We start from the raw sequence: 72,089 nt of genomic DNA, 5'->3' as shown, positions 1-72,089 counted from the left end.
GCCACAAGCTGGGATCGAGCCCGGCTCCTCTTGCTGCGAGGTGAAAGTGCTAACCACTCCGCCACCCCAGCCATTAATTGTTCCGATGAAGTCCGAAAAAAGGTTACGCATCAACTTTATCATATGGCATACATCCATAATAAGATAAATTACATCATCTGGATCTGTTGGATTTCCAGGATTCGGGAAACTTGGATCAAGGACCTCTGTGTTAAGTTCTTTAAATTAACCTTTTGACGTTGAGGAGAAATTTCCATTCAAAAGTACAAGATGCTCTTTCAATAGTAAGTTTGATCTTCCAACTCTTTAAATATGTCTTGTATAAAACTTGATATTTTCTAGAGAGCTTCTCTGAGGCACTCTTCAGTCTTTTGGCCAGACTGTGGCTCTTTTCTTCTATATATTGGTTCTTTCTATCTTTGCAATGATAATTGTGATCCAACTATGTATGTTTTAAAACTTGTCAGATTTGTTGAAAGTTCAAAATTGTAAAAGCAAAAGAAACTTAAAAGGGATGTCATTTAATACTAGTCTAAATTTACAGTGGCAAGATCTTACCAAAACATTGTCTTCTTCTGGGTTAGATTGAAATGTTGAGTCCTTCGGAATCCAGAAAATATCGTCATTTTGAACAGTAACCCAACAGAAGTTAACCGGTATTGCATTCTTTTCAACAAACGAGTCAAAATCTAAAGTTTCCTCAACTGATTGGTTGCTCAAACTAAAACCTGCTGCTTCACGTTCATCAGGAGACTAGACCGGTCGCTTCTGAAGCCGACTCGTCTCTCTTTACAACATTACCACTTCTACCGTAACGTTTCTGCAACAGCTTATGTTTTAACTATAGGATAAGTGAAAAACAATGTTATTCTTATTGCTTAAACCATGGAGCGGAATATCTTTATTTCCTTAGTATAATAATAGTAAATATCCTTAAAACAGAGGGCTTTCTGCTCCATAGTAAAATGTTTTCATGCTTAAACCTAGGAGCAACAAACACAAGGAGAACGCAGCTAGCTTTTAAACACGCTAACGAAGGGTTGTGTATGAATTTCATTGGACGAGCGTCACGAGCCTTTACGATGAATGTTTTACAGGCGGGGGGGAGACAATTTCCGAATTTTCCCCTTCCGACGGCAGCAGGCGCTAAAGCGTCTAGCCAATGAAAAACGTACACGACTTTTGACTGGTTGCGTTCTCCTTGTGTGGGGTGTTGTGTTTATTGCTCCTAGCTTAAACGCCTAGGATTCCTTCTGCCAGTTCCCCTTGAATTTTTCTTACCGATGATGCTCCCCTTGCATTTACGCTTTCCTTAAAACAGGTATTTGGAGAAGGTCCGTGGCGAAATCTTCGTTCCCATCCGCCAATTTTTTGCCAGCCAGGCGACACCCCGCTGGCTTTTGACAGCGACTGCTCGCTCTCCCTTTCTTTAGAATTTCCTCGCCCAGCCGGACAATAGCATTGAATTCTCTTATCCCTCTCGCGTTAGTGTCAAGTGAAAATAGACCGAGTATGGAAATTAAGTTGAATAGCGCGTGAAACTGGTCACTAGGAACTAAATTCTTTGAAGCCTTTCCTTTCGCAACGAGGTAACGTGATAGCGGAAATCGTTCTGCCACGATTTCAGCCGTTTACTACTCGAACCATGAATTTTTTCGTATATATATAAATAAATACATTCTTCATATAATCAAAATTATAAATTATATTCTCGAAGTATTCCAATTAGCTTAGTTCTTTGCGAGACGGTATTTATTTATTTATTTAGATATACTTTTATTATACGGCATGATAACAGATCAATAATTATCGCAAATCATATTTTATTTGGAACACATGAGCAGGTAAAAAACATCAAACTTATTGATATATTAGGATATAAACTTCTAACTTATTGCGTAACACAAAGGTTTTGAAAACAATGCACACACGCTATAGTAAAATGTTTTATTAGTGAGCTAAACTGCGTAAATATTAAAAAAGTAAAACGTATTAATTTATTTCTTACCGACAGCAGTTTCTGTCATGATTATTATGTAACTTTATGAAATGATTCTGGGATTTCGGTCTGATTCTGAATAAAACCGCTATCTATAGCACGTTCATATACGTTTGTTTACCGTATCCGCTGGGTACCAACAACGAAGTAGTCCGTTTTGAAACGACAAGGTTTTCCCCGGGGCAAAAGGGTAAACCAGCATAATGAGAAGTGTAGCGAAAATTCTAAGAAAAAGAAAGCCCTTCTACCCGTGAAATCGGTGAGTTCCAAACAAAATTGATTTTATTCGGTTTCAAATAGATCTTTTAAACAAGCATAAAAATGTTATCGAATGCATGTATTTAGCTATTGTTAAAAACCTTAAAAAAATTAACGAATTATTATATGGTAAACCTTTCGACGGTTTATTTTTTACCCCGATCAATTTAACTCGTACCATAAAGTAAAATCTTATTTTGGCTGTTTTAAATCACCCTCGGAAGTACTACATGATTTTACTAATTTACTGGTAGATAATCAATTAACCTGTAAACATTATTCGGTTTCAAATAGATCTTTTAAACAAGCATAAAAATGTTATCGAATGCATGTATTTAGCTATTGTTAAAAACCTTAAAAAAATTAACGAATTATTATATGGTAAACCTTTCGACGGTTTATTTTTTACCCCGATCAATTTAACTCGTACCATAAAGTAAAATCTTATTTTGGCTGTTTTAAATCACCCTCGGAAGTACTACATGATTTTACTAATTTACTGGTAGATAATCAATTAACCTGTAAACATTATTCGGTTTCAAATAGATCTTTTAAACAAGCATAAAAATGTTATCGAATGCATGTATTTAGCTATTGTTAAAAACCTTAAAAAAATTAACGAATTATTATATGGTAAACCTTTCGACGGTTTATTTTTTACCCCGATCAATTTAACTCGTACCATAAAGTAAAATCTTATTTTGGCTGTTTTAAATCACCCTCGGAAGTACTACATGATTTTACTAATTTACTGGTAGATAATCAATTAACCTGTAAACATTATTCGGTTTCAAATAGATCTTTTAAACAAGCATAAAAATGTTATCGAATGCATGTATTTAGCTATTGTTAAAAACCTTAAAAAAATTAACGAATTATTATATGGTAAACCTTTCGACGGTTTATTTTTTACCCCGATCAATTTAACTCGTACCATAAAGTAAAATCTTATTTTGGCTGTTTTAAATCACCCTCGGAAGTACTACATGATTTTACTAATTTACTGGTAGATAATCAATTAACCTGTAAACATTATTCGGTTTCAAATAGATCTTTTAAACAAGCATAAAAATGTTATCGAATGCATGTATTTAGCTATTGTTAAAAACCTTAAAAAAATTAACGAATTATTATATGGTAAACCTTTCGACGGTTTATTTTTTACCCCGATCAATTTAACTCGTACCATAAAGTAAAATCTTATTTTGGCTGTTTTAAATCACCCTCGGAAGTACTACATGATTTTACTAATTTACTGGTAGATAATCAATTAACCTGTAAACATTATTCGGTTTCAAATAGATCTTTTAAACAAGCATAAAAATGTTATCGAATGCATGTATTTAGCTATTGTTAAAAACCTTAAAAAAATTAACGAATTATTATATGGTAAACCTTTCGACGGTTTATTTTTTACCCCGATCAATTTAACTCGTACCATAAAGTAAAATCTTATTTTGGCTGTTTTAAATCACCCTCGGAAGTACTACATGATTTTACTAATTTACTGGTAGATAATCAATTAACCTGTAAACATTATTCGGTTTCAAATAGATCTTTTAAACAAGCATAAAAATGTTATCGAATGCATGTATTTAGCTATTGTTAAAAACCTTAAAAAAATTAACGAATTATTATATGGTAAACCTTTCGACGGTTTATTTTTTACCCCGATCAATTTAACTCGTACCATAAAGTAAAATCTTATTTTGGCTGTTTTAAATCACCCTCGGAAGTACTACATGATTTTACTAATTTACTCGTAGATAATCAATTAACCTGTAAACATTATTCGGTTTCAAATAGATCTTTTAAACAAGCATAAAAATGTTATCGAATGCATGTATTTAGCTATTGTTAAAAACCTTAAAAAAATTAACGAATTATTATATGGTAAACCTTTCGACGGTTTATTTTTTACCCCGATCAATTTAACTCGTACCATAAAGTAAAATCTTATTTTGGCTGTTTTAAATCACCCTCGGAAGTACTACATGATTTTACTAATTTACTCGTAGATAATCAATTAACCTGTAAACATTATTCGGTTTCAAATAGATCTTTTAAACAAGCATAAAAATGTTATCGAATGCATGTATTTAGCTATTGTTAAAAACCTTAAAAAAATTAACGAATTATTATATGGTAAACCTTTCGACGGTTTATTTTTTACCCCGATCAATTTAACTCGTACCATAAAGTAAAATCTTATTTTGGCTGTTTTAAATCACCCTCGGAAGTACTACATGATTTTACTAATTTACTCGTAGATAATCAATTAACCTGTAAACATTATTCGGTTTCAAATAGATCTTTTAAACAAGCATAAAAATGTTATCGAATGCATGTATTTAGCTATTGTTAAAAACCTTAAAAAAATTAACGAATTATTATATGGTAAACCTTTCGACGGTTTATTTTTTACCCCGATCAATTTAACTCGTACCATAAAGTAAAATCTTATTTTGGCTGTTTTAAATCACCCTCGGAAGTACTACATGATTTTACTAATTTACTCGTAGATAATCAATTAACCTGTAAACATTATTCGGTTTCAAATAGATCTTTTAAACAAGCATAAAAATGTTATCGAATGCATGTATTTAGCTATTGTTAAAAACCTTAAAAAAATTAACGAATTATTATATGGTAAACCTTTCGACGGTTTATTTTTTACCCCGATCAATTTAACTCGTACCATAAAGTAAAATCTTATTTTGGCTGTTTTAAATCACCCTCGGAAGTACTACATGATTTTACTAATTTACTCGTAGATAATCAATTAACCTGTAAACTTAGCTACTTTAATTTGTTTTCATTGTGTAATGTACAAGATAACCATCTAATCTGATAGTACCTACTAACATGTAAACAAAGTTCTAAAATAAAATATTAAATGTAAATAACTTGTTATTATTGATCATATTCTTCAAATTATAAATTATGGTTAACTGGGTAAACAAAGAGAGGGCTGATAGAGATATAGCGATAAATTATATTGAAAATCTTGGCGATTATATTCCAGCGATTGGGGAGGGGGAAAAGGGGGGTAGGAAGCAGAGAGACAATCTTGGCGATTATATTCCGGCGATTGGGGAGTGGGGGAAAAGCAGAAAAATCTTTGCGATTATATTCCAGCGATTGGGGAGGGGGAAAAGGGGGGTAGGAAGCAGAGAGACAATCTTGGCGATTATATTCCGGCGATTGGGGAGTGGGGGAAAAGCAGAAAAATCTTGGCGATTATATTCCAGCGATTGGGGAGGGGGAAGGATGCAGAGAGAAAATCTTGGCTGTTACCGTTCAGCGATTGTGATAAGATATCAGACTGATTATCTCAACCGCGGAACGGTTTACCTTTCTCTGTCTTGTGTACCAATTTTTGAAGATGTCCACAGAACTTAAAGTTGGGTATGGGTAGAAATTAGTCTTTTTTTAATTCGAATTCATCTTTGAACGAAAAATTTGACATGCTCAACGCTAACAATTCCAATTTTTGATCTTTAAGTACAACTGGAAAATTGAGAATTATTACTACAAGCGATTTGAAAAGATCATGTTAAAATTTTGAAATGGCGCTAAGAGAATCGGATAACAGAAACTTCGACATTTTTGGAGATGAGTTATATTACGCAATGAACTCGGTATTGAGTATGGAAGAGGAAAAGTATATGATATTACTGCATTGGAAGCATTGAAATATATAATTTCAAATTGTTGAAATTTTTCCGAACCTGGTAATTTTCCTTCGAATAATGCTTACATTGCGCATATACGTGGTAAGTGCGGAACGTTCCTTTTCCAAATTAAAACTCATTAAAACATACTCGCGGTCTACAATAAATCAAGAACGATTATCGGGTTTGGATATGATTTCTATCGAACACAAGTCGTTCATTAAATTTTTATTCTTAAAAAGCTAGAAAAGTAAATATATAAACATAGATCATCTAATTCGTCGTGAATCAATATATTTGTGATATTAAATTATTAAATCAAGTCATCAATATCTTTCAGTATTAAGAACAGTATACTTTGTACTGTTTATTTTTAATTTTACGGAAAACAATTCAGCATAACAAAAATAAAGTATCCTGACACTTTTGACGTAATGTAAATCTAGCAGATTACTGGTAGTGACATATAGAAATATCTCGTGATAAATACTTAGAAAAAAATTAATTATTGCAGAAATAATGGAGTTTTTTCACTTAAAACGCAAAAATTATTACAAAGTTGTAGGAGTAGTTTTGGTTCGTATAAATATGCCGTGCTCGCTTGGATTTTAACACTGATTTTGCACAGAGCGTCGCACACACTAAAACCGCCACTGAAAACTGGCGATTATGTATAAGAGTTGTGTTCCTGGAGGGACTTATTTTCAAATTGGCAATTTAGACGCGTTTTAAGTGGAATTTTTCAACCCGAGCATGGCTGCTCTACCAAGTAAGATAATATTTTAGATGTAGACCTTTTGAAAAAGAAGATGTAGCTACTGCCCTATCGTCGTACGTTCATTTTCTTATCTCCAGGACAAGACCGTTACCATGGGCTCCTATGGCAAACCTTTATTTATGGGGGCCTAAGGTGGTGCCTTGGGTATAAGCCTAGCTGATTATATATGATTATATATATACCTAATGATAGGCATATTATAATTATAAGCATTAGTAAGACACCACAATAGGCCTAATTCATGTAGCGGCGTTCAAGAGACGCGTGAAGCCTTCTAAAACAAAAGATGTTGCTAGAAAGTCAGAAATTATCTGGTTTTTGGCAATGAAATTAAGAAATGAATATTTAATCCTAAGAGCATTTCTCGGGATAATCAACTATGAAGCTTGGTTTCCACCAGCGCGCGTTAAAAAGCGTCACTCAGCTTTGAAACGTGCAAATGTTCTTACGCGCGACAAAAAATTAACATTATGACGCGCTCTTACGCGCGTTGGTGAAAACCAAGCTTAACGCAAAACTAATGCCTACTAACTCAACGCGTGTAGCGCCTCTTTTCAATTTGCTCACAAAAAACCTCTTAAATATGTAGCGAGACGGAACGCTGCAAAAGAGGTAATAACGTCTGCAATTTTCACGTTTGAAACGTTATGGCTTCGTGGATATGTCATTTTACTTTTTGAAATTTTATGGCATTTTCGCTATTTCACGTTTTGAAATTTAATGGCTCTTTGGGTATTTCACGTTTTGAAGTATTATGGCTCCGTGGATATGTAACGTTTTGAAACGTTATGGCTTAGTGTTTATTTCACCTTTTGAAATGTTATGGCTTTTCGGGTGTTTCCAATGAGGTAGAATAAATAGAGATCCAAACAAATCTGGGATTCGCGGGACACGTTTTATTTGAGTAGGAGAATTAGGCTTAAGATTCATCTTTGTCCAATCGTGTTGCCGCCATCTGTTTCTAAAAGCAGACACTTTTGCAAAATATGTTAAAGTTAAGTGTTCCAATAACACTATCGATGGCACCAACACGATTTGATTAAGTTCATTTCGTCTAACTCTCCAACTCAGCAAATACTGTCCCGCGAAACGGTAGGTTCTGGAAGGCGGATTTGGATCTCTATTTATTCTACCTCATTGGGTGTTTCACGTTTTGAAATTTTATGGCTTCGTGGATATGTCACGTTGTGAAACGTTACGGCTTCGTGTGAATGTAACATCATAAAACTTTTTGGCTTCATGTGAATGTCACGTTTGGAAATGTTGTGGCTTCATGTGAATGTCACGTTTGGAAATGTTATGGCTTCATGGTTTTTTCACGTTCTGAAATGTAAGGTTTCATGGTTATTTAACGTTTTGAAATATTATGGCTTTGTGTGTATTGAACGTTTTTAAATGTTATGATTTCGTGGTTATGTCTAATTTCGAAATATTATGGATTCATGGTTATTTGACGATAAAATTGCCATCTTCGCTTGCAAGATGTACCTTAACAGGTACGTTTTTAATACGAATGCAGGGATACAATTCCTAGTCCAGTGCTTTTACTATTACATCGGCGAAAATAGCTCGTTAGGCGGTGTTACAGACGTGTTAAATATTAAAACGTCTCGTTTTGTATACTACGTATGTATTGAGATCATTTAACGTACAGCCCAAAAAGAATTATTTATATTAGATTTCTTTGAAAGATTTATTATAAATTCACAATTTATGTCCTTCAAACAAAGCCGTGAATTGCCATGGAAAAATGGAGCGTTATTAAATATGAAATTTGTATTATTGACAATTGTTGAATTACTTCAGAAATCCATCGGTTTAAAAGCCTAAGGATCTCTTAACTGCGCTTTCATCAAAATCACTCTGTGCAGCCGAGATAATAGTCACCACACCAATTGATCCGAGGTAAGGATATTTCCGTTTTAATTTTATTTCTTATATAAACTCGCTGGTTATATTAAGGTTTAATTACAGTTGACTGATCTAGCAAACATTGGAACACAATGGGGATTTCAGCGAAGCCGTTTTTATTCCTGGCGATGTTTTTGGTCGTTTTCCAGATTAGTTAACAGTTTGATGGTAAAGCTTTTTTGAAAACCTTTTTTTAAATTCGATTGAACGTGTGGGACATCATTTAGTTCGCTCGTCCATCTGATTAATCAGGGCGAGATATGTGTAACGGCCGCACCAACGGTGGGATACGTGGGGACACCCGTGGCGGAAGTATTCCGACCCCCCCCCCCTTTTGGGGATCGGTGTTCGTCCTCAAACGCCTATCCACATACTCTTCCTCCCAGACGCTTGGGATTACATGAGTACGCGACTACTCCCGGCTTTTTGAAAACTTTCGCTTAGTTATGAAAACTTGTTGATAATAGCGATATTACGCGAATCCGTAAAAAGGTACAGAGAACGCTAGAAATAGGCAAATTTCAGAGAACTCTGACTATTTTAGCATCATCCAATTAACGCCTTCAAAGAAATTTCCATTAATAACCTCTACGCGTTATCAATACGCGTTTCATCCAACTCACTTAATATCTGTCTCACTTTGTCAAATTAACCGTGTTCTTCATCCTAATTTCCGAGTAAAAAGATCGCCACATTGATGGTCGATGATGATAATTTGTAGGTCAAATTCAGTCATTTACTAAAGATCGTACCTTAGAAACCTCTGCACGAAACTTATATTGGCTATTGTTCTTCCCAGTGTTGACTCGAATGCTTGATTTCAGGTGACTTTGATATTGACATTGACACTTCGGACGACTTAGCCTGCAAACCGTGTTACAAGAGGAACTGCCGTTGCCAAAGGACCTACTATAGCCACAATGGAAGAATCACTAAGCCTATAACTTCCAACATATTATGTGCGTTTTATTAATAACGCTTAAGAGCTTCTTGTATGATATAAAAAATAAAATTTGTTCAAACGAACCACCAATTGGTTTTCAGAGGTAAACGGTCCTTACAAATAATCGAAAAAAACTTTGATTCGGGTCGGCGGCAGCGTTTCGCGAAAATCACCTGGCGGCGGCGCGATGGGCGAAAAGTTTATCCCCCGATTTAAAAAACATATTGAAGGAAAAAATAAAGTTAGACAATTTCAAAAACCATTTGGTGGCGGGAAAAAAATGTATCAGCGGCGGCGCCAGTTTAACTATCGGCGTAGGAAAATTATCTTAGAAAATGAAAAATAATCAGAAACAAATCCACAAAAATCGAAAAACCATTAACGCGTTTCTTAAAAAGAAAATATAATTTAAGAAATCATTAAATCATAGATAAAGAATTCTTACAGAATTTACCAATAGATCTATACATCAAATTTAGGTTTTTTCCGAGTTAATGTTTTCCTATATCACTTGTTGAAGTAATTTTAAACATAAAAACTGAAGGATTTTGAAGCCCACGGGAAAACGGTGTTTATTCTTTTGAATATTACTACTTTCAAGAGACACAAATTAAAATTATTACGCGTTACGTACTTTACAAAACAACTATCTCAATTAAATATTATGATTTTTTGATGTGGCATTTTGATTTTTAATAAATAAAAATTCCGGAGAAATACTCACATCAAGTATTTAATTGAGATTGTTGCTTTCTAAAGCAAGTCTCGCATAATAATGTTAATATCTGTCCCTTGATAGCAACACTATTTAAAGGAATAAACATCGTTTTTTCAGTGCAATGAACTGTTTTTACCTCTCCGAGGGGACTTTGTACCCTAGGAGGGGTTATACAACCACCGTGTCAGTCTGTCTGTGGGTCTGTTGGTCTGTCTGTCAGGCCTGCGAACGTGTTCGCATTTTCGGGGCAAAGGGTTATCATTGCGTACGCAGTTTCTTGGATCACTGTGTACGCAGTCGAATAACCGTTTTAGCAGTTTAGAGGTTGGCAAAACCACCGTGTGACGGTAAGCGTTAACGGCTAAATTTGCGATTACGTTGCGTTTGGTTGCATTTGTTTTTCGTTAACGCTCACCGTCGCGCCAGTTGTTATGGGTGCGTTCTCTCCAACTCCTTCTTATTGACTTTGGGACGGACAGAGTGCTGAGTGTTATGGCAACCTCTCAACGTCCAATGGCAGGGTTTCCACCAATTGTTCACGGTATACGTCTTAGTATCAATTGGCGATTGAAAAGTAGACCTTCAACTTTATCGGAAGCGTATTTAATAGAGTATGAAGTTTTGGTTAAATTGAAATAGAGCAAGATTTCGTGTAAGATTTAAATTATTGCATCGAAGAAATTCTAATTTAGCGTATTCTCTATTGATTAAAAACAAATGCGCCACCCAGGTTTCGAACCCAGGCCGTTCGGCTTGGCAGTCGAGCGCTCTACCACAGAACCACCGACGCTTATTACGCTTCATTGAAAATTAGACCTTCAGCTTTATCGGAAGCGTATTTAATAGAGTATGAAATTTTGGTTTAATTGAAATAGAACAAGATTTCGTGTAAGATTTAAATTATTACATCGAAGAAATTCTAATTTAGCGATTTCTCTTTTGATTTAACACAAATGCGTCACCCAGGTTTTGAACCTGGGCCGTTTAGTCAGGCATTCGAGCGCTCTACCACAGAACCAACGATAACTCCATAGTTATACTGCAAATAAGACACTTATCGTAAGCATAATAGTTAATAAAATCTTGAATTTTTTTACGAATGAAATTTTGAAGGCCTAATCTTTTTTTTTAAAGATTTTTTCTTCTATTATTTGACGTTTTATTTTTGCTGTTGTATCTTTTATTCTTTTAAAATTATTTACTTTTTCCGCGAAATGGTTCATTTTTTTGGAGGAACCTTTTTGTCACTTATTTTTTGTCTATTAATGTTTTGAGAACATTTACGTTATCGAAAAAAATCATTTTTGATGGAACCTTCAAAGTGTATACGTCGTATTTTCAAACTCCGCGGTTTGATTATAACTGGGTCGAAAGTTCGTAATTTATTAATGCGTATTCTTATCGACTTAAAATTTGTGATACTGTTGTATTATTGTGGTGGTGTTGGTTTGGCGTTTAATATTTAAAATTAAGTTAAGTGCCTTTTCTGTGCTTTGTCAAAGGTAAGGTGTGTTTAGTTTTTGCTATTAATTTTTTTATTGATGTTGGTGTTTGGATTGATTCTCTGAAGCCCGATCTATTGGGTTGTTATTATTAATTTTTCTATTTGTTATTCTGGCTCTGAAGCCTTATTGATTGGGTTGTTATTATATATTTTTCTATTTATTATTTTTGATCTGCTCTGGTTTGATTGATTGGGTTATTATTATATATTTTTCTATTGGCCGTTTTGGCTCCAAAGTCTGGTTGATTGGGTTTTTGTATTTTAATTTTTTGATTGTCTTGAGCTTTTGGGCGGTATTGTTAGCTTTAATTATAATTTTTTCGTGTGAAGTGGTTTAAAGAAGGTTCTTTGTGTTGTTATTTTGTAAGCGAGAAAAATACAAATACCCTCTGTAGATATTTCTTTCATTAAAATTTGCTTCGTATTACATTTAACTGAAAAACTTGTTCTGTAAATAGGGTTAAATTCAATTGTGCGTTGTTCTAGTTCGTCTAACTCACTGTTGTAACTACTTAATTTATAGTTCTGAATAAACTAAACTCGGTTATTTCGTCTCAATTATTTTAATTATAATTAAATTATATACCGTGCGGGATCGAACCGGGATCACGTTTTTAGTAAATAACTAGAGAGATAAATTCCACTAGAGACAATTCTTCCGAGGAGAGATAAATTTTGGCTTGCCAACTTGTTTTCTATAATAAGTAATATTGTTAAAATCTGTGTATATAATGCTAACGTTTTTACTACTTTATTGTAACTATACGAAGTGATTTTAGTTATTGTAGAGTAAATGCTCGTTTTTAATTATAAAATATGTGGCTTAATTATTGGCTGATAATATTGAAGTTATTAGTGAAGCGCAGCTCATTAAGGGACCTAGAAGCAAACATAGTCAAATAATAATATTAATAATACGGCATCTCAATATCCATAACAATCAACCTTTTATCTCTAGACCTATTGTAAAACTTTAAATTTTAGTGATTAAATTAAACAACCGAAAGAAACTACAAAAAACTCAAAAGCATATTCTACAATCTACATTACCCTTTTGTCAATTACAAATAGCAGAATTTTCTTTACACTGTGCATTTATACTTAAAATGCAGAATTTTCTTTACACTGTGCATTTATACTTACAAATGCGGAATTTTCTTTACACTGTGCATTTATATTTTATACACGTTTCACGTGTAATTTCCATGGCATAATACGTGTAGCAACCAATTTTAGGAAATTTCTTAAATATCATTTTGTTTTGTAGTTCCCCGGAAATTTTTAATATCATTTAAAAGATTTCCAAATTTCACTTTCCCACGTCGCGTCGTTTAGAATTCAACCCTGGATTCTTATTATTGTTAGGATGGGGTTTTTAAGGGGGGGGGCGAGTTCGTGAGAAGCACGTTCTGCATTCTTCAAAGTGGACTGCTCTTGCCTGTCAAAGGTTACGGGTGGGTCTTGGGATAGTCCTGAGGTATCCTTAGTTCCCCCAAGGATCCTATATGGTAAGAAGGATAAGAGTCGGCACATGGAGTCTGTATTATAACCGTTGCGGTTTAACGTAAATCACAAAACGTGCCTAACTGGTTTTGAATTCTTCAAGGACTAATTCATTTTTCTTAAACGGTGCTCCACTCACGAGGAGACTACCCGGGGTGATTATCACTGATTTTGTTGAAACTAGGTGGGTATGTTGGCCTTATGGTATCATGAAATTTCACCAAGGAAAAAGTTGCAATGGGCATTAGTTTTGCCCTGGCAACCGAAAACGTTTTTGACTACACAGTATGTATATTTTCCCATTGAAAATAACATGGTAAACCGTGCAGTTCTTAGAAAAATTAGATCAAAATTGACAAATGAAATAAATTTTATGATATTTTGATGAATTTTGGTCAATTTGATCAAAATTGATCAGGATCGGTAAAAATAGAGCAAAGCGAAATATAAAGATAAAAACGTTGTATTTGCCTACTAATCGCCAAATCGACGATAGCAAATGAATTTGATTAAAATCATAAAATTGAATTTAGTTTTTTTGAATTTGATAAAAATTAATAATTTTAATTAAAAATGATCAAAATTGGTAAAATTTTATTAAACTTAATAAATTGCCCAAAATCGGGTATAACTTGATAAAACCGATGAATTGGGTGATAAAAGGGTCAATATCGCATTAGTTTAAACGTTATCTTTCGCTTTTCTCCATTTTATCCATTAACTCTATTTGAATTTTGATACATATTTTGATCGAATTGACCAAATTTTATTTAATACTTGTTATATTATATCAGTTTTATCAATTTATGCCTTATTCTTGGCCATTAATCAATTTCAATAAATTTTGTCAGTTTTGATCAAATTATTACCATATTATCAATTTTGATATAACTAATTTATTAAAACCAATTTGGTGAAAAAATGGTCAATATTACATTTTTTAAACGTTATCTTTCGCCTTTCTCCATTTTTTTATTCTGATTCATTTTTAATCAAATTTATCGGTTTTATCAAGTTATACCCGATTTTCGGCAGTTAATCAAGTTTAATCAAGGTTTAAGGGGTTTTCCCCCGAGGTCTTCGGTTTCCCCTTCCGTAAAAACTTGTTGAGGTTAACGGTAATAGTAAGTGTAGGGAGCTGTTGGCTCGCGTGGCATGCAGGGCTTGCCACCACTCTCCTACGCATTGTAACCCTGCCACCTGAATTATTGGCTTGGGTATTAGCCTAGCTGATTATTATAATTTTTCATCAATTTCGATCAATTTTAATTAAAATTATTATTTTGATCAAATTCAAATAACTTAATTCCATTTTATTAATTTTGATCAAATTCAAACAACTAAATTTCCTTTTATTAATTTTGATAAAATTCATTTATAAAACGTCGATTTGGCAAATACAACTTTATTCATCTTTATATTTCGCTTTTCTCCATTTTTACCGCAGATGTATATAAATGTACTACTTAGCTTTATTTTTAGGCTTCCCCGTCCATTCCATGAAATTTTTGAAGCAGACGTTAGGCAGACGACGGTAAAAATAGAGATTACCAATGAGAATATAGGTTAGAACTAGGAGCAACAAACACAAGGAGAACGCAGCTAGCCTTTAAACACGCTAATGAAGGGTTGTGTACGAATTTCATTGGACGAGCGTCACGAGCCTTTACGCTGAACGTTTTACGGGCGGGGGCGGGGGCGGGGAAGACAATTTCCGAATTTTCCCCTTCCGACGGCAGCAGGCGCTAAAGCGTCTAGCCAATGAAAAACGTACACAAGAAAATCCACGACTTTTGACGGGTTGCGTTCTCCTTGTGTGGGGTGTTGTGTTTGTTGCTCCTAGGTTAGAAAAACTAGTCTTCGAGGTCACGAATTACGTGTAATGGCGTCATCCGACGCGAGTTTTCACGCTTTCCGGGCTTTATACATTTTGTATTATTTTTAAGGGTCATGTTACTTAATTTTATTCCACATTAATATTTTAAAGGTTTATATTGTCATGTCGTTTTATTTTGAATTTAATTTAACCCGGCATTTAGTGTTATTTCGAAGTAATCTCTTTCTCGAGGTCTAAGCCTTGGTGGTACCGTGGTAGTTTATATCCTTCTCAGCCTAGCAGATTGATTAAGTCTTCTAACTTATTTTCAGCCTTAAACTTTTATTGAACCACGACGAAGACCATCGACATCAGTTTATAAAAGCAATTACATAATAATTGACAAAGTCTACAGAATCAACCATATTTCCCTAGTAATATACATAAAAAAATAACTATTTATTTAATATCTTGACAAAATAACTTTAAATAAGAAAACATAACCTCTTCATACCTTTTTCCAAGTTCTAAAATACCTCGGAGGCCTGCTACGACTTTTCTAAATTCCGGGGAGTCCAATCGCCTTTCCTCAGAGGAATTTCTTTTTGGCTCATCGCCACTACTTTTCTTATGAAAGTCACGTGATCGTTGTAGCCGCGTTAGCGAACTATTTCCATCCGCGCGAGAGGGGGAAGGCAAACGAAATTACATGGCGCTCGAAAATTCTAAGTAATAAACTTCTTGTTTCATTTATATACTTCTGGTAATAGGTTTAAAAAGCACGATTTCAACCTCTAAGTACGACTCTTAAACGATTATTTGGCAACTCGTAAAATATAGTTAACTGACCTTCAAAAACAAATTTCGATTGCGCAATTTCAATTCTTTTTATTTTGCCCACCTGCTCACATCCCAAACCTTCTCATCCTTCTTGATGAGCTCCTTTTAAACGGCCACGACCAGACGATCGTGAAACAACATTCTTTAAAAATTCCACGGCTATATCCAATATATGACATTTAGACAAAATTATTTCACTGTCGAAACACTATTTGTTTTTGTATATCGTGTCTAACGGAATGGTATCTCCTTGTATATTCTCTTTCTCAAGAAAAGCTTATTTAATGACGACTCTTATGGAGCTTTGAATGAGACACAGTTTCTCCGTTACTTCTGGGTCGACTTTTGATTTAAAGATACAAGTCCTGAAAAAGCCCGATTTTTTCATTTCGATTCGCAATTCGAATTAAGGTTATAAAATAATATTAAAACGATGATATAAAAGCTTTAGCTAATTTCAACAATATCCGTTTCGATTACCATTTAACTATCTCGTGTCCCCCAAAGAGAATTTAGAATTTAACAATCGATGTCTTTTATTTTTAATCTCACATGTATATAACTTTCAATGAAAATAATAGCAATTGAATAATACAAACAAATTACGAAATATTACTTTTAAATGATCAAATGATAACGATAAGTGTTTAATTTGTTACAATAAGTTTAATATCCTTTTGTGAAAATCTGTTCTTTGTCTGTGGCAGAACAAACAGCTGCCGAATCAGAACAAAGCTGGATAGAAAATCTCTTTCAACGTTAATCGTGAGAATTTTCATAATTTAAGTTCCTGTTTACAACTTATTTACTTTTTCCTGGCCCCCGATACTCAATGTTCATTGCGCATATGTTGTTTATTGTAAAAATTCCACTTAGGTTATTACCAAGTTAGCGTACAAGGTATGAACAAGGTAAATGATTGAAACAATATTTTCTAGGTGGTTAAATTACTCTTTGGCTTAGTTCCCCAATGAAAAATGTGTTGTAGGGCACGGTGATTGAGTAATTGTACAAGGAGGTTGAGAGGGCGCTCAATTTGACGAATTTAACACTTAGGTTCGTAAAATGCGCTTATGAATTTAATGTACAGGGTGATTTAAATGTTATTGATAATTAATGGACAGAGTAATCATTAAGCGTAGTCATGGATTGTTCTTTCAGGTTGTTAATTTTTAAACTGACAAGGTTAGTAAGATTGAGAAAAAGCTCATTTTCGAAAAAATATTCGAAGGTCATTTAGGTGCTCATATTTTGTTAATGTAAATGGTGATTGAAAATTTAATAAAATTGAAATAGAATATGCAAAATATGCGTCTTGGTTTCAAAGTGCTTCTTATCTAGTATGGGTTAGAATAGGTAATGGCTAAGTAATAATGAGAGTAAAGGTGAATACTCTATACCGTTTCGTAGACTTCACCTTTGCTCAAGCAATTCAGAATTTGAATATAAAGGTTTAATAAAGTTTATAAAAGTTTGAGGTAATAGAAGCAGATTTAAAAATATATACAAAAAAAAAGGAAATTAATTTGGTTTATCGAAGTTGTTTAGAGAAACTAGACAATTAACCTTTCAAACCTATTATGATCTGCTCAATTGCCGATATGTTTTAATAAATATCTGATCCATATTTGTTTCTGATTTTTATAAGTTCATTGTTTATGGTATTTTATTGACCACGCAAAGTAAGGCTAATCATTTTTTTAAATGGCATACACATTGATTGTTTTAATGAAATACAATCTGAACAGAATTAACAAATACTACATAAATAGCTCAGCATAATTTTCAAGCAGATATGTGTTCTTCTAGTCGGATTTATTAATAAAATGCATAAAATATTTGATTTTAGTTTAACCACATAAAAAGCGTCATTTTTTTTAAAGTAACAATGAGATCGTAAAATTAATTCCAAGCGAAAAGAATACCGTATTGTGAACTTGAAGACATTTCTGTAGGTAAATTAGCAACCTGAAAATATTTCTAGAGTGAATTTGTGTAAATGGCGCTCACTCACAGTCCTACATTCAATTCAATACGTGTTAATTTTATTTTAAAGAATTCAAAAACATATTATTATTATTGTTTACTAAGTTTACCGACAACTAAAAAGAGCAAACGGTGATCTTTGTATTTATTTTTTTGGTTAAACCAGTGATATGAAAACACTCGTATTAACTTTAACACGAATGTAGTACATGGTGTCTGAATTTTCTCGATGAGGTTTTTTATCTCAAAAAGTGTTTTTCCTAATCTTATGATATTTTAAGGGTTTATTTGTTAGGTATGGGAGGCTTTGGTTTCTAAATTTCAGAAAAATCAAACGATTTTCGTGGTTTTGGAATTTATTTTTTAACGGTAGCTATCACACGAAAATTTAGAAATAAATCTTGTTTGGTCGAGAAAGACCTATTTTTCCCCGAGTTTGGTATTTTTAAAGAAAATGAAACGTCCAACAACTTCTGAGACCAAGTAGACAAAGACCGGGTCTTCCATTTCAACGTGGTCACGAGTAAGACCTCAAAACGAAGATCTGTAGACCAAAAATTACGCTTCAAACTTTAATTTTTTAAGCCAATGTTTTGGTTTTCTATTAACGTAAATTGACAATTTTCCGTTAAGTATTTAAAGCGTTCACATTTTCAAATTAAATCATTATTTCAGCTTTTACGATTGTATGACTATTAACATTCGAGATCAGGGTTCTCATACGTAAGAGTTGTTTTACGAAGAAGGTTGTCGCAATGCTACGCTAGTAAGTCGGTTCCTTAGACGACGATTTCCCAATTGCAGACCAAGTCATACAACGGATCTTAGAATGGTCCGCGACTTCTACAACTAGGGTTATATCAATCCGAGGTTTCCTGCTTTTGGTCTTCAGGACATCGACATGGAAAACACTATCCCTGTCTACTTATTCGCCTATCCTCGAGCGAGCGTCAGGACTGCCAGCTACGACTTGGGTTTGGATCGAAACTACATTTGGAGAACACCGTTTTCGTCCATTCCGAGCGACATTCCACCAAGCACTGCGTGACGGTGGCAGACAGCGCCGACTAGACTTCTGCAATTGTTTTTGCCTCATGGCTGATGAACACCAAGATATTCAAGCTTAACTAGTGATGTCCGACGAGTGTTTGTTCGGAAGAGATGAGCCATCCAACCGTTAGAACAAACACATGTGAGATAACGAAAATTGACACTGGGGATTCCCTCACCACCCCCAAGTGCAGTTTTGATTTGATGTGTAAGCTGGTATCTTAGGTAAAAGACTTAGTGGCCCGTTCTTCCTGCCAAATAGTCTGAACGGAAAAAAGTACTTGGAAGTTTCTTCATAGCGAAATATCCAAGGAGTTGGACGACATTTCTCTGGCCGAGTACAGACTAATCTGGTTCCAACAAGATGGGGCGCCAGCTCACCAACATCGTGCTGTGATTGCGTATCTAAACGACGAGTTTCCTGGAAGACGGATCTAAAGAATCGGTTCTGTTTGCTGGCCTGCAAGGTCAACGGATCTAACACTACTCGGCTTTTTCCTTTTGGGTTCCATAAAGGAATACGTTTACCAAACACCCGTGAATAGCGTTGAAGACTTAAGACCAAGTATCATCGAATCATATCGTCGCTTCACCCCAGAAATGGTTCGCGGTGCATTTCAAAATATGCAACACCGTGCATATTTGTACATTGCGTCAGAAAGCGGAATTTTTGAAAACATTATGTAGAAGTCATTAATAAACATTGGTCACTTTGGCTAATTATTTATTTTTCTAAAATGTATAACTGAAAAGCATACGTTTGTCATCTAGTACAACCTTTTTTCCACGACCTCCAAACTCAGTGAAAATAGGTCATTTTCCACTGAATCAGATTTATTTTTAAATTTTTGACTATGCTCTACATTTTTTTAATTTTTTTTACACCTACCAGTGAATAAATGAAATTTTCAAAACCACGAAAAAACGTTCGATTCTTCTGAAGTTCAGAAACCAAAGCTTCCACATCTAGCAAATATACCCTGAAAATTTCCTAACACTAGGCTAAACACGTTTAGAGAAAAAATCCCTAATCGAGCAAATTGAGACACCCTGTATAATATAAACGTATTATCTCAAATCGCACACTGATTTAAAATTAAAAATGAACAGGTAAATTTATTTAACTCTACATTAGTCGTAAAGGTATTTTACAATTTTGGTTGGCACACAATGTCTAAACACACCACGATTTATTTTAGTTCTCTTTTTTTATGCATTCTTAAGGAACGAGAAAGCCTCCGGGCGGACTCATTCCCTTTCTCTTTCCACGTACATAATCCCTCTAGAATTCTGTGAAATATCCAAATACCAGTGACACCAGTGTTCAGCGATTTGGTATCTAGGTAAAAGATAACAGAAACTTGGTAAAAGATATTTGTACCTAAGGTTAAAGTATCTAGCGTATCTGTTGATTGTTACTGGAAAGATACTTTTATCTAGTTCAGCTATAATTATCTAAACGTGCTATACTGTTTATCTTCTCATACGAATTCGAGAGTTATATTATATTTCCTCGAACACCTATTAACTTAAAATATAGTAACCAGTAAAAAGTTATTTTATCTAAAGGTAAAATATCTGTATCTAGATAATAGGTGCAGTTTAGATACACAAAACGATTCCTATGTACTGTGAGTAGCGACACGAAATTTAACAGATCATTTCAAAGAAGAGCCGGCATAGACGGAATATCAACAAAGCTAACTCAAGACGTTAAATCGACCGAAAGGTAGGTTCAGAAAGCCAGTGGGTGAGACTTTGCGTGAAGAGAAGTCCAACTTCCCCCCTCAGGCCCGGAATTAGAGAGTGCGGGGCCCTAAGTAGTGAGAAGGGGCCCCTTATCTCAACGCAATTGAAGGAAAAAAGAGGGGGCGCAGCAAGAAGTGCCGCTAAGAGCGGGGGCCCCAATAAGTGCCGCTAAGTACGGGGGGAACTTAAAACCCCCGCTAAGTGCGGGATACCAATAAGTGTCGCTAACTGCGGGATCCCAAAACATGTCGCTAAGTGCGTAGACCAGGGGGGTTCCGGGTCCAGACTTTGGCCACCCCCTTTGACGGATTTATGCTGGCCCCCAATAAGTGCCGCTGAGTGCGGCGCTCTAAGCGGTCGCCTTTGTCACCATGCCCTAGGGCCGACCTTACTTCCAATAAGTCATATCATCGACTGCTTCTACCTTTATGATAGGATAGTAGTGGTAAGATGGAGAAACACTGAACTCAGCGGTAGTCACCATACTTTCCGTATTAATAGTACCGACACATTTATGCGAAATACTAATTAAATTACATTCGTCACGGCAAACGCCGATGTCCGTCATGTTAAGAGTAGTGTTTCTTTTAATGTCTGACCAGGGGTGGATTGGGCTAGTGGGCTGGTGAGCGTTATCTCACGGGGCCTTGACCAAATTACCCTTTATTTCGACTGGGGACCACTTGAAAAGTGATTTTTTGGGGGCGGCAAGCCTACAGTAACTACTTCACGAAAAACGTGCCTATCCGCCCCTGGGTGACTCTTGCGCTACAAACGTTAATAATGCTCAGTATTTCTCTCAGAAACGTTTCCTCGGGGGATGGAACCTAGGCTCAGGGTGGTTTTTACCAGACAAACGTGTGTGTGATGTCCATTGGGCAGCTCTTAACGCCCGGGAGGTAGACATTCCCCCCGAAGAGATGCCTGAATGAAACCCAGATAATGCTTATTCAAACTAAAAACATAATTACGTTCGTTTTTACACTTTGTAGCTGGTATATCTTTTTATCGATGTATTAAAATATAACAACCAAAACAAGAAAGATACAGATAAGGAACGTCGGAGATATAGCCCCTCAAAGATACATTCTTTGCAAACAGATACGAGAAAAAACGTATGTGTAGGAGTTTTTTATTTATCTGTGTTCGCCTGAAAAAAGTTAGTATCTTTTACCCACAATTGTATCTTGTACCTAAAAAAATACCTAAAAACGTAGCTAGATCCGTATCTAGATATCGCTGAACACTGAGTGACACCGAGAGCACCGCTTAGGCTCCCCAGAGCTGACCAGCAGCCATAGATAAAAGGCGATCCTCTCACTGAGCTTAGCCGATTTCAATGGCCAAGCCTCTAAAATGGTGCCTAGCATCCTCCTAAAACGAAGCTGAATTGGCAGCAAAACAAGGCAACCAAGGCGAAAATATTATTTCGTTTACCAATTTGTCTATTTTTAATAACTGGCAGCATAGGCCCATGCTTAAACTGAATTTCGGAAACGAAAGATCTTGATCATACTAATAATTTTTTTAGAAACTGTAATCGCTAGAATATTGAGTTTTATATGGTTCATTATTCATGCAGGGGGACATCATTAAAACAGTATATTTTCACCACAATAGGTGATAGATCAAATTTGTCAATGAGAAAATTGGAGAGCTTCAACGAAAACGTACGAATATCGTTAGTCCGATAAAAAATAACAATTCTTCAGGGATAAACACGACTTTTTTGGAAGTAACCTAACTATTTTTTTACAAATATTTTTTTTTGGTTTTGTAGTTTTATATCTTTTAAAACAACGCTTCCTTAAAAATAGGTGTTGATAATTAAGTTCACTAAATAGTTTAAAAAAATGGCAATGATATTTAATTTGATCGTATGTTGGATAATCCAGTATTTTTAATTTCTACCGCATGTTACCACATTGGTTCAATTAATCCCCCATCGGCTACAACATAGGCTTGAGCTCGAACGATCATATTATCAAACAAACGTTCGATCATTTCTGAGTTTACACACGGCAAGCATTTATTATTCGGTTACGAAGCTCCTCTTGACTTTGAACTGGAGTGGTGTAAACCTTTTCTTTGATAGGATGCACCTTTGTAAAACACAGCTGACACCCAACGATTTAATAGCCTTAGCGCCGCATTAGGGAACTAAATCTACCTTTGATACCCTATCGCCTGCTGATTTCTAAATGAAAGTAGCTCTAATTACGCCAATATTCTTAAGTTCGTGTGGCGGTTTCGGCTGTTACGTGGAAATACAGATTTTAAGAAAATACAATTGCAATAACGATTTCCCAACAATTCATCTTCACACGTTTAAAAAGTCAAAAGAAAGTCAAACATAATCTATACTTTATTTCTCAATGTTTGTCCTTTTGTATGTATGTCCGTCACATAAATAACTTTTAAACGATGATTGGTAGGATGCTGAAATTTGCGCCACGTGCTTGGCTATCTTTTTCTAGCTCAACGTCACTATTGTGACCTCGCTGTGACGTTCTGTGCCAGGGTTGTGACCTTTTCCAATTTATTTGGCTCTCAAATTAATAATTTTTAAACGACGATAGGTAGGATGCTGAAATGTGCGCCACGTGCTCGGCTATCTTTTTCTAGCTCAACGTCACTATTGTGACCTCGTTGTGACGTTCTGTGCCCGGGTTGTGACCTTTTTCCAATTTATTTTGCTCTCCCATTTAATTTTATTAGGAAACCTCAGATTCGGATTCAGCACCCCAAAAAACCGATAGAAATTTTCGGGTAAAAACACTATTACTAGACGGAAGGAAATATTTAGGGTATAGGTTTTTTCCTTTTATTGATGGAACCGCTACTTGTATTATGAAATGTCCCTCACTTATACACGTGATTTGCCACCAGGGACGGACATCTGACCCCCACTCGCTCTTTAACTAATATTATTCTCGACCCCATAGGACTTAACCAGTTCTCCCGTGGTCTTCCGCACTTGATTCCAACCTTAGTAAAATAGCCTTCTTTATAAAAGACAAGCCTTTTTACCAGCTTTCGCCCGTCGAGAGTTTCTCGTAATGTTAGCATGTCGGTACTGGCTGCCTTTGGGGCCCTTGGCTAGAGAATGAAGAAGGGGACCCTTAAGGGTCGTCCCGGGCTGTGCGGAGAGTAAGGAATAAAAACTAAACTGGTTATTTATAGGGCAAAAATAACAAACGCTTTAGATTAAAAAAAACATACCTACGTTACATCTAAAAAAACTCACTATCACATCACTTCACATCCAATCACCACACAATATCACTTCAACACCTATCATTTGTACCTCACATATAACCTATCACTTATTGCCTTACCTCATTTCACCTCACTGGCTCGCACGTATTACCTATAACCTGATACTTATCACCTTAACTCACCTATCACATCACACCTCACCTCACCTATCACCTAATATCACCTATTACCTCAAACGTATCACCTTACCTATCACCTATCACCTACTAATCTATCACTTTACCTCATATATAACTTCACCTTACCGATCACCTCAAACCTATCACCTATCAGCTTTCACTTCACCCGACGTAAATAGGATAAGTGGACTTTTCTATCTTTGGCTAGTGCAAGACGTCCATTGACTCCAGTAAAACCGGTTTCAAAATGAAAATTTAAAAAAAGAAAGTAGTTCTATTTTAGTTTGGCTCTATCTATCTTGCTATAAACTTCCAATGAAACGTTATTTGCTATTGATAATCCCTGAATGAACAAATTTAGAAATTTGACGCCTCTCCAAAATCTAGAAGAGGGCCGCTTCTCATACTTACTTTTGCTCTCACCTGTACCTCATCTATTACCTTTTACCAATCACCGTACTTATCATCTATCACCTATCACCTCACCTTACCTAAACAATACTTCAGTCGCAAGGAAGTCACTTGGAGGCACAGAAGGTGACAGCAAGGTCATAAGAGTGCCGTTAAGTTAGAAAAAGAAAGTCGAGAACGCGGTGACAATTTCAGCATGCTACCTAGAAGCCTTTAAAAGATATTAAAGGGACAGACATACATCCATCCATCCATAGATACATACAAACATACAGGTCAAACTGAGAAATATATTAAAGATATTGTTACTGGATTACCTAAAATGACCAACAGGCAGACAATTAAAGAAAATGTTCAAAGAGGTACATTTTACCTTTTCGGTTTGTATGGAAAACCCCTGCGTGTATCGTGAAATAAGACGGCAATCCGAACAAAGCGAAATAAACGCTTACGTAAGCTCGGAAATACAAGTAAAAAGTAAGAAATCTTTATAGACGACCCCTAATTGATCATTTAGAAAAGCGCCCCAATCTTTTAGTTCAAGATACATTTGAATAAGCTAAAATGAATAATGTCAATTAATTGATAATTGATTAAAAATAATACATATAGTAACATTTCGCTCTATATGAACAACCCCTGCATTTCTAGATAAATACTCGTACGCAAAATGTGTGCTTTTTTAAATCGACCGACCAAACCGTGATGCAAATTTATAATATTAACCAAATCTCATCGAATTGTAATCACGATTTGATTGGTTAAATATTTGATTATCAATTGGTCAGATTTTGATCAAACCCTTTCTTATGGCTAACAAATACTACCAACAGTGACAACTAAATCTTTAAAAAGTACCCCAACTTGACTACATAAGACAATGGAAAATTCCAACCTTCAAAACATTTATTACAAAGTAAAATAAGCTGATATAGATAATTTTATCAAAAATATATGGTAACCTTTTGGTCTATATGAACAGTTCCTGAAAAACGGACACTTTCTAATGATAAACCTTTAAAAATCTCGCGTATTTTAGAAACAAGGTCTTTGTTTGTTTATATTTAAATATAGCATGACGCATGTTTTTCTTTAGAGACGACCCCTACTTTCATTTCCATATAGACCGAAGCTACTAGTAGCCAGAAATTAAAAAAACCATACATATATAATACACTAAAATTAATAATAATCGTATTGTGAGTAGAAGGAAAGTGAGGGTGTGGCATCGATCCCGGGTTCGGGTTTGGGTTCGGGATCGAAATCCGGGATTTAAGGGATGAAATGGGGGTAAAATCGTCGAAAAGTCAATGTATTTAGGGTATTTCTCGCGACGATTTGTTTTCCCGTATATCAACATATTGTGTCCAGGCCAACTTGTTCATTTATCTACGCTTATCTCGAAAGATACTTGAACGTATATCTTATCAAGTTTTATCGTACGGAATAAGTTGAAATGATGTAAAAATTGATAACCTAGGCGACGCGTGCGCAGATTACCCCGGGGGACGCGGTTAATTTGAATTGAAGTGTTTTGACGTCATGGAATATTCGTTGTTAAAGTAGAATGGAAATATTTTTAAAACTTCATTTTAATATCACTGTAGTACGCTTGACACTTGAACCAAACTCACGAGTATTTCTTAAAACGAATATCTCGATCGCGTTTTATCGTACGAAATAAGTGGAAATTATGTAAGTTGTATGATTAATAACCTAGGCAGGAAGATAGCGCGCGCGTGCGCGGATAACCTGGGAGGAGCGGATTGCCCGGGCGCGCGGTTAATTTGAATTTAAAACATGGATTCCCTCTCCGAAATAATTCATGTACCCAAAATTGGACCGCAAGTTTTTTTCTTTTAGGGGAATCTCTATAGGAGTTTAACATTACAATAAAGCTAATAGGTCCAGTTTGGGGTACTTTTGGTCCGAAATGGGGTACATAGGGCCGAAAATGGAGACTTTGGTCGTTTTAAGGGTACTTTTGGTCTATTTTGGTCCATTTTTGGGTACATCAGAAAAGCAGTTGGAAAAACGAAGAGCCTTATTTTTTTTTTCCACCCATCTCCAAACTCCAAAAATTTATTGCTATAATTTATTTATCCCTTCCGTAGGTATAAAATAAGATAAAAACCACTTACCTATATTTTAATTACGGTAAATTAAAAATACTTAATTAGTGTACTAAGTTACGTTTAAAAGAACCTTTTGTAACAATTCCAATATGTAAATATAGGTATAAGGATTGAAAAAATACTTAAAGTGGTTTTACTGATAAACTCTAAAGGAATTTAACTTTAAAGGTATCTTAGATTATTGTTTTTAATTTTATTCAAGTTGAAAACGTATTAAGAGTACTTCAAAGTACTATAAAAGGATTTTATTTACGAACTTAATTCATATTTTCTTCAAACTTTCAATTCACTTTTATTACTATTTAAATACGGTAACATATAATTCTTATACACAAATATAGTCAGAAAGATACTATAAAACACTAAAATTAAAATTAAATTAAATTTGTGTGGATAAGATTTGTAAATATCATTTTGAAACTAATAACTTTCACGCTTTATTTAAGTCAAGCCAATAAAAACAATTACCTATATTTTAAATACGGTAAAATATAAATACATTTCCGATATGTAAATAGGTAGAATAACACTATGAAAAGTTCCTTTTTCTTCTTTTAATACGACAACACACAACTCTGATACGCAAATATATAAAGAAAATATAAAAAAAATTTACTCTACGTTCGATACGTTAAAATACATTTCCGATACACAAATATAGATAAAGAAATACTATAAAATGTAAAAAGGTAGAAAAATACTACACATTAACCATTATGAATTTAAACTTACAACATCCTTCACGTATATAGCATAACATATATGTTCAGAGTTAATTTGTTTCCTCGTTATCTTTATCGCATGTGTTTTAAATAGCGTATGGAATAAGTTAAGAATGTACTGAAATGGTGTATGTTTAAACCTCGTAGAATAAAGAGTAAAACATATGTTCAGAGTCGGCTTGATTACTAAAGCGAATAACACAGAGACGTTTCCGGTGTAGTCACGTAGGAAGAAGAATACTAGAACACTCTCTATACTCTACATTCAACACGTTAAAATATACTTCCGAAATGCCAATATAGGTAGTAAAATACTACAAAATCTCTATACTTTACCTTCAATACGTTAAATTACATTCCAATATGTAAATATAGGAGGAAAAATACTACAAAGGCCTCTTTTCTTGGCGTTCAATATGTTAAAAAAGATTTCTGAAATGCAAATGTAGGTAGTAAATACTACAAAATCTCTATACTCTACCTTCAATACGTTAAATTACATTCCAATATGTAAATATAGGTAGTAAATACTACAAAAGCCTCTTTTCTTGGCGTTCAATATGTTAAAATAGATTTCTGAAATGCAAATATAGGTAGTAAGTACTACAAAAGCCTCTTTTCTTGGCGTTCAATATGTTAAAATAGATTTCTGAAATGCAAATATAGGTAGTAATTACTACAAAAGCCTCTTACTCTACGTTCAATACGTTAAATTAATGATATGCCTCCGATCGAATCGTTCATTTTTTCCTATTTAAATATATGCATTTAAATTAGAATTGCTTCTAGTGTTCGGCAGTCGATTAATTTTTATCCACAAATTTTCCGATTTATTTAAAAAACGTTGGTAAAAAGAATATCATTTTAACTTATTTAATTGTGTTTTTTACCCAACCAAGCATTTATTTGAATAAAAGTGGTATTTATTTAAATAACCAATAGTTAAATAAAAATTGTTAAATGTTTAAATAATCGAAAGTGAACAAGCCTATTTTTTAAATAAAACAAACAGACTTTAGAGTTGATAAGATTTGTAAATATCATTTGAAACTAATAATTTTCACGCTTTATTTAAGTCAAGCAATTACATTTTTAAAAATGAAAGAAGTTAAACAATATAAAAATTTGTAAATATTGTAAATATTTTTAGGTAATAAAGAAATTAAGAAATGTTTTAATTACAATATCTTTCATTTTTTACTACATTTTTAAAAATGAAAGAAGTTTAACAATATAATTATTCTAATATAATTTCAAAATCAGGTATTATTTAAAGTACAAATGCATAATTTAGTGTAGCAATTCTTATTTAAATACTTTTATTTAATTAATTTGTGTATCTGAAATTTATTAATTGAAAAATAAGTGGGTTTTACTATTTATCACGGTTATATATATATATATATATATATATATATATATATATATATATATATATATATATATATATATATATATATATATATATAGGAATTGTTACAAAAGGTTCTTTTAAACGTAACTTAGTACATTAATTTATTTTGGAAGTTCAAAACGTATTAAGAGCCCTTCAGAGTACTATAAAAGGATTTCATTTACAAACTAAATTAATATTTTCTTCAAACTTTCAATTCGTTATAATTTGAATTTAAATGAAAACATCATGGATTATAGGTGCGTAATCTACTATTAGACCGAACTAATTAAAAAAAAAATACTTAAAGTAAGTGGTTTTACTGATAAACTCTAAAGGAATTTTGGAATTTTCTAGAATAGCAAAGTAAAACTAAAACGTAAACCAAGTTTAAAACGAAACTAATAACTGGGAGAAAGGTTGAAGTAAGTAATGTTTTTGATTTTTCGTTTTTTAATTTTTGAGTTCCCTATATTATTATAAACTAAATTAAATATAATTTTTGAAAATTTGTGATAAAAGATCTGCTCCTTCGTGTTTTACATATATTTAAAAACTCGAGATTTTAATGAATTGTTTTCAAAGCATGAAAAATATAGCAGATCCTTTGATTTTAATTGTAGTTAGTAGTTACTTAAAAAAAAAGTCGCTAGCTGACTTGGAGCTGGTGTAGAATAAATTTTAAAAATGTGTATTTTAAATTTTGTTTGTAAAAGTTTTTTTTTTGAAAAAGTTTAGTATTATAGTTTAAATTTATTAAATAAAATAAAATATAAATTATACATTTGGTTTAGTATTTTACTATTGCAAGTAAAATTAATAGTAATTTCAATTATATTAAACTTATTATTTACCATGGTGAATATTAGTAGAAATTATGTTTAATTCAGAGAAAACGGCATGGTATTAGAAGATAAAACGTCTGAAATGTGAAATGGGGCACCGACGGGGCTGGCGCGGACGCTGGGGCACGGGCGCCACCCGCGTCTCAATCTCTGACTATCATCTCGCAGTTCCATACTGGGCTATTTGACCATCAAAATGACCAAATACACGTATATTTGAACATTTCCTTGACTACATGAATGAAAAATTGTTTAAAGCTCCATCTACTTGGTTACAAAATTTGTTAAATACTTGGCTTAAAGGCCATCTAAATTAAAGTTAGAAGAAGCTAGACAAAGAGAAATTGTTCTGAAAAATAAAATTAAAGATATAAAAACTAACCAATAGTATTTCGAATACCAAATAATTCGACGTATTTGTTTTTGAAATAACTAAATAGTTTGTATATTTGTCAAAAAAAAACTAAAAAAGTAATTGAAATTACTATTAATTTTACTTGCAATAGTAAAATACTAAACCAAATGTATAATTTATATTTTATTTTATTTAATAAATTTAAACTATAATACTAAACTTTTTCAAAAAAAACTTTTACAAACAAAATTTAAAATACACATTTTTAAAATTTTACTACACCAGCTCCAAGTCAGCTAGCGACTTTTTTTTTTAAGTAACTACTAACTACAATTAAAATCAAAGGATCTGCTATATTTTTCATGCTTTGAAAACAATTCAATAAAATCTCGAGTTTTTAAATATATGTAAAACACGAAGGAGCAGATCTTTTATCACAAATTTTCAAAAATTATATTTAATTTAGTTTATAATAATATAGGGAACTCAAAAATTAAAAAACGAAAAATCAAAAAAAATTACTTACTTCAACCTTTCTCCCAGTTATTAGTTTCGTTTTAAACTTGGTTTACGTTTTAGTTTTACTTTGCTATTCTAGAAAATTCCAAAATTCCTTTAGAGTTTATCAGTAAAACCACTTACTTTAAGTATTTTTTTTTAATTAGTTCGGTCTAATAGTAGATTACGCACCTATAATCCATGATGTTTTCATTTAAATTCAAATTATAACGAATTGAAAGTTTGAAGAAAATATTAATTTAGTTTGTAAATGAAATCCTTTTATAGTACTCTGAAGGGCTCTTAATACGTTTTGAGCTTCCAAAATAAATTAATGTACTAAGTTACGTTTAAAAGAACCTTTTGTAACAATTCCTATATATATATATATATATATATATATATATATATATATATATATATAAAACCGTGATAAATAGTAAAATCCACTTATTTTTCAATTAATAAATTTCAGATACACAAATTAATTAAATAAAAGTATTTAAATAAGAATTGCTTCACTAAATTATGCATTTATACTTTAAATAATACCTGATTTTGAAATTATATTAGAATAATTATATTGTTAAACTTCTTTCATTTTTAAAAATGTAGTAAAAAATGAAAGATATTGGAATTAAAACATTTCTTAATTTCTTTATTACCTAAAAATATTTACAATATTTACAAATTTTTATATTGTTTAACTTCTTTCATTTTTAAAAATGTAATTGCTTGACTTAAATAAAGCGTGAAAATTATTAGTTTCAAATGATATTTACAAATCTTATCAACTCTAAAGTCCATTTTTCAGGTATTAGTAAGTATTTCATACAAACTAACTTCTAAAATATGGATTTAGTTCGTAAATAAAATTCTTTTAAATTACTTTGAAGGACTCTTTATACGTTTTGAACTTGAATACTATTAAAAACAATAATCTAAGATACCCTTTAAAGTTAAATTCCTTTAGTTTATCAGTAAAACCACTTACTTTAAGTATTTTTTAATCCGTTCGGTCTAATAGTAGATTACGCACCTATAATCCATGATGTTTTCATTTAAATTCAAATTATAACGAATTGAAAGTTTGAAGAAAATATTAATTTAGTTTGTAAATGAAATCCTTTTATAGTACTCTGAAGGGCTCTTAATACGTTTTGAGCTTCCAAAATAAATTAATGTACTAAGTTACGTTTAAAAGAACCTTTTGTAACAATTCCTATATATATATATATATATATATATATATATATATATATATATATATATATATAAAACCGTGATAAATAGTAAAATCCACTTATTTTTCAATTAATAAATTTCAGATACACAAATTAATTAAATAAAAGTATTTAAATAAGAATTGCTTCACTAAATTATGCATTTATACTTTAAATAATACCTGATTTTGAAATTATATTAGAATAATTATATTGTTAAACTTCTTTCATTTTTAAAAATGTAGTAAAAAATGAAAGATATTGTAATTAAAACATTTCTTAATTTCTTTATTACCTAAAAATATTTACAATATTTACAAATTTTTATATTGTTTAACTTCTTTCATTTTTAAAAATGTAATTGCTTGACTTAAATAAAGCGTGAAAATTATTAGTTTCAAATGATATTTACAAATCTTATCAACTCTAAAGTCCATTTTTCAGGTATTAGTAAGTATTTCATACAAACTAACTTCTAAAATATGGATTTAGTTCGTAAATAAAATTCTTTTAAATTACTTTGAAGGACTCTTTATACGTTTTGAACTTGAATACTATTAAAAACAATAATCTAAGATACCCTTTAAAGTTAAATTCCTTTAGTTTATCAGTAAAACCACTTACTTTAAGTATTTTTTAATCCGTTCGGTCTAATAGTAGATTACGCACCTATAATCCATGATGTTTTCATTTAAATTCAAATTATAACGAATTGAAAGTTTGAAGAAAATATTAATTTAGTTTGTAAATGAAATCCTTTTATAGTACTCTGAAGGGCTCTTAATACGTTTTGAACTTCCAAAATAAATTAATGTACTAAGTTACGTTTAAAAGAACCTTTTGTAACAATTCCAATATATATATATATATATATATATATATATATATATATATATATATATATATATATATATATATATATAAAAAACCGTGATAAATAGTAAAACCCACTTATTTTTCAATAAATACATTTCAGATACACAAATTAATTAAATAAAAGTATTTAAATAAGAATTGCTTCACTAAATTATGCATTTGTACTTTAGATAATACCTGATTTTGAAATTATATTAGAATAATTATATTGTTAAACTTCTTTCATTTTTAAAAATGTAGTAGAAAATGAAAGATATTTTAATTAAAACATTTCTTAATTTCTTTATTACCTAAAAATATTTACAATATTTACAAATTTTTATATTGTTTAACTTCTTTCATTTTTAAAAATGTAATTGCTTGACTTAAATAAAGCGTGAAAATTATTAGTTTCAAATGATATTTACAAATCTTATCAACTCTAAAGTCTGTTTGTTTTATTTAAAAAATAGGCTTGTTCACTTTCGATTATTTAAACATTTAACAATTTTTATTTAACTATTGGTTATTTAAATAAATACCACTTTTATTCAAATAAATGCTTGGTTGGGTAAAAAACACAATTAAATAAGTTAAAATGATATTCTTTTTACCAACGTTTTTTAAATAAATCGGAAAATTTGTGGATAAAAATTAATCGACTGCCGAACACTAGAAGCAATTCTAATTTAAATGCGTATATTTAAATAGGAAAAAATGAATGATTCGATCGGAGGCATATCATTAATTTAACGTATTGAACGTAGAGTAAGAGGCTTTTGTAGTAATTACTACCTATATTTGCATTTCAGAAATCTATTTTAACATATTGAACGCCAAGAAAAGAGGTTTTTGTAGTACTTACTACCTATATTTGCATTTCAGAAATCTATTTTAACATATTGAACGCCAAGAAAAGAGGCTTTTGTAGTATTTACTACCTATATTTACATATTGGAATGTAATTTAACGTATTGAAGGTAGAGTATAGAGATTTTGTAGTATTTACTACCTACATTTGCATTTCAGAAATCTTTTTTAACATATTGAACGCCAAGAAAAGAGGCTTTTGTAGTATTTTTCCTCCTATATTTACATATTGGAATGTAATTTAACGTATTGAAGGTAAAGTATAGAGATTTTGTAGTATTTTACTACCTATATTGGCATTTCGGAAGTATATTTTAACGTGTTGAATGTAGAGTATAGAGAGTGTTGTAGTATTTTTCTTCCTATGTGACTACACCGGAAACGTCTCTGTGTTATTCGCTTTAGTAATCAAGCCGACTCTGAACATATGTTTTACTCTTTATTCTACAAGGTTTAAACATACACCATTTCAGTACATTCTTAACTTATTCCATACGCTATTTAAAACACATGCGATAAAGATAACGAGGAAACAAATTAACTCTGAACATATATGTTATGCTCTATACGTGAAGGATGTTGTAAGCTTAAATTCATAATGGTTAATGTGTAGTATTTTTCTACCTTTTTACATTTTATAGTATTTCTTTATCTATATTTGTGTATCGGAAATGTATTTTAACGTATCGAACGTAGAGTAAATTTTTTTATATTTTCTTTATATATTTGCGTATCAGAGTTGTGTGTTGTCGTATTAAAAGAAGAAAAAGGAACTTTTCATAGTGTTATTCTACCTATTTACATATCGGAAATGTATTTATATTTTACCGTATTTAAAATATAGGTAATTGTTTTTATTGGCTTGACTTAAATAAAGCGTGAAAGTTATTAGTTTCAAAATGATATTTACAAATCTTATCCACACAAATTTAATTTAATTTTAATTTTAGTGTTTTATAGTATCTTTCTGACTATATTTGTGTATAAGAATTATATTTTACCGTATTTAAATAGTAATAAAAGTGAATTGAAAGTTTGAAGAAAATATGAATTAAGTTCGTAAATAAAATCCTTTTATAGTACTTTGAAGGACTCTTAATACGTTTTCAACTTGAATAAAATGAAAAACAATAATCTAAGATACCTTTAAAGTTAAATTCCTTTAGAGTTTATCAGTAAAACCACTTTAAGTATTTTTTCAATCCTTATACCTATATTTACATATTGGAATTGTTACAAAAGGTTCTTTTAAACGTAACTTAGTACACTAATTAAGTATTTTTAATTTACCGTAATTAAAATATAGGTAAGTGGTTTTTATCTTATTTTATACCTACGGAAGGGATAAATAAATTATAGCAATAAATTTTTGGAGTTTGGAGATGGGTGGAAAAAAAAAATAAGGCTCTTCGTTTTTCCAACTGCTTTTCTGATGTACCCAAAAATGGACCAAAATAGACCAAAAGTACCCTTAAAACGACCAAAGTCTCCATTTTCGGCCCTATGTACCCCATTTCGGACCAAAAGTACCCCAAACTGGACCTATTAGCTTTATTGTAATGTTAAACTCCTATAGAGATTCCCCTAAAAGAAAAAAACTTGCGGTCCAATTTTGGGTACATGAATTATTTCGGAGAGGGAATCCATGTTTTAAATTCAAATTAACCGCGCGCCCGGGCAATCCGCGCCTCCCAGGTTATCCGCGCACGCGCGCGCTATCTTCCTGCCTAGGTTATTAATCATACAACTTACATAATTTCCACTTATTTCGTACGATAAAACGCGATCGAGATATTCGTTTTAAGAAATACTCGTGAGTTTGGTTCAAGTGTCAAGCGTACTACAGTGATATTAAAATGAAGTTTTAAAAATATTTCCATTCTACTTTAACAACGAATATTCCATGACGTCAAAACACTTCAATTCAAATTAACCGCGTCCCCCGGGGTAATCTGCGCACGCGTCGCCTAGGTTATCAATTTTTACATCATTTCAACTTATTCCGTACGATAAAACTTGATAAGATATACGTTCAAGTATCTTTCGAGATAAGCGTAGATAAATGAACAAGTTGGCCTGGACACAATACGGGAAAACAAATCGTCGCGAGAAATACCCTAAATACATTGACTTTTCGACGATTTTACCCCCATTTCATCCCTTAAATCCCGGATTTCGATCCCGAACCCAAACCCGAACCCGGGATCGATGCCACACCCTCACTTTCCTTCTACTATTGTGGAAGCCGATATCTGTATTTAGCATTAAAATGTAAGCCCGACTTTCGGTGGCAAATAGCACGGTACGCGCGGCGAAGACTTTTTACCACCGAAACGAAAAAACTTCAGATTTAGGGTGGAAAATATTCTCCATCATTGGTGAGACTATTTGCCACCGAAAGTCGGGGCTCGGTTCGGGTCGGTGGGAAATAGCTTTGGCCTCGCGGCTACGCTATTTGCCACCGAAAATCAGATACCCCCGATTTTCGGCGAGGGGTAAGACACTTTGCGACCTCGGTGTACACGGCCGTACCTTTGACAGTGCTAAATGAAACTCGCGAACTCTTGAAAATATGGACCTTTAACAGTGCTAAATGCATGAACTCGGTGTACAGATTATCTGAGACTGTTTTACCCCTCGATTTTCGGTGGCGAATAGACTCGATCGCGCGGTGGTTGCTATATGCCACCGAAATTCACGTGCCCCGACTTTCGGTGGAAAATAGCAATGGCCGCGCGGTTGCGCTATTTACCCCCGATTTACGGTGGTTAAATAGACAGGGCGAAGAAGGACGACAATACGATAAAATTATTGGTGCGTTGGAAGGGATACTGATCGCAATTCGACAGTCTGGTGCATAAAGTTGACTTGAAATGAGTTTCTTTATAACTCTGCCCTCTGATTCGTCACTGAATTACTTTCCCGTTAACACTAAGCAAATTCAGAGCTTACCTACCAGAAATGGTTCAGTTGAATGGACCTTACGAAGTTGGATTAGCTGAAATAAGTTATCCTAGAACGTGGAACAATATTAATAAAGAACAGGTAGTATAATAGCGCAGACCGATAACATCTTGTTGGAAGGTTTTATAAAGCCAAAATTGGCTATTATACATAAGGCAAATTCATCTCCAATCGAAGATTTTCTGAAAATGCTAAAATTCGAAGATACAATCATTGAATTTAATTACAATACAATTAAAAGGCGAGTTTCAGTTCATATAGCGACAGATTACTACTGTACTGTACCTTCAGAAATGGCAATTTTGTTGGGGTTTACATAACAAAGAAGATCTTGAAATTAGGGAAACTACGCTGGCACCCTACGCGCTGGATATAAAAGTGGGCTTACGCTCATTGTTTGTTTTTCCCAATGTTGTTGAAAATACTATCGTGGGGGGCAGGTTTGTGCCCCTCTTAAGAATAATTAGTGTTAGAGGAGAAGACGGTGACACAATAAAAGCGTTATTTTCTCAACTTCACTATTTACCCGACGCCGGTTCAAACATCCAAATTATCGAAATTAATAAAATGTATGACTTATGAAACCCTGTCTGTTTCGAGTGTAGTAAGGTACACGTTACCTTACATTTCAGACCGCGAAGAGATTGGAGTTCCCTAAAACATCCGCTGTAGACGTGTTTAATCTACATCATTTTAGTATAGCTCAACGCGAGACCAACATCATGCGACGACAGCGTTACATCCCCACCGTTTATGATTACGAAAAGTATTATTTGAATTAGGCGGGCTATGGAACAATTTCCGTGTGTAGTGGTGTAGGTGTTCAGAAAGGTTATGGATTGGGTAACATATTAGCAGCCGCATTTAGGAGTGCTTTCCCTCTCATTAAGAATGGAGCAGTGTTTCTGGGTAGAAAAGCTCTTGACACTGGAGCGAAAGTGGTTTCCGATATAGTTAGTGGAATTCCAATAACAACAGCTCTGAAAAACAGATCAATGAACGCGGGCAAAGAAACTCTGTTATCAGCGAGGGTTGAAGTGAGGGAAATGACAGAATTGGAACTTTTTTTCTCCCACTTATTGGAAATTAAACTGTACATTATAGGTCTGAGACCACCGAATTCCCGAATTGGTATTCCATTCATTTCTACCTTCATATTCCCAATTTTTGTCACAATGTAGCGGGTGATCAGTGGGATAGCCTGAGTAGTCGAAAAGATAGGAATTGTTCTTAAAATCGGAGTACACATCCTCGGTTCTGATGTCGTAATTAAGGCTCTCAGTGTCAGTGAAAAGTAGTCGTGCGTTTCCTTTGTAGGTCTTCATGATGAAGTCGTCATGGAATTCATAGGTGGGACACTATTCCGTATCGCAAGTTTTCCATCGTTTTACCTAGGTTAAAATTGGAAAATAAAAATTTAAAGTAAAAAAAATACAAACATATATTTAAATAGATGTTAAAAAAATGTTTTTGGCTAGCTTTCTCTTTTCAGTATTAAACTCATTAATGTTTTCTATATCACACACAAAGACTATATAAGCTATCGCTACATAGACTGGCGTCTTAGTGTTCCAAAGGGGTTTATTACTTTACCTGTCGCGCCACGTAGGTCTCGTGGCGGGAACTAAAACAAATCCTTTTGTGTCATCTATCTTTTACATTGGGAACTGAAAAAGTGCGGTAAAATTGGAATTTTCTGAGCTGAAAACATAGATATAGGTAATATATGCATTGCTTATATATAGCTGGAAATGCATTTTAACTGATTTTTAAGCAATATAACTTAGTTTTAAAGTAAAATATAGTTAAAAATTCATTTCAATAAGTAAGACAACTTAAAATTTATTAATTATATAAATTTTGAAACTTATTACAAATACATGTCACTCGCTTAGTTAGTTCCAAGGTTATAGCTTATAGTCTTTGCTCAGTTGAAAATAAATTTAATTGTTAGCTAAAAGTTAAAGCAAAAAAGATACAAATTGTTCTAATTTGTTTAGAACATTTATTAATAGTAGGGATTTGTCAGGTCTAGTTAACGTTAAGACTTATGATATAATGTAAAGTATCTTTAGTTATCTTTAACGCTTGATGAATGTACAAATTATCCCTTTGGGAATTCTATAACCCTTTACTAAACCAAGGGGTTTTTATGGTGATTTATAATCTAACATAACTTCTTTTCAATTGGGATAAATAATGTATGTTCAATTTGTAGGCAAAGTGGCTTCTCGTTAACATGTTGATTATTTGTAATGCTAAAGCTGTCAGGTATTTGTCTTTGCTTACAACCATATATCTTGATTCATCATGAATAGAGACTGAGAATCTTTCTTTAATATTGTGTGATACGCACAGCCACTTGATACAAACTACCATAAAATGTTAGAAATAGCACTGCACCAACCAATTTATGCGATTGGTCATAACATTGTTCTTCACTGTAGCGAGTTCTAAAGATCACCTGTTTCTCGATTCCAAAAGAATTGCATTTGGTTTTTCTGAATTTGAAATTTTTTCAGTTTGTTGAACAGCTGCTTCCCTCAACGCACTTTTGAGATGTTAAATGGATTTTCTTGACAGTAACGTTGTTTGTGTATTCATCAATTTGAGCTTGGGAGTATACCCTTTTTCACCCCTTAGGTTTCAGAGTACATTAGCTTTAGTGGCTGCACCTTCTTCCAAAAATTCATGATTACATTGCATAAGTAACCCTGTTCCATATTTTTCTAATAATTGGCCAAAAAAAATCTTAATTTGGTAAAATTGGTAATTTAGGTACGCTCACATTAAGCATAACAAACACCATATCAGTAACTAATATCATATCGGTTTATAATTGAGGTGATTACTACTAATTACCGTATCATTAGACTGAATAGTTCGACACAATGATAGTCTTAAAAATACACAATGCAAGAAACGTTCCAAAGGAGAATAATGAAGCGGAATGATCTCTCCTGGTGCCATTAAAACTGCTGAACCAGGACTGCATAAAATATCAAATGCTTTGCCAGAAAGTACTGTTGGCGTAGCAGCCACCCAGGTTCGTTGAAGTAACACTCTTGATGGAGGAAACATACTCATCATACCTTTTAAGATAATGGTTGAATTAAAAATATAAAAATTACTCAAAATTGTAATTAATCTCGGTTACCAGAAGCCACAGCTTGAGGACTGTCCATAATAGCATGACTTCCAGGAATCTGAACTGTTCCAATTGCCTTTGCAGATGAGTGTGGCATAGACGCCCGTTAACAGGGGCTGGAGAAGACATTGAAAGATTTGCAGTTGACCCTCCAGTGGGTGTTACGAACGGAGAACTAGTTTCGGTGTGAGGTTGCAAACCCATAAAAGTGGATGCGACCGGGGATTGAATCGCAACTTGGGCTGTCGTGAAAGATGATGGTGAAGGTACATGTAAAGGATTAACTGAGGAATTCGCAGCAAAGAGATTGCCTGGAGAATGAGCCTGCATATGTAACACTGAAGGAGGACTGACATGAGACTGGTAACCCAATGGAGGAGTCGATGTGAGTGAAAATTAGGGGTTCGGTGATATTCCATAATCAGGTTGCTAAAAGGTTATTATAAATTGTTAGTTAAATGTGGCAAATTAAAGAAAAATACAAGGTACCTGAGGTAGCATTGACGTGTAGTGATTTAGGTCTTGTTCTACTCCAATATTTCGTGGATAGGTTCAAAGAATTTGATAAAATGTAGTCTCAGAGTTAGCAGCCTAGATGGGAGACTTTTAATAATTTCTTATCACCATTCTTCCCCTTTCTTTTCTTAAGTTTATTTTTCAACCTTTCTTCCGCAATATCCCAGTTAATAAATATAACTGCGTAATATATTCGCATTTTTAAGTATACTTGGATTATTTTTTTTTAAAACCGGGACAAATATTTTCAGCAGAAATGTTTTCAGTGGCTTTTATTATTTTTTTTAAAATGTTTTCTTCATGCATGTTTTCATTGAAGTTCTTAATGAATATTTTTTCAATTTGTAACATGAAAGCAGTAACCATATCTGATGGAGAAATTAAGCCACCGAAATCTCCCTTTACATATGAATAGGCCTTCAAATGCGTGAAGGTCTGATTTTGGTCTTCAAGAAATTCTGCTTCAGTGAAAAACCGGCAAATGGTTTTTTCACTTTCACAATTATGGCAATCGCGAACTTTCCGAATTACACTACCAGTTATATATGACAGAGCATTCATATCAACCGTATTGCCAAAAGCTTCAGCCACAGCCTTCCCATCAATATCTTTCATTCCTGAAACCCTTTTTTTCTTCTCCAACTTTGGATTTGCTGTTGAGAGGCCCGAGTCCTCCAAATCATTTAAGGTTTCACACCCATCAACTGCAGATTTGTTGTTGAGTTATTTCAGGCTCAATAATATTTCGCTGAAATCTGATTCGCAGTTTTGACCCTCACTGCTAAGAAGGAATGATTGCGTTAGCAATTGTTTAAAGGCATCTCTGAACTGCATAGCATTGGGATTATGTCTATTTCCTCCTTTTTGGCGAACTGTACAGAAGAAATTTTCAAGTGGATCTTGATTTAACCGTCTTGTGAAAATAAAGTTGGCTCCTTCATCATGTAAATCTTTCCACAAGCCTTTGACTGATGCTATGGTCAGCAGAAAACCATCTACGCAATGAATTCTGATATTTTGTTTTGGCAATATAAACTTTAGAGATTTTAACATATCAACCGAATCATCTAAAGTTTTGTGGTGTGCAGAGTTTTTTGTCATCATTCTTCTAAGAGCTTTGGTGGCATCATATTTAGAAGAATTTAGGGCATCGAACAAACTATCAACTTTAGAGATAAAGTCTGCGGTGAACGTAGCTTCTGGCTCCAGTTTTCCTATAATAAGAGAAACAAGAAGTTATACATGATGTGAAACTTTACACAACTTTAAATTGCAGTACCAAATGCAATGCACGTTGCCATTCCTGTTGACACTGTGTGAGAAAAGATCTGCGCAGCATCTTTTACTCTCATTTTTGAAAATGAGGTTGGATGAATGTGCCGCCTTTTAAGTTTTGGGGCCAAGCGCAGTGGCCTAGTTTTATCATATTGGTAAAATTTATCTACATAATGGAACCTAACTGGTTTCCCATCTATTTCCATTATGTAGGTGCGGAAGTTGTTCCTTAGACTTTTGAGGAGATGGGGTGGATCAAATATGCCATACACCTTCTTATTACCATGAGTAAAATATGGCTGTTTTTCATTAATCTTCAGTCTATTGAATAGACTTCTATTCGTTGGACCTTGATCAGCTATGACAGCACGAATATTTAGGCCAATTTCCTGTAGTCTGCTTATGGATTCCTTGACAAATTTTTCCATTTGGCCTGAGTTTGTTGTTCCTCGGGCGAAAGAAAAACTCAAGACTTGTTTCCAGGGTTTGAAAATTCCTTGAATCATTATAACTAAAGCCTCATTAGCCAATACTTTTTCCCTGTCACCAATACCATTATCAACGAACCCGTCGATTTGATCTTTCGAAGGATCATACGAGAGACCAGCCATTAAAGAAACTTCGTCAAGAAGTAATACGCAATTTTTGTTTCTTGCTGTCATCTTCTCAGTTACCTTACGCAATGCTTCGAAAATATTATCATTCAAACCAGGTTCTATCTTGACTTCTTCCAACCATTTCCTCAAGGTTCTTGGAGTAGGAAGGGCAAATACTTTTCCCAGGAGACGATAAGCCTTTGGGCTTTGAAAAAAAATAGATAAAGCCATTTGCTTGTCAGCCTCCGTATATCTTCGACCTTTCTTCGCACGGTTATTGTTTATTAGTTGCGATTCAAAGAATTGTCCCTGCTCTTTTGTAAAAAGTTCTCGTGCTACTGATATTATTCTTCTCATTTTTGCAGACTGAGTTTTTGGTAATTGGGATTTCAAATTTGATATCCTTTTTCGGCTTCTGCACAGTAATGTGGACTTAACTTGGAGTTTGTTTTTCAATTTAACTTTTCGTGGGGTGTCTAATGGTGTTTTTGAAGATCTTACACCTATTTTAAGCAAAAGATGTTTTAATAACTTGTAATTTCAAATTATATCTTAATAGTATAAAAATCTTCACTAAAATGAAATATATTGTCTTACATGTGTCAGTGTTGGTACTTCCATTAATTGGAGTTGAAGGACAATTCAAGTTTCCAATAAGAAATGAAACATTACTAGTAGTTTCCAAGGAAACATTACGGGTTTCATGACCTCTGCCAACTGGATTTTTGGGTTTTCTTAAGACTAGATTATATAATTTAATTATGAAGTTATAGAAATTAGTTTACATGTAAATATTGGTATTATTACAGTTATCATTGTCTTGCTCAGGTTTTTTATGTTGTGTTAGACTATGAATATTTTTCAAATAATATTCAATAATAGTCGTAAGTGGAGGTGGGCGAAACTCCATATTTCCAAGATTTATCCAAAACTTGAAGTCCTAAAACATTGAAATTATTAGTTTTGAAATTATCATGAATTATAATATTTTTAGTTTTTACTTGATCTTCATCCATGAACAGATTAGCTGTTGTGGGTAGCCCATTTTCCAATAAATATTCCTTCACCAAACTTTTGGATAAGTGACTTAGAAATTTGACATCACATTCACTTATGTTTTCTAACTCACGAAATTAATTTAGTAACAATAGAATATTTTTTATATATAGTTGCTATAACCTTTTAGTTGAGAAAGCCCTATACGAGAGCGTGCATGACAATTCGTATGCTCGAGTTTCGTTTGGTAGAAATCTAAAGTAGAATATAGAAATCAGTCAGTAATCGGGGTTTTTTTTTATGCTGTTAAAGGGGCTCCAAAGTTTGGTGGCAAAATGTGTGTAAAGTCAGTAAAGTGCGAAATTTACGGTTGACTCTGCCCGCCTCTGCCAAGGCCGAGTGAGGGGTTGGGGGGAATGAAAAGCATGCTCAATTTTCTTTTTTTTTGCCACGGAACTTTGGAGTCCCTTTAAAGCAATAAGTTGGGTTGAGGAAATTCCGTCTCCCGTCATGGAAGTTTCCAATGAGTTATCTAAACAGTGGCGGCTTAAGAAGGCTGGGTCCCCGGGGCGGCAATGTGACACCCCCCAGGACTGTACAGAAGTTTTCAAAAACATTCTTCAAGTTTAATCGTTCTGATTTGCACCCCGCCCCCTCGAGCTTCTCCGGGGGCACCCCTGGCTACCGTGGTACCCGGGGCAGACCACTCACCTCGTCCCCCTTACGCCGCCACTGTATCTAAATTAGTATTTAATACTAAAGTAATAATTAATAATGTATCACAAGTTATTTTCATATTTATTAAAAATACCTGTCAAATTCCTATCTGGGGTAAGCATTTGACTTTTCAAGTCTGAAACTTTACTTGGAACAGATCTATCTAAAATTCTTCCATTAGAAGTTTCCATTGAATTATCTAAATAATAATAATAATAATAATTTTAGTTAGAACTGAACACAGAATTGGTTACGCAGTTTCAATGAAAAATACCTGTTGAACTGTAATGTGATGGATATTTGTTTAAAACTTCAATTGGAGTAGAAGTAACACCAATATCTTGCAGATGCTTTCCAAACAATTCACGAGAGTCTACATGACAATTAGGATCCTCAAGTTTGGTTCTGCAGGGTTGCAAAAATGCTTGTGTATTTGACTTCCTTTTACCCATATTGCTATGGGTATCGTATGATTCATACGTTGGTGAACCATTGTCAAATATCCGATTCACTAATCCTAAAGTAGAATATAAAATCCAGTCAATAATCAGTGTATATTTATTTTTTTTATTCTTATACCTGTTAAATCAATGAAAGGAGTTGAGGAAATCATGGCTCCTGCAGAAGTTTCAGATGAAATATCTAATTTGTGATACAGATTTACTTAAGTTTTAAATACTCAGTTATTTTTGTATGTATTAAAAATACCTGTCAGATATTTGAAGTCTGAAACTTTATTTGGAATAGAAGTAACGGAAATTCTTCTATTAGAGGTTTCTATGGAATTATCTAAGTCAGTTCAAAGTTATAATAGAAATTTAATTAGTTTTGAACAATTTGTTTCTGCATTTTCAAGAAATATACCTGTCAAATTGTCATGTGATGAAGATAAGATATTTTCCAAGTTGATTTGTTCATTTGATGTAGGTTGAATTTTTCTAGCTGTGAAATGAAATTTTTATTAAGTTTCGTAGCTTTAATAATAACAATAAATTAATTTTAAATTTCACCATCAGAACAAATTGAATTGGAAACTCCTTCCAATTCATCAGTTTTTAATGTAGGAATTGCATTCCGAACTAGCTTATTTTTAGTCGCATTCATGAAACAATTTGATGTAAAATGTAGTGCACAAACTGTATAAGACTTATTTAGCATGTCCACAGTCTTCTCACTTAGATCATTTCGACCAGCATTAGAAACCCAAAGCTTGCATCTGTAAAGTAACTATATTATTTTAACTTTTTGGCGTGTGTGAAAAGGTTTTTTTTTCCAAGCTTACCTTTGTTCATCTTTGGGGAACCTAAAAAACGAAAAAGCTTTCGTTTTTTTCTAGCATTTCTGCAATTAACAAAAGCGCAATAAAAACTAGAGTCAAAGCCTTCACGATCCATTAAAACTTAAAAGACGCGTAAACTTAATACAAATAAATTTAAAAAGTTTGAATTCTAAACACACAAAGGAGCACGTTAAAATGATCGAATCACACCACCCGCGCTGTGCGGCTGTGCCGTTTTTTTATGATAAGTACCCGCCACCACGTCTAGATGGCGCTGATGCTTGAAAAAAGCCCATGAACTTATTCCCCATAGAACAAACCAGTCTAGGTAAGAATTTATATAGTCTTTGATCACACATGTAATCATTAGGGTACGCTATTTTTTTTAAATAAATGTGCAACTTCATTTGGTTAATAGACAGAGTTAAGAATAGTAAACTTGTCAGGTCCACCCTTCGCTAAATTTGAGACAAGAGTTTCCAGAAATGCGGGCATGAATCGATAAAACGAAGTCGTCCAAAAGTAAAACTAATATACGTTTCAGCGTTAGAAGGAAAGCACGTGATTTCTTCTTCCCTCTTTAGCTTAATTCTCTGCATGATAACGTGAGCATCATACCAGGTATGATGCTCACCTTATCATAATTACAGGTCCTGTAATTATGTATTTCACGCTTAAAAAATGGAGCACATTGCAAATTCATTATTTTTTAATTCTATAAACGTACCGCGATAAATTGTGCATAATAACTGGAATGAAGTTTCGCGAGAATACACCACAGAAAGCATTTTTTATACGTGGATTTTATATTGACGATTCCCTGCAATTGCGGAGTGCAGGATGAAGAACACCTATGGATCCACCTACAAGCGGTCGGTACATTATTAGGTCCAATTGCAAAAACAGAAAGCCATTTAATATCCAACCACTACCGATATCTTGAAATTCCTCCATTGCCTTGCTAATCTGTTCTAGAAAAGTATCAATTTGACATTGGATTTCATCAGATAAAAGTGTGCATTGGTTTCTGCCTCGTAAATAACGAGCATGAATGAATGTTTGTTCCATTTCATGCCATTGTTTTTACAGAAACCTTATTATTGCATATTTAATTTCCGCAATTAATAAATTAAAGTCCGTGTGGATAAACTTTGGAGAATACCGTGTACTTACTACAACGTTTTTCGAAACTGAAAGTTCTTAATAAATATTAGCATGAAAATTATCGGCAGGTTCACAAATATCTCTGATTTATTTGGGTGGTCGTTCAGTAGTTGTAGTTGGTACATATGGGACGGTCAATTCAGTATCACGCGCGTGAACACGGAAATGTTTTAAAACGATTGTCCGCAAAACTCCCAAGAGTGCTTATTCTCTTCGTGAACTTCACGAATATGTCGATTAAGAGTACCTTTTCTCGCAAACCGTTTCGATCAAATGCCACATGGAAACACACGACACAAGACCAACACACGACGCAAGACCAACACACGAATGATTATCGTATGCGCTATTTGAAAAACCACGTAACCACTTAACTATGTACACAAACCGCAAAAAAATATACGTGGTTTTGGAAATAAAGATGTTTTAGAAAACATTTTAACCATTGAACCACCGAAGTTTACAACTCAATAAAGAAATTCAGGAATACGAACTGATTTAGTGTAAGAAAAAAATAAACTTAATCTTAGGTAGAAAAGAATACATTAATGCCGGACGGGAACCGAACCCGGATCAATGGCATGGTAGGGACATGTTCAACGCCAATTTAAAATAATTTTAGTAAAAGGTGATTATGTAATATAATCGAAAATCATTTAAAATTTTCTAGATAAGATCGCAATGCATTCACGAAGAATCGCACCCTGGTCTTAAGATTGATTGACTAGTGGTTTATTAGGCACAACAGCCATTTTCATATAAACGGGAAAATACTTAATCTTGGATGGAAAATGTTTGTTTCTACTACTCAGAAATTAACAAATTAGCCTTGACATGGTTTTCGTTGTCATCGAATGAGATACAGCTCTCATTAATTCGACCTGTTCTATTTATTATAACCCCTTGTTTCCATTTTAGTCAATTTTAATTACTTGTGTATAATACGCTGTTCGCTCCACTGTATGATCAAAGAAGCACCAACCACGCCTGATCCGTTTAAGTAAGTAATGCGTTTTTGGCGATTTGCTGAAACTTCAAAGGCAAAAGAAATCGACAAAATAAATATAAAATGATTGTAATGTTATTGAAATGTCCGATAATATGTCTTTATAGTTTAAAGTACAATTAACGTCGTATAGTTATCGTTTTAATTAACAATAAAACCGGTTGTCTCAAATGACTCAAACTTCAAGCGAAAGAATATTTAAATTCAACCGTCTGATATATAAAATTAACGACGAGCAATGATTTATGTACTTAATTACTTTTTAAGACTCTGGTAGGTTCCCATCGCGTGTTACAAACTTTAGCCTCGAATATGAGGGATCGAAGACATTAATTTAAAATATCGACTCCGTTGTGACTTAGTTACTTTAAAATTGTATTGAAATCGGTGATCGTTTACTTTACCTGTGAAGATCACTAACATTTCGTCTTTGAAGTCGCTGATAATGACACTTTGCCTTAATAATAGCGCACAATAACTGTTATTTGTAGGATTTTGAAATTAATCTTTTAATTGACGATATGAGCATCAATTGGTAACGCTGTCTCTATTGCTTTCTATTAACTATGGCTGCCTTGGATAATGCACTCTCTGAACCACGCGTAGGTGAGTATAGAAGCTATATCTTTTCTTTTAAGAGATATCCCTTAGAAAAATATAAAAGTTTCAATATGCATGCAAGACAGACCAATAGCAGATTTACAATCAATTTATTTCGAATAATAATAAAAATAATCTGTTTCGGGCTAAAAAAAACTGCAATTTAGGCCATTTTACAGAACTTGAAAGATGTATTTCTAACGAAAACAGAAGCCTAAAAATACGTAACTTACGACGTTAGAGCCTAATTTAGTGGTTTGGCAAAACAATTACAGTTTTGAAGCAGCCTTTTTAGAGAAGGCATGGGAAGGATTAGAGACTTATTACAGCACCTTTACTTTTAATTCTGTTACTTTGTAGTAACATTTTAGCCAAACTACAGTTATTTTGGAATCGCGTTGCAGCCCTATTACATTTCTTTCGCAGTCCTATTTCCCTCAAGCGAAAATATGTATTTCGCATCATCCTCAATTGCCCAAAAGCATTGGCGTCTAGATCCTTATTTGACATGTAAGGGCACCTATCGAAAAGTTGGGCGGGAAACTCGTATTGATGTAGCTTTTTTCATCATAATAACTACGTTATTAAAAGCTGGACACAAATCGAGTTACTTAATGTAGTACGTATCGATTGTTATAATTTTATTTCTGACGGGATGCAACAGTTGTTAGAGCTTCTTTAGTAAGTGGCTTTTAAAAATTAATTTGTGACGCTAGATGGATTGATTGTTTCTAGATAGATACCATATATAAAATAACTTCGTATATAGATAGGAAACTTCAATGGGGCAAACTGACTCTCGCGAGATTGCCCTGACATCTAGTGACTGCTCCAGTTGGCTGAGTTCACAAGAGCGTAGAACGTATTGAGGAATGTGAGGTCGGAGTTTTAGGAATAAAGGTATTTTGCGATTTAAATGTCTTCAAATATACCAGAAATAGCGTTTAAAACAAACTGGAAATCTTTACTGAATGCTATTCTTTAGTGCTATTTTTAAATTTGCTCTCAGTTCAAGAAAAAGTAATTTTAATACATATAGCTCGCTTAAGCCTTTGCAATTGGGATTGCTTTACACCATGGTTCTAGTACGGACTTCGAGTAGTGCGAACTTCACCAAATAATATTATTCGGGTGCCGCCACCAGATGTCGGCCAAAATTCTAGCGTCACTTCTACAACATGAAGTTTCCTATCTATAAACGAAGTTATTTTATCTATGATAGAGACATTGCCCCCATTACTGTGCGAGTTAAAATTTGAATAACAGTACCACCTTCTAAAAGAAAAATTCAGTTAAATACTTTTGGTAATAAATAAACCACGTTTATGGGTTGTTGCCACTTCTAAAATTTTAATTTTGCAATATATTCAATGCAGCCAAATAACAGCTTTATCCGATTCAGTCATAGCTGGTGTTAGTAGATGGCTTTCCAATTTACAAAAAAATTCCTTTAAAGAAATAATTCTCGCAATTAGCTAGTTCATTCTCTCTGATTTTAGCTTGTAATCCGATGAGCAAAAGGGCGGAAATGAACTGTACTACAGTCGGCATGAAATGCGCCCTAGGCGCCAAACCTTTCTGCTATTTGCGAAAATTCCCACAGTTTAATTGAAACTGCGGGTGCCAATGCGCCAATGAAAATCAGTGCCATCACTCCTACACCTGGACCAAATACCCGTACGACAAATGCCCTCGGAGTAAGACTGTTTGCGCCACTATTACCAAAAGTTACAGGGATCAACAAAATGGAATTAAATATTGCAAATGTGAAAATAAGAACTAACAACTTCCACCATAAGTAATATAATAGCGATAAGTATGACACCTAATGATTAATGTTAATGATAGCCTGTCACAAAACGACCGTGCAATCGGAAGTTTCGTGGAGGAAATGTGTCAGATCCTTTTCTTTCATTGGAAATAGTTCTGTCACGCTAGATTGACGGTTATAAATTAAGCGAAAACGCCATTAGGTCTCATATTCGAAAATAACCAGTTTCGGAAAGGAAGCTAGTGCGTGTGATGGCCAATATTCGCAATCAGCAATTTATCATTATATTTCCAAATGAATATCATTTATCTTTAGTTTTTAAAGTGTTTCAACTATTAAAAGGCTTTGGGTGATTTCTAACGAATAGGCTAGTAGAGGTGATTTCCTGACCGTTTCAATTGATGGAGCTTTGTCAGTTCTTAACCTCGGTACGATTTATTGGACCATTGACTAAACAGACTACCATTACGACTATCAATTAAAAATGTAATACTTATATGGTAATTATATTACTTCTAATCTGTCACCCATGACACATTATATTCTGTATTAAATATGGTTTAAAATTTAATATTTTAGGATTTCTTCTGTTTCATAAATATCTACTATTACTTATTCGATTAAAACTTTCACAACTTCATACACAATCTAGACTACTGTTACATAATGAGGTTTCGTGGATGGGTTTGAAGATGGCTGGGTGATTAAGCGCTAGTCACAGGGTGGTCGAGTGGTGTTGGGCTAGTCAGAGGGCGCTCGAGTGGTGTGGCGCTAGTCCGAAGGCACTTAAATGGTGTGGGGCCAGTCAGAAGAAGGCCGAGTGCTGTGGGTTTAGTCAGCGGGTTGCCAAGTGCTGTCGGGCTAGTCTAAAGGTAGTCCAATGGTGTGGGGCTATTCAGATGGTGGTCGAGTGGTTTGGGGCTACTTAGAGGGAGCCCCAAGTGGTGTTGGGCAAGTCAGAGGGTGGTGTGGGGCTATGCTGATTGATGTGGGGCTAGTCAGAGGGTGCTCGAATGCTTAAGAGGCTTAACAAATGGCAATCGAATGGTGTGTGGCTATTCAAAAGGTGGCCAAGTGGTGTAGGGCTAATCAATAGGTGGACGAGTGGTGTGGGGCTAGTCCAATGGCAGTCAAATGGTGTGGGGCCAGTCAGAAGATGGCCGAGTGCTGTGGGTTTAGTCAGAGGGTTGCCGAGTGCTGTCGGGCTAGTCAAAAGGCAGTCCAATGGTGTGGGGCTATTCACATGGTGGTCGAGTGGTTTGGGGCTAGTTAGAAGAAGCCCCGAGTGTTATTGGGCTAGCCAGAGGGTGGTGTGGGGCTATGCTGATTGATGTGGGGCTAGTCAGAGGGTACCATGAATTTTGTTGGGCCAGTCAGGGGGCGGGTTGAGGCTAGTCAAAAGGCATGCGAATGGTGTTGGGCTATTCACATGGTGGTCGAGTCGTTTGGGGCTAGTTAGATGGTGGTGAGAGGCTATTCAATAGGCAGCCGTTTGATGTGGGGCTAGTCAGGGGGTGGCCTGAATTTTGTTGGGCTAGTCAGAGGGTGGTCGAATACTGAGAAGCTAGTCAAAAGGCATACGAATGGTGTGGGGTATTCAATAGGGGTGTGGGGCTAGACAGAGGGTGGCCGGAATGGTGAGGGGCTCTGCTTTCTCTAATTCTTCTGTAGTTAGTGGACCCATCTCGAGGTCTGGCTTCTTATTGCTGCTTCTTGGAAGAAATCTTCGCTTCCAGGCAGCTATAAATCTTCGCACCCAGGCTGTTAACAACCTTCTTGATGCTACTAAATTTTTCCACATCCAGGATAGCTACTGGTTTCTTCTCTATCAAAATCTTGTCTTGAAAATGCTCCCTTTTAGGAATTTTCGGTTCATCCTCGGTTGCAATGTTAGCCGCAACGTTTTCGAAGCTCGATTGAGGGCAGAGTTTTCCACTTAGGCGGAGCCAGGGTGGTACCTTCCACCAGATCTCATTGGTCCTTAGATTTTCTGCCAAGAGCCCTCTAGAGGCATGGTCAGCGGGATTAGTAATTCCTCGACAGTGGTGCCAAGTTTGGGGTTCTGAAATTTGCTGAATTTCGCTAACTCTATTGGCCACGAAATGTTTTTTATCCCGTGAATCTACTTTAATCCAGTAATAGGCAATGGTTGAGTCGGTCCAAAACGATACGTTTGCCAATAACACCTTGAATATATTTGCCCAAATTTTGCCTAATCATGCTCCTATAAAACACACCAATAGTTCCAACCTTGGAATAGTTTGCTTTTTAACTGGCGCTACTCTGACTTTTTTAGTTACGAATACTGTGTCTATAGCGCCTTTTTCATTGGTGTATCGAAAATAAGCGACCGCTCCATAAGTAGCTTCGCTTGAATCACAGAATATGTGCAAATCTGTACTTCCTGGTTCTTTTCCTTCCGTGCTCTTGAAATAATATCGGTCGATCCGTATTTCTGGAATCTCCTTTAATTGGGTGCTCCATTTTTTCCAAAGGATTGCCAACTCTTCGGGTAGGGTTTGTTCCCAATCTATTCCGTTTAACCACAGCTTTTGGAGAAGTATTTTTACTGAGATGGTGTACGGTGTTAAAAACCCCGTAGGGTCGAAAATGCGAGTGGACATCTTCAGCACGCTTCTCTTTGTAAGTGGTGAGGATTCCAAAACCTGAACCAACTCGTCCACCTTGAATGAGAAAGTGTCGCTTTCTGGATTCCAAGCCAATTACAATACTTTAATTTCGCAGGTTTCTGGATAAACGTCTTCAAATTTCTTGGTGTGATGTCAGATAGTACTTGCTAGAATATGCGGACTGCTATTAACTCCGAAAACAACTCGGGCAAAACGCCATTCTTCGATTTCTGGTGGATTGTCTGAGAAAGGATTTTTGATACACAAAAACTTAAGATATTCTCTATCTTGTAAAAAAGCCTGTTGTATATCGGCTGTGACCGCTACACGGTGCTTACGGAAATAAATTAAGACGTCATAAAGATCTGGATTGATGTTAGGTCCGGCTTCCAGGAAATCGTTCAACGATGGCTGGTTTCGGTCGTGCGCTGAGGCGTCGAAATCTACCCGAACCCTGGTCGTAGCTTTATCTTCCCGTATGACGGGATGATGGGGTAAAAAGAAGGACTTGGTTACTCCTCTTGAACTTCTGGCTAGTTCTATAATGCCTTCCTTGGTATACTCCTTGAATATGTCATCAATGAGCTTCAGTAGCGGTTTATTCGTCTTTAGCCTTCTTAGAAGTCCATGCAGTCTTTTAATAGCTACATTAAAATTATCTGGAAGCTCTTCTCTTCTTTCTTTCCACGGAAGTGATACTTCGTAGCGACCATTTTCCATTCTAATTTGGCCTTCGAAACGCATCTGGTTTGCTTCGGTTTCCCGAGCATGGGATTCATTTTCCTTTTTTCCAAGGGACTCAAGTTCCCAGAATTTCCGTAAGGCTTCTTTCTTTCGGCGTTTCCCCAGCTCCTCCGTTACCCCCCTTTCGTTCTTTGCAAAGTGCCGTGATGTGGCGCTTACTAAATTTTTTGCATTCAACTTGGCCTGTACATTTGCTCGCTATATAGTCAGACCTCGCGCAAATATAACATCGACCTTGGGAGCGGATTATTGCTCTCTTCTTAGCAATTGAAACGGCATAGCAATTTTTGGTATTGTGGTTTGTACGTCGGCAAAAAATGCATCGTAGCGATTGATTACTCTGCCCCGCTCCTACGTTAAAGCTCCCTGTTGACGATTGGGATCCTTTCCTTCCTTTCTGGTTACTTCTGCCATAAACTACGTAGTTTGGGCGTTGTTCGGATTGTCCTGACCTATTTGCGGTTGATCCGCTGCTAGCGTTGCACATATACAAGCTGGTCCTCTCTCTGGTCTCAACTTCCCGTCGGAATACCGAAAGCAGTTCCTTGACGTCCTAGTCCTGATCCACATCTCTTCTACGGCTATATTCCAGGGTTATTTCTACTGGTAAAAGCTCCACGACCAGAGGGCACAGCACTGGACCGAATTCCTTGAAGTTCGATCTTAATGATTCCAACGCGGAAATCTCTATTTCGCAGCGATCACACAGATTTCGCAAACTAATTACGTCCGATAGGTCTCTTACAGGCTGCAAATTTTTTAAATTAATGACGTGGAATCGAATAACATCGTCATTTCTTCCGTATCTGTTCTTCAAAATTTTTACCGCGATGTCCTAGTTGCTGTTTGTTAGCTCGAGACTGGCTATCGCGTTAGCTGGCGCTCCCTCTAAATTCGATCGTAAATATAACAATTTGAGTTTATTTTCCATTGGCTGTTTGTCTACCGTGATTTCGAATATTGCCCAGAAATCTGTCCATTGCATATTATCTCCCAAAAACCTTTTGTTTGTATACAGGTAATTTCATGCCAGTTACAATGGGAAACTGCTGCGGTAAATTCAACCCAAGATGTTATTTGTGTATTGCGAAGGGGAAAAACTCGGCCCGAGTCCCGTTGTTCTTGGAAGTTGTCCTCCACCCGTTCCTGTAAGTTGTCCTCCACTCGTTCCTGGAAGTTGTCCTCCACTCGTTCCTGGAAGTTGTCCTCCACTCGTTCCTGGAAGTTGTCCTCCACTCGTTCCTGGAAGTTGTCCTCCACTCGTTCCTGGAAGTTGTCCTCCACTCGTTCCTGGAAGTTGTCCTCCACTCGTTCCTGGAAGTTGTCCTCCACTCGTTCCTGGAAGTTGTCCTCCACTCGTTCCTGGAAGTTGTCCTCCACTCGTTCCTGGAAGTTGTCCTCCACTCGTTCCTGGAAGTTGTCCTCCACTCGTTCCTGGAAGTTGTCCTCCACTCGTTCCTGGAAGTTGTCCTCCACTCGTTCCTGGAAGTTGTCCTCCACTAGCAGGTACGTTCGCGATTGGTCCGCTGAGCATCGGGGTATTTGGCTGGGGGAAAGGGGTTTGTCCCATAGTTCCGAGAGAAAACAAGCTGCCGGGGTGTACCGTTGTTGACCCTCCTTCACTAACGCTTGTCGAACAGGGTAGAATTTTCGATTCCTGCGCGAAAAAGCTTTGAAGCTGTTGATGAAGCGCTGCGTTCGTTATCGATGTCGGTGGGATTCCTTGAACACCGGCCCCACCCGAAGCATGAGGAAACGGTGGGGCTGTACTCATTGTCGTAATACTAGTGCTCGTCATTAAAATGGCGCTTGTGGCCGCTGCAGAACTTGTGACAACGGTATTCGGCGTGGAAACCACGCTCGATGCCGGCGTCGCAAGATATGCACTCGAACTAGGGTTTAGGGGCTGTACTAAAATGCCGCCACTTGCTGCCAAGGCTCCGACTGCTCCAATTTGTACTTGGCTCGATTTTATAGTACGTATAGCTTTGGTTAGGTTATCCTTAGCTTTTCTAACCGTATTTGCATACTTGTCTGAATTGGTTGTCAATGCATCTAATACGTTATCGATTTTTACCAATTTATCTTCCTTATTTTTACGTTCGCTGAGGTTGTCCTCTAATTTGGCTTGATCCAATTTTGACTCACCGAGGTTTTCTCTGATTTTGTTCATTAATGACGTTATTCTTCTCATCGTCGTCCTTCTCTGCTTGATAGCGTCCTCTCTCGATGCTATCTTGGCCGGAACTTCCCTTTGACTTCCGTCCGCGGACTCGTTGTCACTGGCCATTCTTCGGAAGTCCGTTAATACTCTTTGATTCACAAACGACGTAAGTAGCACGAACTTTCGGGACGGTCCCTATTCTAATTAAAATTATCGTATCGATTAGCTCCCGGGTTTCGGCACCATGAAGAAATTAGCGACCAGCACGTTTTATCTTATGGCGCAGGGGGCAGAGCATAAATGGTTTAGATACAAATAAACTTGCTACTTAAACAAGACGGTTTTATGCAATGAAAGTTCAGAACGCCTTAGGATGGGTTTCGTATTTTTTCACGTTAGGCTTAATACGAATTTTTTTTAAATAAAATTACAGTAACCGTTCAGTTAAATATTTTAATAACAACTAACCTTTAAAACACGTGTTTTTACATTGGCGCGCGCCACAAGTCACATTCAATTTTATATAAATCTAAGAAAGATACATTTTTATAACGTAGCGTTTCAACATGTGGGGCTAGTCAGAGGGTGGCCTGAATTTTCTGGGGCTAGTCAGAGGGTGGTCGAATGCTGGGAGGCTAGTGAAAAGGCAGACGAATGGTGTGGGGCAATTCAATAGGTGTCCGAGTGGTGTGGGGCTATTCAATAGGTGGACGAGTGGTGTGGGGCTAGTCAGAGGGTAGCCTGAATGGTGTTGGGCTACTCAGAGGGTGGTGTGGGGCTATTGAATAGGCGGCCGATTGATTTGGGGCTAGTCAGAGGGTGGCCTGAATTTTGTTGGGCTAGTCAGAGGTTGGTGGAATGCTGAGAGGCTAGTCAGAGGTTGGTGAAATGCTGAGAGGCTAGTCAAAAGGCAGTCGAATGGTGTGGGGCTGTTCAATAGGTGTCCGAGTGTTGTGCGGCCTTTTCAATTGGTGTACGAGTGGTGAGGGGCTAGTCAGAGGGTGGTTTGGGGCTATTCCATAGGTGTCCGATTGATGTCGGGCTAGTCAGAGGGTGGCCTGAATTTTGTGGGGCTAGTCAGAGGGTGGTCGAATGCTATGAGGCTAGTCAAAAGGCAGTCGAGTGCTGTGGGGCTAGTCATAAGGCAGTCGAGTGGTGTAGGGCTATTCACATGGTGGTCGAGTGGTTGGGGCTATTTAGAGGGAACTCAAGTAATGTTGGGCTAGTCAGAGGTTGGTGGAATTCTGAGAGGTTAGTCAGAGGTTGGTAGAAAGCTGGGAGGCTAGTCAAAAGGCAGTCGAAAGGTGTGGGGCTGTTCAATAGGTGTCCGAGTGGTGTGGGGCTATTCAATAGTTGGACGAGTTGTATGGGGCTAGTCAGAGGGCAGCCTGAATGGTGAGGGGCTTGTCAAAGGGTGGTAGAATTCTGAGAGGCTAGTCAAAAGGTGGCCGAATGGTTTTGGGCTAGTCAGATGGTGTCCGAGTGCTGTGGGTTTAGTCAGAGGGTTGCTGAGTGCTGTGGGGCTAGTCAAAAGGCAGTCGAGTGGTTTGGGGCTATTCACATGGTGGTCGAGTGGTTTGTGGCTAGTTAGAGGGAGCTTGAGTGGTGTTGGGCTAGTCAGAGGGTGGTGTGGTGCTATGCTGATTGATTTGGGGCTAGTCAGAGGAGGGCCTGAATTTTGTGGGGCTAGTCAAAGGATGGTCAGAGGTTGGTGGAATGCTGAGAGGTTAGTCAGAGGTTGGTAGAATGCTGGGAGGCTAGTCAAAAGGCAGTCGAAAGGTGTGGGGCTGTTCAATAGGTGTCCGAGTGGTGTGGGGCTATTCAATAGTTGGACGAGTTGTATGGGGCTAGTCAGAGGGCAGCCTGAATGGTGAGGGGCTTGTCAAAGGGTGGTAGAATTCTGAGAGGCTAGTCAAATGGTGGCCGAATGGTTTTGGGCTAGTCAGAGGGTGTCCGAGTGCTGTGGGTTTAGTCAGAGGGTTGCTTAGTGCTGTGGGGCTAGTCAAAAGGCAGTCGAGTGGTTTGGGGCTATTCACATGGTGGTCGAGTGGTTTGCGGCTAGTTAGAGGGAGCTCGAGTGGTGTTGAGCTAGTCAGAGGGTGGTGTGGGGCTATGCTGATTGATTTGGGGCTAGTCAGAGGAGGGCCTGAATTTTGTGGGGCTAGTCAAAGGATGGTCGAATGCTTTAGAGGCTAGTCAAAAGGCAGTCGAATGGTGTGAGGCTATTCAATAGGTGGCCGAGTGGTGTGGGGCTAGTCAGAGGCTGGTCGAATGCTGAGAGGCTGGTCAAAAGGCATCCGAATTGTGTGGGGCTAGCGTTGGGCTAGTCAGATTGTGCCAAAGTGGTGTAGGGCTTTTCAATAGGTGTCCGAGTGGTGTGGGGCTATTCAATAAGTGTACGAGTGGTGTGGCTAGTCAGAGGGTAACCGGAATGGTGAGGGTCTAGTCAGAGGGTGGTCGAATGCTGAGAGGCTAGTCAAATGGCATTTGAATGGTGTGGGGCTAGCGTTGGGCTAGTCATAGGGTGCCAAAGTGGTGTGGGGCTATTCAATAGGCTGCCGAGTAACTAACACGTGGGTAATGGAAAAAAGTGTTTTAAACCCATAATTGTTCTTTATCTGAATATCAAGTTAGTTAATAAATTGTGAATTTCATAACCATTTTATGTCTCTTTTTTAATTTAGTTTTTTCCACAATGTTCTTCGAAACTGCAAAAAGGAACGACATATACCAAATTTTATTAATGTCCGTTGTAATTTAAATAATCCATCTATTACTCGTATAGCGAAACAATCAAAATTTAAAATGTTAAACGATATCATCAAATCTGCTCACAAGAAAATTGCTTTACTGAATCAACAAGTATATAAAATCCACTTAAGCCTCAGCAAGAATCTCCACCCTTCCGTTTTCAACGACCTCGATTTAATTAGTGACGCAGAAGCCAATTCAGCCTGCAAATTCTAAAGTCACAACCTTCAACTTAAATTAAACAAGTTGGCAAGCCAAAATATACCTCTCCTCGGAAGAATTGTCCCTAGTGGTATTAATTTGTCGAGATGACCCTTAAAGAAATATCTCCGCAATTTAGAGTGATTTGCTAAAAATGTTATCCCAATTCTCTCCCGCCCGTTATAAAATTTCAATTACAATTAAAATAATTGAGACGAAACCACCAATTTTAATGTATTCAGAATATTATAAATTAAGTAAATACAACAGCGAGTAAGGCGTACTATAACAATGCACAATTGAATTAAACCCTTTTTACAGTACAAGTTTATCAGTTGAATATAATACGAAGCAAATTTTAAAGAATGAAAGATTTCTGCAAAGGGTAATTGTATTTTTCTCGCTTACGAAATACTAAAGCCACATCTTTAACGCTCATTTTATTTCAACACTTGCCCTTGATGAAGATACCGTAGAATAGCTATTTTCGACATCTGGTAGTGGACGACTCGTAGACTTCCAGTTGACATTGTGACACATACCGCATGAAAAAGACCAATGCCGTCAAATTTCCAATATACCCAGTAAACCAATATTAGGAATCGTAGATATCGAAATATCAACACCAAATGTATTAACAAGAAGCAAAAACCTTACCATCAACAAAGCACAGAGAGCCACTGGACTAAACGCAAGCTCGAATTGCAATAAACGTTAAATGAACGCCTTCGCTGTATTGCAACTATATTTATGACGATTAGAAAACCCGTAAATAAATAACAAAAAATAACAAAGTGGCATGGATCACCCACAGGTTTTACCCTTTAACCCTCTTATCTCTGCTGACTGCACTAAAACAAGATTTGACCTTAAAAATTTCATACGTAAACAAGAAATAGGTTATCCTCTGACGCTATAGCGCGATTCTTACCGAATTAGAGAAAATAAATTTGGTCGTCCGGTAACACTGCCCATTTGCCTTTGAAACGAACGAAAAAATAGTTCACTCGGTACCCCCCTAGTAGCACAAAATCGTCGGCCCGGCAGCTGGTGAAATGGTGTTGGCCGGCAGTGTTGGGGCGACAGCGGTTAGCAGCTGGGCGTGTTCTACCTGGCCGACAGGTGGATAAAGTGTCCTTTTTGCCTACAATTACTCAACATTTATCCGTCCTTTGTGCCTACAATTACTCAACATTTATCCGGCATTTGGGCCTACCTTTACCCTGCTTTAAAACGTCATTTGGGCCTACATTTACCCTGCTTTTAACCGCACATTTAAAAACTCTGCATTAAAACATATATTGCCCAAGTCTGAGTTAATTTTTTAAAATAAATATAAAAGTTATAAAATGCATTTATTTGGAAAAATAACAATCTCTATACAAGTTCATCACTGTCGTTGTCGCTATGAGTCTTCTTTCCTCGTCTCGCACGTCCTCCTTTCCTATCCGGTGCTCCTCCGATAATTTTTTTAACAGCAGCCTCAATGGTATATTCTTTTACTCCCTTAAAATTCATTTGTATGGCATCTGTGTCAAATTAAGATTTTTAGTTTAATATATGGAATTTTGATTTTATTTAACAATAACTTATTGAGATAACTTTACCTACTATAACGTTTTTCAATTTCAATTCTGAGAATGGAAATTTTTCTTGCGAGCCTACCCAATTGAATTGTAGAACAATTTCGTGGGCAATTATTTTATCAAATAGCCGTCTACAGCAATCGGCGATCTTTTTCCCTCCGTACGAGCTCAAATTCTTATCTGTTAAGGATAGACATTAAAAAAAGTTATGAAAAGGTTAAAATAGGGTAGATATTCGTTACAACTTACAGCGTGCTTTCTAGTGTCTTCATTTTCTAAATTCTAACAACGTTTCGGCACTTTGAAGTTCTTCTAGTGTACTAATAGGTAGTTTTGGAAAGCCTATGTCAGATACTTCTATAGCATTTCCGGGATACGTGTCTTGGCAGTTATTAAGTCCTTTTGTATTAAGATCCGTCAAAATTTTAATGCAAGTCCTTTTTAACGTTTCGTCACTTTCTTCTAGAAATTGTAAGAATGGATTATTTGTCAATTAAATATTTTACTGTTGAAAATATTAGAAACTAATTATTATATCCGTGGGTAATATTTTGTTGCATTTGTGTAGTTTAAAAACCTTAATACAATTATAATATAGTAAATAATCCAAAGGCATATTACTACCTTTACAGTATCAACGTTATAGTTAACGATATAATTTCGAAGATCTTGGGCTAAATCAGCAGGTTCATCATCAGAAGAACTGAAACTTAAATGGGAAGTACCACCCGATACGCAATCAGAGCTAATAGATTCTGTTACACCTGAAATATCAGATATCCCACCCATTTCCCCATTACCAGCTATATCACTATCAATATCGCAGTGTCCGATACCATCAGCCCTCTCTTCAATAACGCTATTCGCTTCAGGTTGAACATCAACAATCACAATATTGTTGGTATCATCGTTAACCTGGGACTCTTGGGATAGTATATTTATCACGCCACTTACATAAAACCACAGCTTTATACATAATAAGACTGATCAATATTTAATACCAAAAATTCCTAATATTGTTATAATAGAAGTGCCATTTTACTAAATTTAATTTAAATTAAAACTAGAAATATTACGATCACAAATACAGCAAAAATACTACCCAATTAACGTATTCAAATTACAAAAGAACAAAGTAATTAATAATCACTGACTTTTTCATTGCCTTCACTCTCGTTATCCATTCCAAATGGGCCTTGCCACTGCGGATTTTGCATAAATCTATTAAAGGATTATAACAAATCAATAAAAATATTAAAATTAAATTTTAAATAAAGCAATGGAATATTTAGTTTACTTACCTATGAATTCCACCAAATGTTTTTCATTAAACTGCAACGATTCGTAATGGCGTCTAACGCTCGAGTGACCACGTTGAAATTTACAAATATATATAAAGGTCGGCTTCTCCAGTTTGTGACGTCACGGAGCTCAATTGGAAATAAAACTAGCCCAAATAAAACCACGCCGATGATAATTATATTTTTTGAAATAGACCTAGTAATCGGCTAACTAGTCAATTAAAAGTATAATTTTATAATTTAAAAAGTTTGCCACTCGAGTACTAACCCTCCATCCTAAATAAACAAAGAAGCCAAATCTCGCTAGAACATCGCAGAACTGGCAACTATGCTAGACAGCCGCCGCTAATCGCGTCACAGGCCATGTGATACTCTCATGGTACCACTTCACTTTTTACGCTGGAAATATGTTGGCGTCACCTACACGTAGCCACCATGTATCTGACGTCATTAAAAATTCTTATATTTAAATTAAAATAAATGAAGTTTGAAATAACATTAACATTAATTATAATGTACCTAAGAGTGTTTAAATTATTTAATGGTTTATAAAATTTTATAAAATATATTAGCCTCGTTATCTGTTGGAATTCCGTCGGTGTTGCTGTAGGCGTTGCGACACTTAACCATCACTTATCAGACTGCATAAAATTTACGTATATTTAAAATAAATAAACATTTTAAAATGTTTCAAATAGAATTATTATTAATTATATTATGCTTAAGATTGGTTAAAAAACTTAATTATTTATTATAATTGATAAAATATATTAGCTGTTGGGATTACGACAGTAGAAGGAAAGTAAGGGCGAGACATCGATCCCAGGTTCAGGTTTAGGTTCGGGATCGAGATCCGGGATTTAAGGGGTGAAATAGGGGTAAAATCGTCGAAAAGTCAATGTATTTATGGTATTCCTCGCGACGATTTGTTTTCCTGTATATCAACATATTGTGTTCAGGCCAACTTGTTCATATATCTCCGCTTATCTCGAAAGATACTTGAACGTATATCTTATCGCGTTTTATCGTACGGAATAAGTTGAAATGATGTAAAAAGTGATAACCTGAGTGGGAGATAGCGCGCGTGCGCGGATTTCCTGGGGCGCGGATTACCCGGGAGGCGCGGTTAATTTGAATTTAAGAGTGTTTTGTCGTTATGGAATATGGGACGCGGTTAACGTGCGCGGATTGGGGCGCGGTTAATTTGAATTTAAAACATGGATTTGAGTCTTTTGACGTCATGGAATATTCGTTGTTAAAGTAGAATGGAAACATTTTTAAACTTCATTTTAATATCATTGTAGTATGCTTGACACTTGAACCTATCTCACGAGTATGTAACCAAAATTGGACCGCAAGTTTTTTTCTTTACTAAGTTACGTTTAAAAGAACCTTTTGTAACAATTCCAATATGTAAATATAGGTATAAGGATTGAAAAAATACTTAAAGTAAGTGGTTTTACTGATAAACTCTAAAGGAATTTAACTTTAAAGGGTATCTTAGATTATTGTTTTTAATTTTATTCAAGTTGAAAACGTATTAAGAGTCCTTCAAAGTACTATAAAAGGATTTTATTTACGAACTAAATTCATATTTTCTTCAAACTTTCAATTCGCTTTTTTTTTACTATTTAAATACGGTAAAATATAATTCTTATACACAAATATAGTCAGAAAGATACTAGAAAACACTAAAATTAAAATTAAATTAAATTTGTGTGGATAAGATTTGTAAATATCATTTTGAAACTAATAACTTTCACGCTTTATTTAAGTCAAGCCAATAAAAACAATTACCTATATTTTAAATACGGTAAAATATAAATACATTTCCGATATGTAAATAGGTAGAATAACACTATGAAAAATTCCTTTTTCTACTTTTAATACGACAACACACAACTCTGATACGCAAATATATACAGAAAATATTTAAAAAAATTACTCTACGTTCGATACGTTAAAATACATTTCCGATACCCAAATATAGATAAAGAAATACTATAAAATATAAAAAGGTAGAAAAATACTACACATTAACCATTATGAATTTAAGCTTACAACATCCTTCACGTATAGAGCATAAAAAAAATACTACAACAATCTCTATACTCTACATTCATCACGGTTAAATATATTTCCGAAATGCCAATAAAGGTAGTAAATACTACAAAATCTCTATACTCTACCTTCAATACGTTAAATTACATTCCAATATTTAAATATAGGATGAAATATACTACAAAAGCCTCTTTTCTTGACGTTCAATATGAAAAATAGATTTCTGAAATGCAAATATAGGTAGTAAATACTACAAAAGCCTCTTTTCTTGGCGTTCAATATGTTAAAATAGATTTCTGAAATGCAAATATAGTTAGTAATTACTACAAAAGCCTCTTACTCTACGTTCAATACGTTAAATTAATGATATGCCTCCGATCGAATCGTTCATTTTTTCCTATTTATTTAAATATACGTTTTTAAATTAGAATTGCTTCTAGTGTTCGGCAGTCGATTAACTTTTATCTATGAATAAAATAAGCTCGGCTATATTTAAATAACATTTATTTAAATAATCAATAGTTAAATAAAAATTGTGAAATGTTTAAATAATCGAAAGTGAATAAGCCTATTTTTTAAATAAAACAAACAATTATTTAAATAAATACCACTTTTATTCAAATAAATGCTTGGTTGCGTAAAAACACAATTAAATAAGTTAAAATGGTATTCTTTTTACCAACGTTTTTTAAATAAATCGGAAAATTTGTGGATAATGAATAAACAATTCCGAACACTAATTGCTTCATTAAATTATGCATTTGTTCTTTAAACAATACCTGAATTTGAAATTATATAACATAAAATAAAATAGTTTAAAAATAAAACTATATCAAGGTATTACACTCGGGTAAAAAAAAATAGTTGCATTATGTTTTTATATTTCTTTCTTAATTACAGTGATGCTTAAAAGCAAACCTCAAATCTATAAAACAAAGAGTTTTTTAACAAGGGATAAATTTATTTTAAAAGATGCTTTGGTGACATCTAACGGCGGCAATGGACAATAATAAACAAAATACTAAAAGTATCATGTGTTATTAAAATTTTAATTGCTATATTATATTTATGGTATGTACTTGAACCCATTATGGTATTTGAAATAGCTTAATATATGAAGAGAGTAAACATATTTCTTAACACATAGAAAGCGTTATTATTTTTATAATTTATTAATTAACTATTAATATGGTTACATTATTTGCATAGGGTTCTTAGTTAAAAAGATTCGAGTACCTTTAAAGCTCACCAATACATATATGTAATATTTAGATGCATAATCTTATCGGTATTTATATTATCAATAAACACAAAAATACAAAACCTGATACATTAAATTATGCAGAGTCCTTCAAAGTACTTTAAAAGGATTTTATTTACGAACTAAATCCATATTTTTTTTTCAAACTTAGAAGTAAGTTTGTATGAAATACTTTCTAATACCTGAAAAATGGACTTTAGAGTGGATAATTAAGTATTTTTTCAATCCTTATACCTATATTTGCATATTGGAATTGTTACAAAAGGTTCTTTTAAACGTAACTTAGTACATTATTTTATTTTGGAAGTTCAAAACGTATTAAGAGCCCTTCAGAGTACTATAAAAGGATTTCATTTACAAACTAAATTAATATTTTCTTCAAACTTTCAATTCGTTATAATTTGAATTTAAATGAAAACATCATGGATTATAGGTGCGTAATCTACTATTAGACCGAACGGAGTAAAAAAAATACTTAAAGTAAGTGGTTTTACTGATAAACTCTAAAGGAATTTTGGAATTTTCTAGAATAGCAAAGTAAAACTAAAACGTAAACCAAGTTTAAAACGAAACTAATAACTGGGAGAAAGGTTGAAGTAACTTTTTTGATTTTTCGTTTTTTAATTTTTGAGTTCCCTATATTATTATAAACTAAATTAAATATAATTTTTGAAAATTTGTGATAAAAGATCTGCTCCTTCATGTTTTACATATATTTAAAAACTCGAGATTTTAATGAATTGTTTTCAAAGCATGAAAAATATAGCAGATCCTTTGATTTTAATTGTAGTTAGTAGTTACTTAAAAAAAAGAAAAGTCGCTAGCTGACTTGGAGCTGGTGTAGTTAAATTTTAAAAATGTGTATTTTAAATTTTGTTTGTAAAAGTTTTTTTTGAAAAAGTTTAGTATTATAGTTTAAATTTATTAAACAAAATAAAATATAAATTATACATTTGGTTTAGCATTTTACTATTGCAAGTAAAAGTAACAGTAATTTCAATTACTTTTTTAGTTTTTTTTTGACAAATATGCAAACTATTTAGTTATTTCAAAAACAAATACGTCGAATTATTTGGTATTCGAAATACTATTGGTTAGTTTTTATATCTTTAATTTTATTTTTCAGAACAATTTCTCTTTGTCTAGCTACTTCTAACTTTAATTTAGATGGCCTTAAAGCCAAGTATTTAACAAATTTTGTAACCAAGTAGATGTACCTTTAAACAATTTTTCAGTCATGTAGTCAAGGAAATGTTCAAATATACGTGTATTTGGTCATTTTGATGGTCAAATAGCCCAGTATGGAACTGCCAGATGATAGTCAGACGTTGAGACGCGGTTGGCGCCCGTGCCCCAGCGTCCGCGCCAGCCCCGTCGGTGCCCCATTTCACATTTCAGACGTCGACGGGGGCTCGGGGCATCATCAGGGTGAGGGCGCGGACACTGGGGCACGGGCGCCACCCGCGTCTCAATGTCTGACTATCATCTGGCAGTTCCATACTGGGCTATTTGACCATCAAAATGACCAAATACACGTATATTTGAACATTTCCTTGACTACATGACTGAAAAATTGTTTAAAGGTACATCTACTTGGTTACAAAATTTGTTAAATACTTGGCTTTAAGGCCATCTAAATTAAAGTTAGAAGTAGCTAGACAAAGAGAAATTGTTCTGAAAAATAAAATTAAAGATATAAAAACTAACCAATAGTATTTCGAATACCAAATAATTCGACGTATTTGTTTTTGAAATAACTAAATAGTTTGCATATTTGTCAAAAAAAAACTAAAAAAGTAATTGAAATTACTGTTACTTTTACTTGCAATAGTAAAATGCTAAACCAAATGTATAATTTATATTTTATTTTGTTTAATAAATTTAAACTATAATACTAAACTTTTTCAAAAAAAACTTTTACAAACAAAATTTAAAATACACATTTTTAAAATTTAACTACACCAGCTCCAAGTCAGCTAGCGACTTTTCTTTTTTTTAAGTAACTACTAACTACAATTAAAATCAAAGGATCTGCTATATTTTTCATGCTTTGAAAACAATTCATTAAAATCTCGAGTTTTTAAATATATGTAAAACACGAAGGAGCAGATCTTTTATCACAAATTTTCAAAAATTATATTTAATTTAGTTTATAATAATATAGGGAACTCAAAAATTAAAAAACGAAAAATCAAAAAAGTTACTTCAACCTTTCTCCCAGTTATTAGTTTCGTTTTAAACTTGGTTTACGTTTTAGTTTTACTTTGCTATTCTAGAAAATTCCAAAATTCCTTTAGAGTTTATCAGTAAAACCACTTACTTTAAGTATTTTTTTTACTCCGTTCGGTCTAATAGTAGATTACGCACCTATAATCCATGATGTTTTCACTTAAATTCAAATTATAACGAATTGAAAGTTGAAGAAAATATTAATTTAGTTTGTAAATGAAATCCTTTTATAGTACTCTGAAGGGCTCTTAATACGTTTTGAACTTCCAAAATAAATTAATGTACTAAGTTACGTTTAAAAGAACCTTTTGTAACAATTCCAATATGCAAATATAGGTATAAGGATTGAAAAAGTACTTAATTATCCACTCTAAAGTCCATTTTTCAGGTATTAGTAAGTATTTCATACAAACTAACTTCTAAGTTTGAAAAAAAATGGATTATATAGTGAATAAAAAATCCTTTTAAAGTTCTTTGAAGGACTCTTTATACGTTTTGAACGTTTTGAACTTCAAAAATAAATTAATGTACTAAGTTACGTTTTAAAGAACCTTTTGTAACAATTCCAATATATATATATATATAAAAATAACCGTGATAAATAGTAAAACCCACTTATTTTTCAATAAATACATTTCAGATAAATAAATTAATTAAATAAAAGTATTTAAATAAGAATTGCTTCACTAAATTATGCATTTGTACTTTAAATAATACCTGAATTTGAAATTATATTAGAATAATTATATTGTTAAACTTCTTTCATTTTTAAAAATGTAGTAGAAAATGAAAGATATTTTAATTAAAACATTTCTTAATTTCTTTATTACCTAAAAATATTTACAATATTTTCAAATTGTTATATTGTTTAACTTCTTTCATTTTTAAAAATGTAATTGCTTGACTTAAATAAAGCGTGAAAATTATTAGTTTCAAATGATATTTACAAATCTTATCAACTCTAAAGTCCATTTTTCAGGTATTAGTAAGTATTTCATACAAACTAACTTCTAAAATATGGATTTAGTTCGTAAATAAAATTATTTTAAAGTACTTTGAAGGACTCTTTATACGTTTGAACTTGAATAAAATTAAAAACAATAATCTAAGATACCCTTAAAAGTTAAATTCCTTTAGAGTTTATCAGTAAAACCACTTACTTTAAGTATTTTTTAATCCGTTGGGTCTAATAGTAGATTACGCACCTATAATCCATGATGTTTTCATTTAAATTCAAATTATAACGAATTGAAAGTTTGAAGAAAATATTAATTAAGTTTGTAAATGAAATCCTTTTATAGTACTCTGAAGGGCTCTTAATACGTTTTGAACTTCCAAAATAAATTAATGTACTAAGTTACGTTTAAAAGAACCTTTTGTAACAATTCCAATATGCAAATATAGGTATAAGGATTGAAAAAATACTTAATTATCCACTCTAAAGTCCATTTTTCAGGTATTAGAAAGTATTTCATACAAACTTACTTCTAAGTTTGAAAAAAAAAATATGGATTTAGTTCGTAAATAAAATCCTTTTAAAGTACTTTGAAGGACTCTGCATAATTTAATGTATCAGGTTTTGTATTTTTGTGTTTATTGATAATATAAATACCGATAAGATTATGCATCTAAATATTACATTTATGTATTGGTGAGCTTTAAAGGTACTCGAATCTTTTTAACTAAGAACCCTATGCAAATAATGTAACCATATTAATAGTTAATTAATAAATTATAAAAATAATAACGCTTTCTAGGTGTTAAGAAATATGTTTACTCTCTTCATATATTAGGCTATTTCAAATACCATAATGGGTTCAAGTACATACCATAAATATAATATAGCAATTAAAATTTTAATAACACATGATACTTTTAGTATTTTGTTTATTATTGTCCATTGCCGCCGTTAGATGTCACCAAAGCATCTTTTAAAATATATTTATCCCTTGTTAAAAAACTCTTTGTTTTATAGATTTGAGGTTCGCTTTTAAGCATCACTGTAATTAAGAAAGAAATATAAAAACATAATGCAACTATTTTTTTTTTACCCGAGTGTAATACCTTGATATAGTTTTATTTTTAAACTATTTTATTTTATGTTATATAATTTCAAATTCAGGTATTGTTTAAAGAACAAATGCATAATGTAATGAAGCAATTAGTGTTCGGAATTGTTTATTCATTATCCACAAATTTTCCGATTTATTTAAAAAACGTTGGTAAAAAGAATATCATTTTAACTTATTTAATTGTGTTTTTACCCAACCAAGCATTTATTTGAATAAAAGTGGTATTTATTTAAATAATTGTTTGTTTTATTTAAAAAATAGGCTTATTCACTTTCGATTATTTAAACATTTAACAATTTTTATTTAACTATTGATTATTTAAATAAATGTTATTTAAATATAGCCGAGCTTATTTTATTCATAGATAAAAGTTAATCGACTGCCGAACACTAGAAGCAATTCTAATTTAAAAACGTATATTTAAATAAATAGGAAAAAATGAACGATTCGATCGGAGGCATATCATTAATTTAACGTATTGAACGTAGAGTAAGAGGCTTTTGTAGTAATTACTAACTATATTTGCATTTCAGAAATCTATTTTAACATATTGAACGCCAAGAAAAGAGGCTTTTGTAGTATTTACTACCTATATTTGCATTTCAGAAATCTATTTTTCATATTGAACGTCAAGAAAAGAGGCTTTTGTAGTATATTTCATCCTATATTTACATATTGGAATGTAATTTAACGTATTGAAGGTAGAGTATAGATATTTTGTAGTATTTTTTTTATGCTCTATACGTGAAGGATGTTGTAAGCTTAAATTCATAATGGTTAATGTGTAGTATTTTTCTACCTTTTTATATTTTATAGTATTTCTTTATCTATATTTGGGTATCGGAAATGTATTTTAACGTATCGAACGTAGAGTAATTTTTTTAAATATTTTCTGTATATATTTGCGTATCAGAGTTGTGTGTTGTCGTATTAAAAGTAGAAAAAGGAATTTTTCATAGTGTTATTCTACCTATTTACATATCGGAAATGTATTTATATTTTACCGTATTTAAAATATAGGTAATTGTTTTTATTGGCTTGACTTAAATAAAGCGTGAAAGTTATTAGTTTCAAAATGATATTTACAAATCTTATCCACACAAATTTAATTTAATTTTAATTTTAGTGTTTTCTAGTATCTTTCTGACTATATTTGTGTATAAGAATTATATTTTACCGTATTTAAATAGTAAAAAAAGCGAATTGAAAGTTTGAAGAAAATATGAATTTAGTTCGTAAATAAAATCCTTTTATAGTACTTTGAAGGACTCTTAATACGTTTTCAACTTGAATAAAATTAAAAACAATAATCTAAGATACCCTTTAAAGTTAAATTCCTTTAGAGTTTATCAGTAAAACCACTTACTTTAAGTATTTTTTCAATCCTTATACCTATATTTACATATTGGAATTGTTACAAAAGGTTATTTTAAACGTAACTTAGTAAAGAAAAAAACTTGCGGTCCAATTTTGGTTACATACTCGTGAGATAGGTTCAAGTGTCAAGCATACTACAATGATATTAAAATGAAGTTTAAAAATGTTTCCATTCTACTTTAACAACGAATATTCCATGACGTCAAAACACTCAAATCCATGTTTTAAATTCAAATTAACCGCGCCCCAATCCGCGCACGTTAACCGCGTCCCATATTCCATAACGACAAAACACTCTTAAATTCAAATTAACCGCGCCTCCCGGGTAATCCGCGCCCCAGGAAATCCGCGCACGCGCGCTATCTCCCACTCAGGTTATCACTTTTTACATCATTTCAACTTATTCCGTACGATAAAACGCGATAAGATATACGTTCAAGTATCTTTCGAGATAAGCGGAGATATATGAACAAGTTGGCCTGAACACAATATGTTGATATACGGGAAAACACATCGTCGCGAGGAATACCATAAATACATTGACTTTTCGACGATTTTACCCCTATTTCACCCCTTAAATCCCGGATCTCGATCCCGAACCTAAACCTGAACCTGGGATCGATGTCTCGCCCTTACTTTCCTTCTACTTACGACGGTATTCCTGTAGGCAAATTTCTTTAAGTGATGGGATAATGAGGTTGGCCAACACCAATCCCAGCACCATCAGTCCCCCAACACCCCCGGCGTATTCCCATCACCAAATCGGTAGGACTGTGCTACTAGGGCCCGGCCTTATCGAGAAACCCATATGACTTCATCCTCTTCGCTTTTGCCGCTCGCCGTTCGCCGTTCGGATTCTCAACTTCGAAACGCGTCTGATAATGGAGAATACATGGAATTTCGAAAGTTGCGTGTGACGAATTGCGGAGCCTTATACGAGGCGCCCATTGCTCTCCGTAACGTCTATGTTCTGCCTTCCACAGGCCTTACCTCCTTACGTAGACTCGTGTATTTACCTCGCCTGATATTGAAAAAACCCAAAAATAATTTTAAAAAACCCTCGTGCACCGGCCTCTATTAATATCCTAGGCTATCTATGAACTTTTGTATTTTTACTAAAGTAACGGGGCGGTCAATGGCTCAACGGTAAGATGTCCGTTAACTAACCGTAAGACCCGAGTTCGATTTAATACTTAAATAATAGAATAATCGTAAAAACGACCCTTCCTTTGTGTAAAACCCAAATACTTATTTTAAATTTCAAAATGCGTATCCAAAAAAAGTCAAACCTACAACCAATTAAAAATTTAAGAAACGTGTATTTATTATACAGAGTAAAAGCCATTAATGAAGAACATCTAAGTCCTAAAAACCGACTCCCTGTTCAATTCCCGACGAAATGAAAACAAAGTGCACAAGTTTTAAAAAACAAAGTTCATAAACAGATATCTACCGAAATATTGTACTCTTCCATACTAAATCCATATGGATCGCAAATTGATAATAGGACGTAAACCGTGAACATTTGGTGGACACCCCACCTTATGGACGTTGAGACGTTTATCGTAACCCTCAGCATACGGTCCGTCCGAAAAGTCAATACATAGACGTTGGAGAGTAGAATACACACATATACGAAACACAAACATTACAAAAACACAACACGTCATTTATGCACTATATACATTAACATTACAACAGCAACATAACGAAAATGACTATAAAGTCACAACAGTCGCGACAGTGAGCGTTGACGAACAAAATACCAAAACACCCCAAACGCAAATATTATCCGTTAACGCCCACCGTCACAGCACTTTCGCCACAATTTAATTTCAAAGAAACTGCGTACGCAGTGATTACGCTTTGTATCAAAATTGCGAACGCGTTCGCAGGACAGACACAGACACACACAGACAGACACACCCACACAGACACGGTGATTGTATAACCCATCCTAGGTTACATAGTACCCTCGGAGAGGTAAAAACCTTAAAAAAAGATCATCCGAAAATGCGTACAGCCCTCGGTATAGCCTAACTGCTCCAGTCTCTCTTCCCGCATTACTCAATCTTCCCAACAATCAAATCATCACACCAGCTAATGAACCTCCGCCAAAAGTTAAGAATTTACCTTCAATAGTCTTATCAGAACCTCAAACTCAACTTCTAAACAAAAGCCTTGGCTTTGCTATTACTCCAGCAAAAATTTCAGTGGAAACCATCATATGTAGTGTCGAAAGCAGC

The 72,089-nt window shown here is 34.3% G+C and overlaps 2 protein-coding genes and 1 long non-coding RNA gene across 4 annotated transcripts; 2 read left to right on the top strand and 1 right to left on the bottom strand.

Moving 5' to 3' along the window:
* The first annotated feature begins 8,522 nt into the window (after positions 1-8,522).
* LOC149958507 (uncharacterized) lies at positions 8,523-9,646 on the top strand. Its single transcript, XR_016478295.1, has 3 exons — positions 8,523-8,614; positions 8,684-8,788; positions 9,445-9,646. It is a non-coding gene; the product is annotated as an uncharacterized LOC149958507 (long non-coding RNA).
* Positions 9,647-47,019: 37,373 nt separating this feature from the next.
* LOC149958505 (uncharacterized) lies at positions 47,020-55,051 on the top strand. Of its 2 annotated transcripts, XM_090165909.1 has the most exons (4): positions 47,020-47,089; positions 47,587-47,701; positions 49,195-49,493; positions 49,834-55,051. In XM_090165909.1, the coding sequence occupies exon 4, from the start codon at positions 53,911-53,913 to the stop codon at positions 54,514-54,516; it is 606 nt and encodes a 201-aa protein (XP_090022035.1). In that variant the 5' UTR covers positions 47,020-47,089; positions 47,587-47,701; positions 49,195-49,493; positions 49,834-53,910; the 3' UTR covers positions 54,517-55,051. The 2 variants fall into 2 exon arrangements, with proteins under 2 accessions (XP_090022035.1, XP_090022034.1); XM_090165908.1 differs by having other exon boundaries at positions 49,195-55,051.
* LOC149958506 (uncharacterized) lies at positions 51,167-52,840 on the bottom strand. The gene is made up of 3 exons (XM_090167206.1): positions 52,261-52,840; positions 51,704-52,173; positions 51,167-51,652 (listed from the first exon to the last, which is right to left on the bottom strand). The coding sequence occupies exons 1-3, from the start codon at positions 52,838-52,840 to the stop codon at positions 51,167-51,169; spliced, it is 1,536 nt and encodes a 511-aa protein (XP_090023332.1).
* Positions 55,052-72,089: the final 17,038 nt, after the last annotated feature.

The sequence above is a fragment of the Leiobunum rupestre genome, chromosome 2, assembly GCF_980474605.1.
Source record: "Leiobunum rupestre chromosome 2, qqLeiRupe1.1.hap1, whole genome shotgun sequence".
NCBI lineage: Eukaryota > Metazoa > Arthropoda > Arachnida > Opiliones > Sclerosomatidae > Leiobunum > Leiobunum rupestre.
This window is presented reverse-complemented; position numbering and strand designations above follow the sequence as displayed.

Coding starts and splice junctions, on each gene's coding strand:
- LOC149958505 (XM_090165909.1), top strand. CDS start 53,911: ATGTTATTTGTGTATTGCGAAGGGGAAAAACTCGGCCCGAGTCCCGTT.
- LOC149958506 (XM_090167206.1), bottom strand. CDS start 52,840: ATGCGTTTCGAAGGCCAAATTAGAATGGAAAATGGTCGCTACGAAGTA. Junction 52,174..52,260: donor CAGTCCGCATATTCTAGCAA/GTACTATCTGAC, acceptor CTTGGAATCCAG/AAAGCGACACTTTCTCATTC. Junction 51,653..51,703: donor TTCCAAGGTTGGAACTATTG/GTGTGTTTTATA, acceptor AATATATTCAAG/GTGTTATTGGCAAACGTATC.